This window comes from Arachis hypogaea, chromosome 11, assembly GCF_003086295.3.
Source record: "Arachis hypogaea cultivar Tifrunner chromosome 11, arahy.Tifrunner.gnm2.J5K5, whole genome shotgun sequence".
In the NCBI taxonomy this organism is placed as follows: Eukaryota; Viridiplantae; Streptophyta; class Magnoliopsida; order Fabales; family Fabaceae; genus Arachis; species Arachis hypogaea.
Window position 1 is genome coordinate 23,643,745 of NC_092046.1, and position 72,089 is coordinate 23,715,833.

The 72,089-nt window shown below is 36.3% G+C and overlaps 1 long non-coding RNA gene and 3 other non-coding genes across 4 annotated transcripts; all 4 read right to left on the reverse strand.

The window, feature by feature from the left end:
• Positions 1-14,974: 14,974 nt before the first annotated feature.
• LOC112724178 (small nucleolar RNA R71) lies at positions 14,975-15,082 on the reverse strand. The gene has a single exon (XR_003163354.1). It is a non-coding gene; the product is annotated as a small nucleolar RNA R71 (small nucleolar RNA).
• A 6,978-nt stretch (positions 15,083-22,060) lies between these two features.
• On the reverse strand, positions 22,061-22,166 carry LOC112724948 (small nucleolar RNA R71). The gene has a single exon (XR_003164085.1). It is a non-coding gene; the product is annotated as a small nucleolar RNA R71 (small nucleolar RNA).
• A 7,944-nt stretch (positions 22,167-30,110) lies between these two features.
• LOC112720557 (uncharacterized) lies at positions 30,111-34,101 on the reverse strand. The gene is made up of 5 exons (XR_003162229.3): positions 33,503-34,101; positions 33,220-33,418; positions 33,031-33,138; positions 32,802-32,916; positions 30,111-30,357 (listed from the first exon to the last, which is right to left on the reverse strand). It is a non-coding gene; the product is annotated as an uncharacterized lncRNA (long non-coding RNA).
• Positions 34,102-66,543: 32,442 nt separating this feature from the next.
• Positions 66,544-66,650, reverse strand: LOC112724806 (small nucleolar RNA R71). Its single transcript, XR_003163951.1, has one exon. It is a non-coding gene; the product is annotated as a small nucleolar RNA R71 (small nucleolar RNA).
• Between the last annotated feature and the right edge of the window lie 5,439 nt (positions 66,651-72,089).

A 72,089-nucleotide genomic window follows, 5' to 3' on the forward strand; every position in this document is an offset into this window, starting at 1 on the left:
GTGATTCCTAGTATTAATTTCGGTTAATTGTATGAATTAGCTTGAGTTTATGTGAAATTGGGGTTAAATTGGTGAATTAGAGCGCTTGGAACTTAGCTTTGGTGGCCGAGACTTGATTTTTAGTTTGGAGGTCTGTAATATGGTAAAAGAGGAGTTTTGTGGTGTTTTAAGCTTGGAAAAATTGGCCAATGTATGGTTTTGGTTTCTTGTAGTTAATATATAATGTTGCTAGGCTAGTTGCCATAAGATAGGTTTGAATGTTTTGAATTGTTGATTTTGGTGGATTAAATGTGTATATGTGTGCATTTGATTTTGAGATTGGACATGTGTATGTGAATTTGATGGAATTATAAAATATGATGATAATATAAATTGAAGAGGATATGTGTTGGAATGATTGTGAAGTTATTAAATGTGTTTATATGTGATGTAGGATGAGTATGATGATGAGTTAAAAATAAAAATTTGATAATTTAGGTATTTATGTGATTGATAAGTAGGGAGTTAGTATTTGGTGATGTATGTAAATGTTTAGGATTGAATTTGGTTGTAGTTTGATTGGTTTTGAATTGAGAATTTTAGAAAACTAGAGGATTTGTAAGTTTTGGTAAAAGTTGATTTTTGACCAACTTCGGCGGGGCATAACTTGGCTTCCAGACCTCCAAATCTTGTGAAACTTATTTTGAATAAAAATTGGGTCCATGAAGTTTATGATGTTTGAAAAAGAACTAAAAATTATTTTTAACAAAAAAAGTTATGCGCATTTGAAGTTTGGTATAAAATACTGATTTCTGCAACTTAACAGCTTTTCTGAAAAACCTGAGGCATGCATACGCGGAAGGCTCCACACGACGCGAGTTTTGGAATCTGCCCAGCACTCTCACGTACGCGGTACTATTTTGCGTACGCGACTTTGTCAATTTTTAAGCCATGCGTACCCAAGGGGTGGCATGAGTACGCATGACCACCCTGTTTTGCAAAAGTGGTATTTTTGAGTTTCTAACCATTCCTCTAACTTTTCAAACCTCTGTAACCCCTATCTAAGATCCAATAGCTAGTCTTTAGGTTTTGAAATAAGAGTGAACATATTGAAGAAGTTGAATTGATATTGAGAGAGATTTGCGAAGTGAAGAATTGAATTAATGATGCATTGAAAATGCTGAATGAGGAATGATGATGATTGAATTTGATTGAGGATGATGAGGTTGGTTATGAGAATGATGGATGATGAGGATTGATGCTAATTACGATTTTTTGAATGAATTGGAATAAGATTGAGAATGGATTTGAAGATGAAATTGAATTTGATTGAGATACCCACCGGGTAAGATGCAGTGGTGTTGTCCGCTTGCTCCGGGTAAAGAGTTGAGACACTGAGTAAGATGCGGTGGCATTGTCCACTTCCTCTGGGTAAAGGTTCAAAATGGACGTGGGATCGTGGTTGTTTACCGCGCACGGATTGTGAAATTGTAATTTATGCACCTGACAAGGATCGTGATGGTGTACTGCTTGTCCAGGGTTGCAGTTGAGGTGGAAATTGTGGTTATTTACTGCCCACTGGTTTTTCAATTGAAAATCTTGTCAGGATCGTGGTGGTATATCGCTCACAATAGTGGGATCGTGGTGGTGTACCGCTTACCAGATGGGGATTGTGGTGGTTTACCGTCCACCGATTTTCAAGAGGACGATATCCGGGTTAGCTACCGGATGTGTCGGGTTCTGACAAAGTAACCGACACGTGAGCTCATGGCCAATAGGATAGGCATGTATCATATGCACTTGTATGTTTTGTTTGAGTATGCATTTGTTTTTACTTGCCTAATTGCTTAACTGTAATTAACTACTACTTGATCTAATTGTTGTATCTATTTTCCATATTTGTATTTTTTCTATTTGTCTTGTTCGTGTTTGTTTCTGAGTGATCCCTCAGTGGTGAAGGAGTGTTGAAAGTTGTTCCATCTGGCAATAGGGAGCTTTGTAGAGAACGGAATATGAATTGTTAGTCTAAAATCCTTAGATATAATCACCCTAATTTTGGTTTAATGCGAACTCTAGACTTTGATCTGAGCTATAGAAGTTTAGGATTGCCTCCGGCTTTCCAGAGTCTTATATCTTAACTATTTGGACATTGTTACCATACTGAGAACTCTCAGTTTTTATTCTATACATATTTTATTATTTCTCAGATGGAGGACGTGAGACACCTCGTTAAGCGTGTTAGAGACTCTATTGCAAGCGAAAGTCTACTTTTGGGAGCGGCATTGTGACCGAACAAGAAGAAACAGATCGCAATGGCTCATCCCAAAACCTTACTTGATATTGCGACATTCTTCTTCTTCATCATGTGTGCGCGTATTTTGTCCAATAATAATGATGATGGAATTAGTGATGAAGAAGCAGCTTAACTCTTGAAGTTTAGGAAAGTCCTGCACAATCTTTCCTCCAATTGGTTCGATAACAACACTACTATGTGTCAATAGACTGGCATAGTTTGTGCAGAAAAGATCCAACTCGGGTCAAGGGGGCTCAATGCAACACTCCCTTTAGGTCTCAACAAATATCTTGTCATACTCTTTTACCTTGTTCTTGGAAACAACTCTCTCAGTCTCAGTAGCCTTTTGTCCGAGTCTTTTTCAAAACTACCCAAGCTAAAGAGATTGTCTCAGCGACCAGAAGAATAATAATAAGTTGTCAGGTACGATTCAAGTTCTTTCATTCATGCCACGATTGTATAAAGTGAATTTTGAGGGGAACTCTTTCAAGGATTCTATCTCAAACTTATCCCATTGCACACACTTGCAATATCTATTGCTTGCAAATAATCGGTTAACAAGTGTAGTTTCACCTTTTTTGGGATTGCTCAATAAAATTTATCAAGCTTTATTGAAAAATAACTAGTTGCAAGGTTCTTTTCATTCATTTAATAAGACTTGAACTCCAAAGATAAATCTCACTACTAATGCATTCTGTTTAAACCATCATACTCCTTCTTGTTTTCGTTTTTGATGCTACTCTTTACACCGCTGACCACACTTTTCATAAACGAGTAATTATGGCTTAATGCTATTTCTATATTTGGCTCACAATGCTGCTTCAATTTCACTCCTACTTTGGGGTTTTTATCTTTACGAGTCTCCCTCCATTTAGGCATCCTTATAGTCTATATCTTTTTTACTCTCCCTCTTGTCTTCTTTCTCAATGCTATGTTAAGTAGCAAGTGTAAGGAGTGTAAGAATTAATCCCACATTGGAAAAAACAAGAAAGAATACAGAGTTTATACGATAAGAGACCCATTAACTTGACACCTTAAGGTTTTGAGTTGGATGTGGTATCTTCTCATCTTATGTTCTCTCACTTGGTTCTTTCCTGAAGTCTTTTCGATGATCGAGAGCTTTCCATGGTTGCCAAACAAGTGGTATCGAAACAAGTGGTGACCCAACAAGTAATATCAGAGAGTGATTTAAAGAGTATTCAATGTGAAGTATCAAATGGCACAACAAATGGTATCAGAGCAATTGGTATTAGAGTTGAGATTAATCGGTCTGATGGTTTGAAGAGTATTCGAGGTGGTTCCTCCCTGAAATTTTTTCGGTAGTCGAGAACTTTTTACGGTAGCCCAACAAGTGGTATCAGAGCAAGTGGTATTAGAGCCAATGGTTAATCCATTTGGTGGTTTAAGGATTCTAAATCAATTAAATTTAAGAGAAAAGGATAAATAGGTCCTTGACCTTTTGTCCTGCGGACATTTTCGTCCCTAATCATTGAAAAATACTTTTAAGTCCCTGACCTTCACAAAACTTGGACGGATCGGTCCCTTCGTCCAAATGCCTCCGTCAGGGACTGATCCGTCCAAATGCCTCCGTTAGGGACTGATCCGTCCAAGTTTTGTGAAGGTCAAGGACTTAAAAGTATTTTTCAATGGTCAGTGACGAAAATGTCCGTGGGGCAAAAGGTCAGGGATCTATTTGTCCTTTTCTCTAAATTTAATTCATATTATTATTCAATAGAATTATAAAGTAGTAATTAAGCACAATTATTATCTATATTAAAACGGTATATTTTTTCTTTGTATTTCTTTTTTGTTAAATAGTAATATTATTAAATCATATATAAATTATCAAAATAAATAAATATATTGTATAATAATTTTTATAACTTAAGTTTTAAATTTAATATTAATTTATATATTATCTAATATATCCCGAAGCAATATATATATATGTCACTTCTCTTCCGCTATTATATGTATTCTAAAATATTAAATGCATACCAAAAATTAGTCGGTGTATACTGGTATAAATTTTTATGTTTAACATAGTCTTAATCTTGTTTTACTTTTTGTTTTTATGTTTAAGTCCTTGACGGAGGCATTTGGACGAAGGGACTGATCCGTCCAAGTTTTGTGAAGGTCAAGGACTTAAAAGTATTTTTCAATGGTCAGTGACGAAAATGTCCGCGGGACAAAAGGTCAGGGATCTATTTGTCCTTTTCTCTAAATTTAATTCATATTATTATTCAATAGAATTATAAAGTAGTAATTAAGCACAATTATTATCTATATTAAAACGGTATATTTTTTCTTTGTATTTCTTTTTTGTTAAATAGTAATATTATTAAATCATATATAAATTATCAAAATAAATAAATATATTGTATAATAATTTTTATAACTTAAGTTTTAAATTTAATATTAATTTATATATTATCTAATATATCCCGAAGCAATATATATATATATATATATATATATATATATATATATATAAATGTCACTTCTCTTCCGCTATTATATGTATTCTAAAATATTAAATGCATACCAAAAATTAGTCGGTGTATACTGGTATAAATTTTTATGTTTAACATAGTCTTAATCTTGTTTTACTTTTTGTTTTTCGTAAGTTTAACATTGCTCAATGTAGAAATAATAATGAGCATACCTAGAATAAAAGTAGAAGAGAGCAAAGTTTTAGGTGAGTGAGACTGCGGGAGAAAAGCATTGCCAGTTTTAATTAAGAATGATGGAAAATTTTCGATAGGTTGTTATTGGACACATCCAAAATCTTGAGTTGTCGTAGACTTGTCAAGCTCTCTGGAGTGGAACCGTTTAACTTATTCCCACCAAGATAGAATCTATACAGATCCATTAAATTATCAAATGTAAAAGATATTATCCCGTCAAATTCATGTTTGTCAAATTTATGGTTCTGATGTTGCCCTTATTATCACAGGTGATAAAATTTCAAAGTTGATAGGGATTGTTTCTTCGCCATGATTGCACCAACAAAAATAGATATTAAAATATTTGATCAACTTAAAGTAGAGTGGTGACTCTATGATCACAAGGTCCAGGATGGTATAAACAGAATGCATTAGGAGTGAGATTTATCTTTGGTGTCTAAGTCTTATTAAATGAAGGAAGATGATTCTGCAACCAGATATTTTTCAATGAAACATGATAGATTTTTGCTAAGTAGTCCCATTAAAGGTGAAACTACACCTATTAACTAATTGCTTGCAAGCAATAAATATTGCAAGTGTGTGCAATTGGATAAGTTTGGGATAGAACCTTTGAAGGAGTTCCCCTCAAGATTTACTTTATATAATCGTGACATAGATGAAAGAACTTGAATCGTATCCGATAACTTATTATTATTCTTCTGGTTGCTGAGATCCAATTTTTAGCTTGGGTAGTTTTGAAAACGACTCGGGTAAAAGGCCACTGAGAGTGTTGTTTCCAAGATCAAGGAAAATGAGTGTGACAAGGGATTTATTGAGACCTAAAAGGAGTGTTCTGTTGAGCTTCGTGACTCGAGTTCAATCTTTTCTGCACAAACTATGCCAGTTTATTTGCACATAGTAGTGTTGTTGTCGAACCAATTGGAGAAAAGATATACAGGGCTTACCAAAACTTCAAGAGGTAATCAACTTCTTCATCACTAATCCCATCATCATATTATTAGACAAGACACATGCACACATGATGAAGAAGAAGAATGTTGCAATACCAAGTAGGATTTTAGAATGAGCCATTGCGATCTGTGCTTCTTGTTCGATCACAACGTCGCTTCAATTTTACTTTGGCGTCCTTATAGTCTTTATGATACTCCCTCTTGTTTCTTTTTTTGACCCTACTCTTTACACCACTGACCACACTTTTTATAAACGAGAAATTATGGCTTTCAATGTTATTTCTATATTGAGCAAATTTTTTGGCTCACAATGCTGCTTCAATTTTACTCTCTACTTTGGAGTTTTTATCTTTATGACTCCCTTTATTTGGAGTTCTTATAGCTTGTATCTTTTTTACTCTCCCTCTTATTTTCTTTCTCAATACTATATTAAGTAGCAAGTGTGAGGAGTGTAAGAATTAGTCCCACCTTGAAGAATACAAGAAAGAATGGTAAGTTTATACGATGAGAGACCCATTAACTTGACACCTTAAGGTTTTTTGAGTTGGATGTGGTGTTTTATCATGTTATGTTCTCTTATATTATTCCTCTCCAAAGTCTTCCTGGTGATCGGGAGCCTTCCATGGTGGCCAAACAAGTGGTATCAGAGCAAGTGGTGGCCCAACAAGTAGTAACAGAGAGTGATTTAAAGAATATTCAAGGTGAAGCATCGAAAGTAGACCAACTAGTGGTATCAGAGCAATTGGTATCAGAGTCGAGATTAATCAGTCTGATGGTTTGAGGAGTATTCAAGGTGGTTCCTCCCTAAAATCTCCCCAGTAGTCGAGAGCTTTCTACGGTAGCCTAACAAATGGTCGGTCTGGTAGTTTAAAGATTCTAAATCAATTAAATTTAGTTCATATTATTATTCAATACAATTACAAAGTAACAATTAAGCACAATTATTATCTATATTAAAATGATATATTTTTCTTTGTATTTCTTTTTTGTTGAATAGTAATATTATTAAATCATATATAAATTGCCAAAATAAATAAATATATTGTACAATAGTTTTTACAAATTAAGTTTTAAATTTAATATTAATTTACATATTATCTAATATATCTCGAAGCAATATGTATAACATTTTAAATTTATACTATATAATATAATTAATTTAGCTCTCGATGTCTAAGTCTTAACATATATATATATATATATATATATATATATATATATATATATATATATATATATATATATATATATATATATATATATATATATATATATATATATATATATATATCAAAAGGCGTCACTTCTCTTCCACCATTATATGCATTCTAAAATATTAAATGCATACCAAAAATTAATCAATGTATATTAGTATAAATTTTTAAGTTTAACATAGTCATAATTTTGTTTTACTTTTTGTTTTCCGTAAGTTTAACATTGCTCAATGTAGAGATAATAATTAGCGTACCGAAAATGAAAGTAGAAGAGAGAATCAATGTATATTAGTATAAATTTTTAAGTTTAACATAGTCATAATTTTGTTTTACTTTTTGTTTTCCGTAAGTTTAACATTGCTCAATGTAGAGATAATAATTAGCGTACCTAAAATGAAAGTAGAAGAGAGCGAAATTTTGGGTGGGTGAGACTTCTAGAGAAAAGCATTACCTGTGGTAATGACAATGGTTTTAGTTGATAATGATTGAAGATTTTTCGATAGGTTGTTATTGGACACATCCAGAATCTTGTGTTGTCGTAGACTTGTCAAGCTCTTTGATATGGAACCATTCAATTTATTTCCACCAAGATACAATTCATATAAACCCATTAAACTCTCAAATGAAGAAAATATTGTCCCTGTCAAATTCATGTTTGTCAAATTCACGGTTCTGATTTTGTCCTTGTCATCACTGGTGATGAAATTCCAAGCTTGACAGGGATTATTTCTTCACCATGATTGCGCCAACAAAAATATATAATGAAATGCCTGAACAACTTGAAGCAAAGTGGTTTCTTTGTAATCACAAGGTCAAGGATAGTCTAAACAGAATGCATTAGTAGTGAGATTTACCTTTGGAGTCTGAGTCTTATTAGATGAAGGAAGAAGACCATGCAACTAGATATTTTTCGATAAAACTTAACAGATTTTACTAAGCAGTCCCAGAAAAGGTAGAACTACACCTGTTAACCAATTATTTGTAAGCAATAGATATTGCAAGTGTGTGCAATTGGATAAGTTTGGGATAGAACCCTTGAAGGAGTTCCCCTTAAGATTCACTTTATACAATCGTAACATGGATGAAAGTACTTAAATTGTACCCAACAACCTATTATTATTCTTCTGGTTGCTGAGATCCAATCTATTTAGCTTGGGTAATTTTGAAAATGACCTGGACAAAGGGCTACTGAGATTGTTGTTTCCAAGATCAAGTAAAATGAGTGTGACAAGAAATTTGTTGAAACCTAAAGTGAGTGTTCCATTGAGCTCCTTGACCCGACTTTGATCTTTTCTGCACAAATTATGCTATTGCTAGTCCATTAGCACATAGTAGTGTTGTTATCGAACCAATTGGAGAAAAGATTGTGCAGGATTTTCCTAAACTTCAAGAGGTAAGCAATTTCTTCATCACTAATCCCATCATCATTATTATTGGAAAAGACACACGCACACATGAGGATGAAGAAGAAGAATGTTGCGATACCGAATAGGATTTTTGGGATGAGCCATTGCGATCTGTGCTTCTTATTCGGTCACAATGTCGCTTCAATTCTACTTTGACGTCCTTATAGTCTTTACGATACTCCTTCTTATTTTTTTACGCTATTCCTTACATCATTGACCACAATTTTCATAAACAAGAAATCATGGCTTTCAATGTTATTCCTATATTGAGAAAATTTTTTGACTCACAATGCTGTTTCAATTTCACTCTCTACTTTGGAATTTTTATCTTTACGACTCTCCCTCCATTTTGGTGTTCTTGTAGCCTGTATCTTTTTTACTCTTCTTCTTGTTTTCTTTTTCAATACTATGTTAAGTAGTAAGATTGATGAGTGTAAAAATTAGTCTCACATTGAAAAAAAGAGAAAGAATGGGGAGTTTATACGATGAGAGACCTATTAACTTCACACCTTACGGTTTTGAGTTGGATGTGGAATCTTTTCATCTTATGTTCTCTCATTTGGTTCCTCTCCGAAGTCTCCCTAGTGATCGAGAGCTTCCCACGGTGCCTAAACAACTGGTATCAAAGCAAGTAGTGGCCCAACAAGTAGTATCAGAGAATGATTTAAAGAGTATTCAAGGTGAAGCATCGAAAGTGACCCAACAAGTGGTATCAGAACAATTGGTATCAAATTCGAGATTAATCGTTCTGATTGTTGATGCGTGAGCATCTTTTCTATCTTTTCCTAGTGAATTTGCATTTAATTTGTTGAGTTTAATCAAGAATTAATCATCTTTTAGCCACTATGGATGCAACTTTGAGTTGTGTGCAATGCTGTTTATTTTAGGTTGTATTCGGCTGGATTTGATGGAGTTTCCATAGAAAAAGAGAAGAAGGCGAATGATGCTGTCAATCCTAATCTCTCTGCACTGAAACCTAAATAACTCCAGCTACAGATGTCTAATGGACGTGATTTCAGTGATGTTAGAAAGCTAACTTTCAGAACTTTCCAATGATGTATAATAGTCCATACTTCTGCTCCACCAAGTCAGCAAGGGTGGCGCCTAACTTGAGATTTCTCAAGTTAGGCGCCAAGATCACTTATACTCATTCATCCAAGGCTGCCAAGGCTGCGCCTAACTTGAGATTTTTCAAGTTAGGCGCAAGGCACACCAACAACACGCAAGTAATGCTCCTTCACTCAAGTTAGGCACACGATCCATTCAAGTTAGTTGCCATACATCAACAAACATGCACAAGGAGTAGGCCACACTTCAAGTTAGGCGCATGATCCCCTCAAGTAAGGTGCCAATGTTCAAGCTCCACACCAAGACACGCTGCCCACCTCAAGTAAGGCGCAGCTCCAAGCCAAGTTAGGCACAAGCCCTCCTTCAATCAAGTGGTCCCACGCCAATGCACAACCCATGCGAGATATTTCATTTATTCTGATTAAAACTTTAATTTTTATTTTAAAATAGGAAAAGATATTATTTAGTTTTTAGGAAATATATTTTACATTAATTAGGATTAGATATAAAAGGGAAAAGTATCAGCCCTTTGGTCTCTTTTCTTCTCTCCTACCTCATTCCGCAATTTACAGTTTTTCTGAATCCTAGTTTTCTCTCCGAACCATGAGCAACTAAACCTCCACTATTAACGTTAGGAACTCTGTCTATTGTATGGATTGATACTATTATTTTTCTATTTTAATTTATGTACTGATTTATAATTCAAGAATTGTTTTCGTTCTTTACTTATGAATTTGGGTGGAATGGAAGTATGATCCTTGTTCTAATTGCGTTCTTGTATAACTTAGAAAAGCTATTTACTTGAACAATAGCTTGAAAACAATTTCTCCTAAACTTCTAATTATCTGGACTTAACGGGATACGTGACATATAATCCTCTTATATTTGGGTAATTAGGATTTTTGTAGCATATAAACTAGAATTGAACTTCACCCTCTAATTGAAATTAAGTGACTAAGGAATTGGCGGTTGATGAATTTTAGAGGAGACTAAAAAGGTCTAAGGAATTAGGGTTTAGTCACTTATAGTTTGCCATGAATTGAATCTTGCATGATTAAAATAGTTAGTAAAAAAAGTCAATCCGAAAAATAGATATCTCTGAAGCCTTAACTGTTTCTCCATATATTATTCACTACTTATTTACTGCTTACTTTTCTGATTCTCTGATTTACTATTTAATGCAATTGAACTTTCTAAACATCATTTTCTGTTCGCCTAATGATGAGCGGATAATTTATACGCTTTTTGGCATTGTTTTTAGTATGTTTTTAGTAGGATCTAGTTACTTTTAGGGATGTTTTTATTAGTTTTTATGTTAAATTCACATTTCTGGACTTTACTATGAGTTTGTGTGTTTTTCTGTGATTTCAGGTATTTTCTGGCTGAAATTGAGGGACTTGAGCAAAAATCAGATTCAGAGGTTGAAGAAGGACTGCTGATGCTGTTGGATTCTGACCTCCCTGCACTCAAAGTGGATTTTCTGGAGCTATAGAACTCAAAATGGCGCGCTTCCAATTGTGTTGGAAAGTAGACATCCAGGGCTTTCCATCAATATATAATAGTCCATACTTTGGCTGAGTTTAGATGACGTAAAAGGGCATTGAACACTAGTTCTACGCTGCAGTCTGGAGTTAAACGCCAGAAACACGTCACGAACTAGAGTTGAACGCCAGAAACACGTTACAAACTGGCGTTCAACTCCAAGAATGACCTCTCCACGTGTAAACTTCAAGCTCAACCCAAGCACACACCAAGTGGGCCCCGGAAGTGGATTTATGCATCAATTACTTACTTCTGTAAACCCTAGTATAAATAGGACTTTTTACTATTGTATTAGACATCTTCGGATCATCTTTTGATCATTTTTTAGATCTCTAGACCTCCATGGGAGGCTCCACTCAGCCATTCTTACCCTATATTCACTTATGTATTTTTCAACGGTAGAGTTTCTGCACTCCATAGATTAAGGTGTGGAGCTCTGCTGTTCCTCATGATTTAATGCAAAGTACTACTGTTTTATATTCAATTCAACTTATTCCGCTTCTAAGATATTCATTCGCACTTCAACATGAATGTGATGAACGTGACAATCATCATCATTCCCTATGAACGCGTGCCTGACAACCACTTCCGGTCTACCTTCGATTGAATGGATATCTCTTGGATATCTAATACAGGGGACCAAGTCCGAGTTATTAAGTGTCTTCGTGGTATAAGTTAGAACCCATGGATGGCCATTCCTGAGATCCGGAAAGTCTAAACCTTGTTTGTGGTATTCCGAGTAGGATCTGGGAAGGGATGGCTGTGACGAACTTCAAACTCGCGAATGCTGGGCGTAGTGACAGACACAATAGGATAGTAAATCCTATTCCAGTATGATCGAGAACCTCCAGATGATTAGCCATGCAGTGACAGCGCATTGGACTATTTTCACAAGAGAGGATGGGATGTAGCCATTGACAACGGTGATGCCCTTACATAAAGCTTGCCATGGAAAGCAGTAGGACTGATTGGATGAAGACAGCAGGAAAGCAGAAGTTCAAAAGAACGAAGGCATCTCTATACGCTTATCTGAAATTCTCACCAATGAATTACATAAGTATTTCTATCTTTATTTTCTATTTATTTATTATTTATTTTCGAAAACTCCATAATCAATTATTATCCGCCTGACTGAGATTTACAAGATGACCATAGCTTGCTTCATACCAACAATCTCCGTGGGATCGACCCTTACTCACGTAAGGTTTATTACTTGGACGACCCAGTGAACTTGCTGGTTAGTTGTGCGAAGTTGTGAAGTTATGTTTGGACCATGGTATGGTGCACCAGTTTTTGGTGCCATTACCAGGGAGAGAACAAACAACAAATTTTACAACCTGAGTAACAATTTCGCATACCAAGTTTTTGGCGCCGTTGCCGGGGATTGTTCGAGTTTGGACAACTGACGGTTCATCGTGTTGCTCAGATTGGGTAATTTTCTTCTTATTTTATTTTCAAAAAGTTTTCAAAAATTTTTCAAAAATATTTTCTTCTTTTTCGTTTTTCCCAATTAATATTCGAAAAAAAATAATAAATAATATTTTCAAAAAAAATAAAATATTTTTTTCTTCAGAATTTTTAAGAATGAATTCTAGCGTTTCATGAAAAATGTTGGAGCCTGGCTAGCTGCAAAGCCATGTCTAAATTCTTTTAGACTGAGGCTCCCAAACCATCATCACAAGAGCAAGCTAGTTGTTCCTAATCCATCTGCTGTTGTATGACTGATGTGTATTCTAAAGCTTGGCTGGCTAGTAAGCCATGTCTAACCCTTAGATTGGAGCTTTAGGCTAACATTGAAAGATTCCTGGGATTCATATTAAAAATTTTGAAATCCTTATTTTCTTTTTTCATTAATTTTCAAAAAATCAAAAAAAATCATAAAATCATAAAAATAAAAAATATTTTGTGTTTCTTGTTTGAGTCTTGAGTCAATTTCAAGTTTGGTGTCAATTGCATTTTTCTAAAAATTCTTTGCATTTTTCGAAAATTCATGCATTCATAGTGTTCTTCATGATCTTCAAGTTGTTCTTGGCCAGTCTTCTTGTTTGATCTTCATATTTTCTTGTTTTGTGTCTTTTCTTGTTTTTCATATGCATTCTTGCATTTATAGCGTCTATACATGAAAAATTTCTAAGTTTGGTGTCTTGCATATTTTTCTTTTCTTGAAAATTTTTCAAAAATAAGTCTTGATGTTCATCTTGACATTCAAAGTGTTCTTGGTGTTCATCTTGACATTCATAGAGTTCTTGCATGCATTCATTGTTTTAATCTAAAAATTCTCATGCATTGAGTCTTTTTCATGTTTTTCTCTTTCTTCATTAAAAATTCAAAAATCAAAAAAATATCTTTCCCTTTTTCACTCATAAATTTTCAAAAATTTGAGTTGACTTTTTCAAAACTTTTTAAAATTTAGTTATTTCTTATGAGTCAAATCAAATTTTCAATTTAAAAATCTTATCTTTTTCAAAATCTTTTTCAAAAATCATATCTTTTTCATTTTTCTTATTTATTTTCAAAAATTTTAAAAATATTTTTTTTAAAAAAATCTTTTTCTTAATTTTACATCATATTTTCGAAAATATCATCAACAATTAATGTTTTGATTCAAAAATTTTAAGTTTGTTACTTACTTGTTAAGAAAGATTCAAACTTTAAGTTCTAGAATCATATCTTGTGATTTCTTGTGAATCAAGTCATTAATTGTGATTTTAAAAAAATCAAATCTTTTTCAAAACTAATTTCAATCATATCTTTTCAAAAATATCTTTTTATCTTATCTTTTTCAAAATCATATCTTTTTAATCATACCTTTTCATATCATATCTTTTTCAAATATCTTTTCTAACTTCTTATCTTCTTAACTTTTAAAAATTGATTTTCAAAATTTGTTTCAACTAACTAACTAACTTTTTGTTTGTTTCTTATCTCTTTCAAAACTACCTAACTAACTATCCCTCTCTAATTTTTGAAAATACCTCTCTCTTTTTCAAAAAATTCTTTTTAATTAATTAATTGTTTAAATTTTAATTTTAATTTCAATCCTCCTTTAATTTTCGAAAATCATTAACTATTTTTCAAAATTTATTTTCGAAATTTCCTCTCCCTCATCTCCTTCTAATTATTTATTCATTTACTAACACTTCTCTTCATCTCAAATCATTGCTCTTATCCTCACCCTTGTGTTTGGATTATCCATTCTTCTTCACTCTTATTCCCTTTCTTCTTCTACTAACAACAAGGGAACCTCTATACTCTGGTAAAAAGGATCCCTATTATTATTTTCTGTTCCCTTCTTTTTCATATGAGCAGGAGCAAGGACAAGAACATTCTTGTTGAAGCAGATCCAGAACCTGAAAGGGCTCTGAAAAGGAAACTAAGAGAAGCTAAAATACAATAATCTAGAGACAACCTTACAGGAATTTTTGAACAGGAAGAGGAGATGGCAGCCGAAAATAATAATAATGCAAGGAGGATGCTTGGTGACTTTACTGCACCTAATTCCAATTTACATGGAAGAAGCATCTCAATTCCTACCATTGGAGCAAACAATTTTGAGCTTAAACCTCAATTAGTTTCTCTGATGCAACAGAACTGCAAGTTCCATGGACTTCCATCTGAAGATCCTTTTCAGTTCTTAACTGAATTTTTGCAGATCTGTGATACTGTTAAAACTAATGGAGTAGATCCTGAAGTCTACAGGCTCATGCTTTTCCCGTTTGCTGTAAGAGACAGAGCTAGAATATGGTTGGACTCTCAACATAAGGATAGCTTGAACTCTTGGGATAAGCTGGTCAAGGCTTTCTTAGCCAAGTTCTTTCCTCCTCAAAAGCTGAGTAAGCTTAGAGTGGATGTTCAAACCTTCAGACAGAAGGAAGGTGAATCCCTCTATGAAGCTTGGGAGAGATACAAGAAACTGACCAAAAAGTGTCCTTCTGACATGCTTTCAGAATGGACCATCCTGGATATATTCTATGATGGTCTGTCTGAATTAGCTAAGATGTCATTAGATACTTCTGCAGGTGGATCCATTCACCTAAAGAAAACGCCTGCAGAAGCTCAAGAACTTATTGACATGGTTGCTAACAACCAGTTTATGTACACTTCTGAGAGGAATCCTGTAAGTAATGGGACGCCTCAGAAGAAGGGAGTTCTTGAAATTGATACTCTGAATGCCATATTGGCTCAGAATAAAATATTAACTCAGCAAGTCAATATGATTTCTCAGAGTCTGAATGGAATGCAAGCTGCATCCAACAGTACTCAAGAGGCTTATGATCCTGAAAACCCTGCAATAGCAGAGGTGAATTATATGGGTGAACCCTATGGAAACACCTATAACCCCTCATGGAGAAATCACCCAAATCTCTCATGGAAGGATCAACAAAAGCCTCAACAAGGCTTTAATAATGGTGGAAGAAATAGGTTTAGCAATAGCAAGCCTTTTCCATCATCCACTCGGCAACAGATAGAGAACTCTGAACAAAATACCTCTAATTTAGCAAACTTAGTCTCTGATCTATCTAAGGCCACTCTAAGTTTCATGAATGAAACAAGGTCCTCCATTAGAAATTTGGAGGCACAAGTGGGCCAGCTGAGTAAAAAGATCACTGAAACCCCTCTTAGCACTCTCCCAAGCAATACAGAAGAAAATCCAAAAGGAGAGTGCAAGGCCATTGAATTGACAATCATGGCCGAACCCACAAGAGAGGAGGAGGACGTGAATCCCAGTGAGGAAGACCTCCTGGGACGTCCAGTGATCCATAAGGAGTTCCCCTCTGAGGAACCAAAGGAATCTGAGACTCATCTAGAGACCATCGAGATTCCATTGAACCTCTTTATGCCATTCATGAGCTCTGATGAGTATTCTTCTTCTAAAGAGAATGAGGATGTTACTGAAGAGCAAGCTATCAAGTTCCTTGGTGCAATCATGAAGCTGAATGCTAATTTATTTGGTAATGAAACTTGGGGAGATGAACCTCCCCTGTTCACCAATGAACTAAATGCATTGGAACAACTGAGATTGCCTCAGAAGAAACAGGATCCTGGAAAGTTCCTAATACCTTGTACCATAGGCACCATGACCTTTGAGAAGGCTCTATATGACCTGGGGTCAGGAATAAACCTCATGCCACTCTCTATAATGGAGAAACTGGGAATCTTTGAGGTACAAGCTGCTAGAATCTCATTAGAGATGGCAGACAATTCTAGAAAACAGGCTTATGGACAAGTAGAGGACATGTTGGTAACGTTTGAAGGCCTTTACATCCCTGCTGATTTCATAATCCTAGATACTAGGAAGGATGAGGATGAATCCATCATCCTTGGAAGACCCTTCCTAACCACAGCAAGACCTGTGATTGATGTAGACAGAGGAGAATTGATCCTTCAACTGAATGAGGACAACCTTGTGTTTAAAACTCAAGAATCTCCTTCTGTAACAATGGAGAGGAAGCACAGTAAGCTTCTCTCAGAACAGAGTCAACCAGAGCCCCCACAGTCAAACTCTAAGTTTGGTGTTGGGAGGCCACAACCAAATTCTAAGTTTGGTGTTGAACTCCCATATCCAAACTCTAAGTTTGGTGTTGGGGAGTCTCAACAATGCTCTGAACATCTGTGAGGCTCCATGAGAGCCCACTGTCAAGCTATTGACATTAAAGAAGCGCTTGTTGGGAGGCAACCCAATTTTTATTTATCTAATTTTATTTTTATTTTTATTGTTCTTTCATGTTTTATTAGGTTCATGATCATGTGGAGTCATAAAATAATTAGAAAAATCAAAAATAGAATAAAAAACAGCAGAAGAAAAATCACACCTTAGAGGAAGGACTTACTGGCGTTTAAACGCCAGTAAGGAGCATCTGGCTGGCGTTCAATGCCAGAACAGAGCATGGATCTGGCGTTGAACGCCCAAAACAAGCAGCATCCTGGCGTTCAGACGCCAGAAATGCACACTGAGGAAAGCTGGCGCTGAACGCAAGAAACATGCTGCATCTGGGCGCTGAACGCCCAGAACAAGCATCACTTCGGCGTCTAAACGCCAGAAATGAATGCAAAGGCATTTTACATGCCTAATTGGTGTAGGGATGTAAATCCTTAACACCTCAGGATCTGTAGACCCCACAGGATCCACACATACCTCCACTCACCTTCCCTCCTCATAATCCTATATCACCCTCTCTCTCTCTCTCCATTCACACTCATCCCTTCTGTTTTCCATTCACCATCACATCCATACACCCCACCTACCTTCAAAATTCAAAATCTCTTTCCCACCCAAGCCCACCCATATAGCCGAATACACACATCCCTCAATCTCCTCCATATCTTCTTCTTCTACTACTATTCTTTCTTCTTTTGCTCGAGGGCAAGCAACATTCTAAGTTTGGTGTGGTAAAAGCATAGCTTTTTTTGTTTTTCTATAACCATTGATGGCACCTAAGGCCAGAGAAACCTCTAGAAAGAGGAAATAGAAGACAAAAACTTCCACCTCCAAGTCATAGGAGATGGAGAGATTCATCTCAAAGGTCTATAGCTCAATGGTAGAACATTTGATTGCAAATCAAGAGATCCCTGAGATACCTCAGGGGATATATTTTCCTCCACACAATTATTGGGAGCAACTAAGGGTGGAACATCAAGAGCACTCCATCATCCTTCATGAAATTAGAGAAGATCAAAAAGCAATGAGGGAGGAGCAACAAAGACAAGGAAGAGACATAGAAGAGCTCAAGGACATCATTGGTTCCTCAAAAAGGAAACGCCACCATCACTAAGGTGGACTCATTCCTTGTTCTTAAATTTTCTGTTTTTCGTTTTCTTATGTTAAATGTTTATCTATGTTTGTGTCTTTATTACATGATCATTAGTGTCTAAGTGTCTATGCCTTAAAGTAGTGAATATGAATCCATCACCTCTCTTAAATGAAAAATATTTTTAATTCAAAAGAACAAGAAGTACATGAGTTTCGAATTTATCTTTGAACTTAGTTTAATTATATTGATGTGGTGACAATACTTTTTGTTTTCTGAATGAATGCTTGAACAGTGCATATGTCTTTTGAAGTTGTTGTTTAAGAATGTTAAATATGTTGGCTCTTGAAAGAATGATGACAAGGAGACATGTTATTTGATAATCTGAAAAATCATAAAAATGATTCTTGAAGCAAGAAAAAGCAGTGAATACAAAGCTTGCAGAAAAAAAAGGCGAAAAAAAATAGAAAAAGAAAAAGCAAGCAGAAAAAGCCAAAAGCTCTTAAAACCAAAAGGCAAGAGCAAAAAGCCAATAGCCCTTAAAACCAAAAGGCAAGGGTAATAAAAAGGATCCCAAGGCTTTGAGCATCAGTGGATAGGAGGGCCTAAAGGAATAAAATCCTGGCCTAAGCGGCTAAACCAAGCTGTCCCTAACCATGTGCTTGTGGCGTGAAGGTGTCAAGTGAAAACTTGAGACTGAGCGGTTAAAGTCAAGGTCCAAAGCAAAAGAAGAGTGTGCTTAAGAACCCTGGACACCTCTAATTGGAGACTTTAGCAAAGCTGAGTCACAATCTGAAAAGGTTCACCCAGTTATGTGTCTGTGGCATTATGTATCCGGTGGTAATACTGGAAAACAAAGTGCTTAGGGCCACGACCAAGACTCATAAAGTAGCTGTGTTCAAGAATCAACATACTGAACTAGGAGAATCAATAACACTATCTGAACTCTGAGTTCCTATAGATGCCAATCATTCTGAACCTCAATAGATAAAGTGAGATGCCAAAACTATTCAAGAGGCAAAAAGCTACAAGTCCCGCTCATCTGATTGGAGCTATGTTTCATTGATAGTTTGGAATTTATAGTATATTCTCTTCTTTTTATCCTATTTCATTTTTAGTTGCTTGGGGACAAGCAACAATTTAAGTTTGGTGTTGTGATGAGCGGATAATTTATACGCTTTTTGGCATTGTTTTTTAGTATGTTTTTAGTAGGATCTAGTTACTTTTAGGGATATTTTTATTAGTTTTTATGTTAAATTCATATTTCTGGACTTTACTATGAGTTTGTGTGTTTTTCTGTGATTTCAGGTATTTTCTGGCTGAAATTGAGGGACTTGAGCAAAAATCAGATTCAGAGGTTGAAGAAGGACTGCTGACGCTGTTGGATTCTGACCTCCTTGCACTCAAAGTGTATTTTCTGGAGCTACAAAACTTAAAATGGCGCGCTTTCAATTGCGTTGGAAAGTAGACATCCAGGGCTTTTCAGCAATATATAATAGTTTATACTTTGGCCGAGTTTAGATAATGCAAAAGGGCGTTGAACGCCAGTTCTATGCTGCAGTCTGGAGTTAAACGCCAGAAACACGTCACGAACCAGAGTTGAACGCCAGAAACACGTTACAAACTGGCGTTCAACTCCAAGAATGACCTCTTCATGTGTAAACTTCAAGTTCAGCCCAAGCACACACCAAGTGGGCCCCGAAAGTGGATTTATGCATCAATTACTTACTTCTGTAAACCCTAGTAACTAGTTTAGTATAAATAGGACTTTTTACTATTGTATTAGACATCTTCGGATCATCTTTTGATCATTTTTTAGATCTCTAGACCTCCATGGGAGGCTTGCCACTCGGCCATGCTTACCCTATATTCACTTATGTATTTTTCAACGGTAGAGTTTCTGCACTCCATAGATTAAGGTGTGGAGCTCTGCTGTTCCTCACGATTTAATGCAAAGTACTACTGTTTTATATTCAATTCAACTTATTCCGCTTCTAAGATATTCATTCGCACTTCAACATGAATGTGATGAATGTGACAATCATCATCATTCCCTATGAACGCGTGCCTGACAACCACTTCCGTTCTACCTTCGATTGAATGGATATCTCTTGGATATCTAATACAGGGGACCGAGTCCGAGTTATTAAGTGTCTTCGTGGTATAAGTTAGAACCCATGGATGGCCATTCCTGAGATTCGAAAAGTCTAAACCTTGTCTGTAGTATTCCGAGTAGGATCTGGGAATGGATGGCTGTGACGAACTTCAAACTCGTGAATGCTGGGCGTAGTGACAGACGCAAAAGGATAGTAAATCCTATTCCAGTATGATCGAGAACCTCCAGATGATTAGCCATGCAGTGACAGCGCATTGGACTATTTTCACAAGAGAGGATGGGATGTAGCCATTGACAACGGTGATGCCCTTACATAAAGATTGCCATGGAAAGGAGTAGGACTGATTGGATGAAGACAGCAGGAAAGCAGAAGTTCAAAAGAACGAAGGCATCTCTATACGCTTATCTGAAATTCTCACCAATGAATTACATAAGTATTTCTATCTTTATTTTCTATTTATTTATTATTTATTTTCGAAAACTCCATAATCAATTATTATCCGCCTGACTGAGATTTACAAGATGACCATAGCTTGCTTCATACCAACAATCTCCGTGGGATCGACCCTTACTCACGTAAGGTTTATTACTTGGACGACCCAGTGAACTTGCTGGTTAGTTGTGCGAAGTTGTGAAGTTATGTTTGGACCATGGTATGGTGCACCAGTTTTTGGCGCCATTACCCGGGAGAGAACGAACAACAAATTTTACAACCTGAGTAACAATTTCGCATACCACCTAACTAAGTAAATCACTTAACAATTGTTGCTTGATCCATCAATACTCATGAGATCGACCCTCATTCACCTGAGGTACTACTTGGTACGACCCGGTGCACTTGCCAGTTAGTTTGTGGACTTTAAATTCCACTTCAAGTTTTTGGCGCCGTTGTCGGGATTGACTGTGATTGACAACTACTCGTTGTTTGATTGCTTAGATTAGATAATTTTTTCTTTACTAAATTTTATTTAGTATTATTCATTTTCTTTTTTTTTAATTTTTCTTTTTCTTTATTTGTTTTCTTTTGTTCACAACACTCACTCCCTTGCATTCGTTTTGTTTTTACTCCCTTTTAGTTTAATTTTTATTTTTTTATATTAATTTTTAAAAGCCTTTACTTTGTCTTATTCATTTTATTTTTCTTTATTTTCATTTAATTTTTTTATTTTATTTCATATTGCTTCGTTCTGTTTGTTGCATACATTTCATTTTTCTTGTTATTTGTTTTATCTGGTTCTTAGTTTGAATTTTCGATTTTCGTATCAATTATTTTATTATTTTTTTTTGAAATTAAGTTTGGTGTCACCTAGTTAGTTATTTTAATTTTTCTATTCAAATTTAAAAAAATTAAAAAAAATTTCAAAATTTTCACTTTAATTTTATTTATAATTTTCAAACTTTTTGCTTTAATTATTTAGTTGTTTTATTTTATTTCTTTACACAGGTTACCTCACTGGAAATTCTCTACACTCTGTCATAGAGATTCTCACTTTTTTTCTTGTCTTCTGTCTGTTTATGAGCAAGAACAGGGACAAGGAACCTCTGTTAGACTTTGATCCTGAACCTGAAAGGACTTTGAGGCGGCGTTTGCAACAAGTAAGACTTTACAAGGCTGCAGAATTCACTATGGATCATAATAATGCTGCTAATGCCAACATGGCAAATCCAAATGAGAATGAACAACCCAGAAGAGTTCTTGGCTCTTACTCTGCTCCTAATGCAGATCTTTATGGCAAAAGTATTGTGGTGCCTCCTAAAGTTGCAAACAATTTTGAACTGAAGGCACAGCTAGTTACTCTTGTGCAACAGAATTGTCAGTATCATGGACTTCCTCAGGAAGACTCGAATCAATTTATTTCTGATTTCCTGTAGATTTGTGATACTGTGAAGACCAATGGAGTGAATCCTGAGGTATACAAACTCATGCTCTTTCCATTTGCTGTGAGGGATAGAGCAAAGCTGTGGTTAGATTCTCAACCCAAGGAGAGTCTGGATACTTGAAAAAAGGTTGTTACTGAATTTCTGACTAAATTTTTCCCACTTCAAAAGCTGACTAAGCTAAGGGTGGAGGTTCAGATGTTCAGACAGAAAGATGGTGAGACTCTTTATGAAGCTTGGGAGAGATTCAAGCTACTAACTAGACAATGCCCTCCGGACATGTTCTCTAGATGGACTCAGCTGGATATCTTTTATGAGGACTTATGTGAAATATCCAAGATGCGCTTAGATAATTCTGCAGGCGGTTCTTTGCACATGAAGAAGACACCAGAGGAGACTACTGAGCTTATTGAGTTGGTTGCTAACAACCAATACTTATATTCCTCCAACAGGAATCCTGTGAACTCTGAGACCCCTCAAAAGAAAGGTGTTATGGAAGTAGAAGCTCTTAATGCTATCCTTGCTCAGAATAAAATTTTGAGTCAGCAGATGAATTTAATTACTCAACAGTTGAGTGGAATGCAAGTTTCAGTTGTCACCACCCAGAATACACCTCAAGAGGTCCCTTATGACATGACAAGTAATTTTATGCAAAATGAGAATTATGATTATGCTCAATCTTCCTCTGAACAGGTCAACTACATGGGGAGTGCTCCTAGACACCACAATAATGATCCATACTCAAAGACCTACAATCAGGGGTGGAGAAATCACCCAAATTTTGGGTGGATAGACCAACCTCAGAGATCTCAGAATTTTAACAATAATTCTCAGGGAGGTTTTTAGCAGAATAATCAAAATAACCGCCAGTTTCAGTCTCATCAACAACAACCACCTCAGCAGGCATACTCTCAACCTTAGCGGAACACTAACTGGGAGACAATGATAAACCGTTTTATGCAGGAAACCAGAGCCTCTATTAGAAACTTGGAGGTGCAAATGGGCCAATTGATCAAGTAAATACCTGAGAGGCCTCAAAGTACGTTTTTTGGTGATACAGTGGTGAATCCAAGAGAGGAATGCAATGCTATCACCTTGATAAGTGGACAAGTGGCAAGTATGGAAGCACAAGTTACTGAGGAGCCGGTTGAAAAAGAAGCTCTAGAGCAAACTGAAGACACATTAGTACACGCCCCTCCTAGGCGTGCAGACAACCCCTTCCCAGTCTCTCTTGACACTCATCCTACATTGCCTAAAGCTCCTGAGTACAAGCCCAAGATGCCATATCCTCAGAGACTTCAAAATGAGACCAAGGACAAGCAGTTTTCAAAGTTCTTGAAAGTTTTCAGAAAGTTACAAATCAATATTCCTTTTGCTGAGGTTTTGGGGCAAACGCCTCTCTATGTTAAATTCATGAAGGAGTTGTGGTCAAAGAAGAAGCCTTTAAAGGGAGATGAGGCAGTGGTCCTGACTAAGGAATGTAGTGCCATCATTCAGAATAACTTGCCAAGGAAGATGCCAGATCCAGGGAGTTTTCAAATTCCATACACCATTGGGAGCACAACCTTTGAGAAAGCGTTATGTGATCTAGGAGCAAACATCAATTTAATTCCCTTGTCTGTGATGAAGAAGTTGCAAATCCAAGAGGCACAACCCACAAGGATAGCATTACAGATGGCAGACAAATCTATAAAGCCTGCATATGGATTAGTGGAGAATATCTTGGTCAAAGTGGGTAAGTTCTTCCTCTCAGCAGATTTTGTGATTCTTGACACGGGGGAGGATGAGAACGCCGCTATAATTCTAGGAAGGCCCTTCCTAGCCACTGAGAGAGCTTTAATTGATGTAGAAGTGGGTGAATTAGTGCTTAGAGTGCATAATGAGCAACCGAGCTTTCATGTCTTCAAAGATATGCATTCAGAAGGTGAAGAAGAGAGGTGCATGCAGACTGAACTTATTGATCCAAACCTTCAAGAATCCCCTGATGACGCACAACAGCATCTGCAGCTCGAACCTCCTTTGGTGACAATCAATCAAATCCCTCCTGACATCAAACCTAAGTTTGGAGTCGGGAATGCATCATCCACCAAGGATAAGATTCCCAAAAAGAAGAAAGTACCCAGCAGATGGAGAAACAAAAAGATTCCCACTAAAGGTTTCTCCCCAGGAATGAAGGTGGTGTTGACTAGCAATCCAGTGTTGACTTATACAGTAAACTGAATCCTCTTTCTGGAGCATATTGAGCTACTTTATGGAGACACAGAAAAGAAAATCAAAGTGAGGGGTGAAGAACTGAGCCCCTATGATCCTCCTCCTTAGAGAAACTGACCGTCAAGCTAGTGACGTTAAAGAAGCGCTTATCGGGAGGCAGCCCGATGTTTTCATATCCCTTAGTTAAATTTTTGTTGGCTTAATTTTATTATTTATTTAGTTTTAGTTGAGTTTTTACTATTTTTTCTTTATTTTACGTATGTTTAGAACAGGCAGAGTCTACTCATTCACATCAAATTAGGCGCAGCCTAACTCCCAAAGTTCCACCCCACCTTATTGCCACCAGCAGTTCCAAACCAAATCCCCCCAAATCATTCATGATTCGGTCCCACCTTGCACAAATTCCCTTTCCAATATTCCTTATATCCCCTAATCCTTTCCCCATATACATATATATATAATGCCCCCCTCCTCCCATATACACACACATATATATATATAACGCCCCTATATACATATATATACATAAATAAATAAATACATAAAATAAATAAACTACATATATATATATATATATCCAAAAAAAGAGAGATTTTAACTAATTTTCACTTTTTTTGTCCTTTTTTCATTTTTTTTGTAATAATTTCTGTTTTTACTCCTCCGTGCACTTTTTATGTCCCTCCCTGTTTTCAAATTTTCTTTGCTTGAGGACAAGCAAATTTTTAAGTTTGGTATTGTCGCTTCGCTTGTGGTTTTTCTGTTTATTTTAATAGCACCAAAGGGAGACAAATCATCTTCACGGAAGAGCACAACCTGAAGAATGAAATGGCCACTAGGATAACTGAGGTGGTTGAGTTCCTTTCGTTCTATATTTTCTCCCGTTGTTATTATGTTATATTCCTGTTTTCTACTATTTTACTTGGTTTCTGCATGATCCTTTGTTATTTCAATTCCTAGATTCTAGTTTAATTTGCTATTTTTTCTGTTATTTGCTTTTAATTCTGAAAAGTGTCTCATGTATTGCTCACTGAGCTTGAATTCAAAAGAAAAAGAAGAAAAAGATGTATTGCATGAGAAATGAGTTTATAACAAAGAGTAGTCGTATTTACTTAAATGTGGTGGTATTCTTTGTGATTCTGAATGCATGACATGAACCATGCATGTTTGAATTTGAATCAAAGGATGTTGGTGTATAAGGAACAAGAATTTAGAGAACTATTATGAATTTTCTGAAATTAGTGAAAGTTGATCCTTGAAGCAAAAGAAACAGCAAAGGAAGAATAAAAAGCAAGGTCCAAGGCTCTGAGTATCAATGACTAGGGAGGTCAGACATGATTAGAAACTCAAAGAGTTGTTTTCCTAGTCATATGCTTGTGGCGTTCTTGTGTCAAGTAATCATTGAGACAGAACAGTTAGAGTCGAGATCAAATGCCAAAGGCTTTGAGCACCACTGTCTGGGAGTAGCTGAAAGAAAAATCAGAACTTCAAGAGAGTTCCCCAGTTAAGTGCTTGTGGTATTGTTGTGTCAATTAACCCTTGAAACAGAACATTTAAAGTCACGGCTAGGCTCAAGGTGCAAAGCACCAGTTAATTGAAAATTAAGGGATATCTGCTGTGTTCAAGGATTAAACTGAAGTATAAAGACCAGAGAATTCATAATATGATTTGGATTCTAATTTCGAATGACATTGACATTCCTCTGATTCAAAGGAGAGTGAGATGCCAAAACTGTTCAGAATTGTAATAGATAAATTCCACTTTAAGAAGAGACATGAGTATAACCGAACTCTCACTTCTCATGCAAATTCACATCATCTTAATCTTGTATTAGTTTTGGTTGCTTGAGGACAAGCAATAATTCAAGTTTGGTGTTGTGATGCGTGAGCATCTTTCCTATCTTTTCCTAGTGAATTTGCATTCAATTTGTTGAGTTTAATCAAGAATTAATTATCTTTTAGCCACTATGGATGCTACTTTGAGTCATGTGCATTTCTGTTTATTTTAGGTAGCATTCGGCTGGATTTGATGGAGTTTCCGCAGAAAAAGAGAAGAAGGCGAATGATGCTGTCAATCCTGACTTCTCTGCACTCAAACCTGAATAAATCGAGATACAAAGGTCCAATGGATGTGATTCTAGTGGCTTTGGAAAGCTAACTTCCAGAGCTTTCCAATGATGTATAATAGTTCATACTTCTTCTCCACCAAGTCAGCAAGGGTGGCGCCTAACTTGAGGTTTCTCAAGTTAGGCGCCAAGATCACTTATACTCATTCATCCAAGGCTGCCAAGGCTGCGCCTAAATTGAGATTTTTCAAGTTAGGCGCAAGGCACAACAACAACACGCAAGTAATGCTCCTTCACTCAAGTTAGGTGCATGATCCATTCAAGTTAGGTGCCATACATCAACAAACACGCACAAGGAGTAAGCCACACTTCAAGTTAGGCGCATGATCCCCTCAAGTAAGGCGCCAATGTTCAAGCTCCACACCAAGACACGCTGCCCACCACAAGTAAGGCGTAGCTCCATGCCAAGTTAGGCGCAGGCTCTCCTTCAATCAAGTGGTCCCACACCAATCACAAGCCACACGAGATCTTTCATTTATTCTGATTAAAACTTTAATTTTATTTTAAAATAAGAAAAAATATTATTTAGTTTTTAGGAAATATATTTTACATTAATTAGGATTAGATATAAAAGGGAAAAGAATCATCCCTTCGGGCTCTTCTCTTCTCTCCTACCTCATTCTGCAATTTACAGTTTTTCTGAATCCAAGTTTTCTCTCCGAACCATAAGCAACTAAACCTCCACTGTTAAGGTTAGGAGCTCTGTCTATTGTATGGATTGATACTATTATTTTTCTATTTTAATTTATGTACTGATTTATAATTCAAGAATTTTTTTTCGTTCTTTATCTTATGAATTTGGGTGGAACGGAAGTATGACCCTTGTTCTAATTGCGTTCTTGTATAACTTGGAAAAGCTCTTTACTTGAACAACAGCTTGAAAATAATTTCTCCTAAACTTCTAATTATCTGGACTTAATGGGATATGTGATATATAATCCTCTTATATTTGGGTAATTAGGATTTTTGTGGCATATAAACTAGAATTGAACTTCACCCTCTAATTGGAATTAAGTGACCAAGGAATTGGCGGTTGATAAATTTTAGAGGAGACTAAAAAGGTATAAGGAATTAGGGTTTAGTCACTTATAGTTTGCCATGAATTGAATCTTGCATGATTAAAATAGTTAGTAAGAAAAGTCAATCCGGAAAATAGATATCTCTGAAGCCTTAACTGTTTCTCCATATATTATTCACTACTTATTTACTGCTTGCTTTTCTGATTCTCTGATTTACTGTTTAATGCAATTGAACTTTCTAAACACCATTTTCTGTTTGCCTAACTAAGTAAATCACTTAACCATTGTTGCTTGATCCATCAATCCTCGTGGGATTGACCCTCATTCACCTGAGTTACTACTTGGTACGACCCGGTGCACTTGCCGGTTAGTTTGTGGTTATAAATTTCGCTTCAAGTTTTTGGCTCCACTGTTTCTTCCTGAAGTCTTCCCGGTAGTTGAGAGCTTTCTATGGTGGCTCAATAAGTAGTATCAGAGCAAGTGGTATCAGAGTTGATGGTTAATTTGTCCGGTGATTTAAATATTCTAAATCAATTAAATTTAATTCATATTATTATTCAATAAAATTACAAAGTAACAGTCAAGCACAATTATTATCTATATTAAAACGATATGTTTTTCTTTGTATTTCTTTTTTGTTGAATAGTAATATTATTAAATCATATATAAAATGCCAAATTAAATAAATATATTGTACAGTATTTTTTATAAATTAAATTTTAAATTTAATATTAATTTACATATTATCTAATATATCCCGAAGAAATATATAATATTTTAAATTTATACTATATAATATAATTAATTTAGCTCTCCATGTTTGGGTCTTAATATATATATATATATATATATATATATATATATATATATATATATATATATATATAAGTGTCATTTCTCTTCCGTTATTATATGCATTTTAAAATATTAAATGCATACAAAAAATTAATCGATATATATTAGTATACATTTTTAAGTTTAACATAGTTTTAATTTTGTTTTATTTTTTTCTGTAAGTTTAACATTGCTCATTGTAGAGGTAATAATGAGCATATCTAGAATGAAATAGAAGAAAGCGAGGTTTTAGGTTTGTGAGACTGCTGGAGAAAAATATTGCTTGTAGTAATGACAATGGTTTTAGTTGAGAATGGTGGAAGATTTTTGGATAGGTTTTTATTGAACACATTCAGAAACTTGAGTTGTTGTAGACTTGTCAAGCTCTTTGGTATGAAACCATTCAATTTATTCTCATCAAGACATAATTCATACAGATCCATTAAACTCTCGAATGAAGAAGATATTGTTTTCGTCAATTATAGATGTATATTCTCCACCGTTGTATTAAAACTTGTATTTAGTCCCTCTTAAAGGTTGACTTGGAGAACTATAACTTGTATTTTCTTTTGGTTTCCTTTTGTGCTTTATATATATATATATATATATATATATACTCTAGCTAGCCTTTGCTTCGCATGTCGAGTCTGGAGCTTGTTATTTGTATCTTTCACTAGCAGGTTGCTCGGGTGAAAGATATGTATTAGCTAAATTTCTCTATTCGATTTAACTCTAAAAAAAGATTTAATTGTTTTTTTATTAAAAAATATGTAATTTATATTGACTCAAAAAAATAAACACATCAACTCTAAAATATCATAGTTTGAATACTTTTTCTAAAACTTGTTGTGCCTTAGCTGGATGATCCTTCATTTCATTTGTAGGCGAAATAATTTGGTGAAATTTTTTAAAAATCATTGCATCTTACAGAACAATAATTTTAAGCTCCTCTCAAATACAGATATGAGTGATAGATTTCTTTTGATCCAATCTCAAATCACTCGCACAAATTTCTTAATCACTACCTTTTAATCTAGACTTCTTTTGATCCAATCTCAAATTACTCACACAAATCTCTTAATTACTACCTTTTAATTTGACACAAAAAAAAAGTTCCTTTACCTTTTATTTCTTCTTTTTTACTTTCTCTTTTATTATTTATTCTTAAATGTTGTAAGACTCATCCATCAATGAAATACTCCACAACAATTGAGATGCATTAAAAAAAAAGAGGTAGTAATATACTATTTGAAACTTTGAATTGTTTGTAATTTTTAATAGGTTGTTGAGTGATATAATGTGATTTTTATATTTTTAATGGGATTAAAAATTATAAACGAATTAATCAACTTAGTATATAATTTTAGAAATAATAATTAATTTATTTTGTGTAATTTTTACGTACAAAAATAATTTGTTCTTTATTTATCAGTTATAATATTAAATGAAAAAAATATAACATACTAAAAAATATCTCTTTAAAATTTGTTACTTATTAAACACATCACACATGGCGTTAAATTCAGTTACTTGCTCTTCTAGGCAATGTTCTAAGATTTTATGTAAAAGGAAGATTTTGACTCATTAAAATTGAATAGAAGATTAATAAATTAGGGTATGAATGTTTTCTTTATGTTTGGATGTTATAAATGCTTAAAAGAGTATTTGTTTAAGAGAAAATATGAATAAAAAAGGAAAAGATACTTCACCTGAAAAGAGACAAAACAGTTTTTTTATTTTATTTTGTATCGTACTACTAATTAATTAACTCTCTTGCCTTTTATGAGTATTTTCTAAGTCTGATCAAATCAATTTTTCTTCAAAATAGAAAAATCAACACAGCTTCACCACAATTTAGATAATTACAAATCTTAATATAACGAAATTGGCTAACATAATGAGCAAAAATATATGTCAAATGTAATATCCTAACTATCAAAGCTCACGCTTCCGGCTGCGCCACTCTGATAGCTCGGACATTACGACGACTCTTATACTATTTAAAACTAAAATATGAGCCTGTTTAAAACTTTAAACCGCAATACCGCTCCAAAAATACTTTTATTATGTAACGTACATCCATACATACAATACAACTTACAGAAACTCTCAGAGTATATACTTATACATATATATAAAATAATATTACAAGCATAAACCAATATAATTCCTATCCCTCTTACAGAATACATATAGATAAAGGCGAGGGAACAATAAACAATAACTAGAGCGATACGAAACATCACGACAACAACTAGATAAGCTCTTCGTGACTTCAGCGTCCATATCCTGAAAGGGAAAATTGTAGGGGGGTGAGAACATCATCCTCGAAAGGATTTCCACCGTAGGGTTGCAGAATTACTATAATAGGATACGCGAGATAAAATCGTTACAGTGATTGATAACCACCTTATGTATCTTTTCAAAAACAACGGTTTATTATAAAAGAGAAATCTGAAATCTTTTCTGAAAGAGGAACGGTTCAATTCTTGAAAACTCAAAAGCCTTTCAAAAAGGTTTATCTATGCTGAACCAATTAGCCTTTCATACTTTTCCAAACCAGGAACACAAAACCGAAACCAATCATCGGTCCATCTCATTTCAACCACGGCCCTAGGCCCAAACAACCCAACCAACAACCAATCACTACAGTCTAACAGATTCCCAGTCGCAAAGACAGATAGGAAATTCAAGCACAAACAAACAGTTACAGCAAGTAGAACAAATAGCAGTTAACCACAAGTAATCACAAAGGCAAACCAAGTACAATATGCACACCCAAAAAATGTCACATAGATGCATATGATGCATGCCTGTCCTAGTGGCTGATGATATCATCTGTCGGTTATATAGCCAACCCGACACGTCCTGGTAGCTAACCATTGGACAGAAACATCCATTGCGGAGCAAGTAGGTTTGAGCTACAACTCCCTTGCTACTACCCGCTCAACCCAGAGCCAGTGGAATAACCACTACTGCGGGTACTACCCAGGCAGGTGTTTAAAAGCTCAACTTGGAGCGAGTGGAATCACCACTACTGTCGCTACTACCCAGGCATCACAATCTCTGATCTGGAGCAAGTAGGACAGACCACAACTCTTGCTACTGCCCAGGATCTCAAAACATACATTCATTCAGTTCAGAATCAATATTCATCTCAGCCATTCCGGCTTAAATTCATAATTCATAGTCAGCCATCCGGCCCATAACATATTTCGCAATCAACCATGATTCATTATCATACACAGCCATTCCGGCTCATAACAAAATAGCACTTCCACCATTCAACATCATCAAATTCATAAAATCAGCATTTAAGCCATAAATCACTTTTTTTCAACTCATTTCACTTTGAAATCAAATTTCAACTCTTTTCAGCCTTGGCTTTAAAGATCTCATTTCTCAAATCATCTCAGGCTCATAAGCCACTTGTACTCAAAGTAAGTTCCCCTTTTAAAACAAAGCCACCCTCAGCATTCTCTTTCCAAAACTTCCAAAACCATGGCAAGTTAAGGATTTATTTAGAAATATTCAAAATCATTTATCCAGCAACGGGATTTTATAACAAAAGTTCCTCAGCAGAGTCTCAAGTCTTTAGGGGAGAATAACATAACTCATTTCCTCAAATTCACTTAAAATCATTAAAACCTTGGCTTCCTTATTTGAGTAACAAAATAGGATCTAAGCCAAACCGAGTCATGTAATCAATTACTCTTTTCAAAGCCGTTTCCTTTACTTAAACAAAAACCAGCTTCAACCCCATGGGTAAACTCTAGATCGTTTCAAACTGCCCAGAAATTGTTTTAGTCTTGCAAAAATTCAGAATTTAAAAAGCACTCAAAACTTTTCCAAAATATTTTAGAATGAAACTTGTCAATAGACGCTCAGGTTCTTTCAAGGTCACTGAAAGTTATCTAATTGAAACCCTCAAGTCAAATTCAAAGGCATAAACCCTTTTCACATTTAAAACAGCCTTAAAGCATAAGTTTCATCTAAATAACTTATTCACAAGGGAAATATAATACTTTTCTTAAGAAACAAGACTAAATCACAATTTCCTTTTTAATAATTCATTTCAAAAGCATAAGTCATCCCTTTCTTAATAATCCAGATAAAATAGTAGAAGTTTTTAACTCATGAGTTTCTGAATAACGTTTTAGTAAAGTCCCAGATTCTACCGGAATTTTGGCAGCACCTCCCCTAAAACTTGGACTCTGCCACCCTTCCCGGGTCCCATCCAAACCAATCCACAATCTTTATCAACGGTTCAAAATCCAAAATCAGTCCATAAACAACTAAATCCAACATTCAACTCATTTTCAGATTTCAAGGAACCCGTTTCAAAAATCAAATCATCATCAACCAATTAACTCATTTCCAAAGCTTAAGGAAACCGTTCAGCAATAATTCATTTATCAAAACCGAATCAATTAAAGCAAACCGGGCTGAACCCAAAAGTGTATTCTATTTTTCACATTTTCAAGAAAATCGACTCAACTCAAATCAATCCCAACGGATCAAACTCGATCTCAAATCTTTAAACGAATCAACTTCGAAAACATTCCGTTTCACAAAGTCGCACAACAATCCAGTCAAACAAACATTCATAGTCATTCAAGTCAACCAAACAATACATAAGACTGAAACAATCACAAAATATACCATGCCTCACATCAGTATCCATATGTAATAATTCCAATATATAAAACATAGTTTTCGGAAAAAGCCCCTACCTTGACATGTTGAAACCATAACCCAAATGCCTCACAGAGTTCTTTTCGCCTCAACCCGAACTGACGGCAACCAAAACCTCAGCTCCCAGCCACTTTTGCAATAAACATAGCAACACTAATCGCAACATACAATAACTGAGACTCAATCTTATAGCAATTAACGCCGCAAAACCTCAGCGTATGATAATAGAACAGTAACCAAAAGGGATTTCAAATCGAAAACGCTTACTGAAACTATGAAAGAACGGCCAAATCAAGCAGCAGTAGTCCCGGCGGTGGTTCTGGCAACAACCGCGCTACACCCGATGACTAGAACGGCAGCAATCAGAACTCGAACCTATGTTACCAAACCCCAAAGTCTTTAGCCAAGCATAACAGAATACTGACTAAAAGGACTTTCCGAAATGAACATGCTTACCGCAACAAGGGAAGAACTACACCTAGTAGCGGCAGCCCCGATGGTGGTTCCAGCAACACCCGCGCCACTCCCGGTGAGGAGAACGGTGGAAGCAGCAATGCATCTGCTCCGAATGGCAAGCACGGCGACGAACAACACCAGCGGCGGTGAATGGCAGTAGCTCCGGTGTGGGTCCGGCGGCGGCAACTCGCGATAACTCCTAGCACAAACAGCCTCAGTACAACTCTCATGGCAGAGGTGAATTTTTAACGGATAAGGAAGCTGAAGATGGTTTAGTGCTTACCAAATGACACCGGCTTCAGTGGCGGTTTCCGGCGGCCAGGCGCGGCGGCGCGTCTCCAGACGGCAGAGGCGATAGGGAGCACTGGGGTTCAGCGAGCAGTGGTGGTGGCTCCCGGTCTTGCCTTCTGTTCACGTTCCCTCTCTCTCAGACCAGATCGGCGACTGACCCCGTGGCAAGGGCGACGGCGGCGCAGTGAGGATGACGGCGGCGACGCAACGACTCTGGTGGCTCCGCAATAGTTCGACAGCAACACTAGCTCCTCCATCCTCACTTCCATCGCGTCCCTCTCCCTCCCTTGGCGATTTGACAATGACGCCTGGAAATGGCGGCGATGAGCGCGACGGGATGCAGCGTTGACGGAATGGCGGTGGCGCGCAGCTGTCGGCGAGGCGTGGCGGGTTCGGCGGGCTCGTGAGGGCAACGGCGACGGCGAGCTCCCTCCCTCCTCCACGCCGGTGAACTCTTTCCTCCTTCTCCCTCTGTCTGTTTCCTTTCTCCCCTTTTGTCTCACTATGTGCGTGTGTTTGTTACTGATGGGGGTTGGGATGATGGCTGCTGGGTTTGGGGAATTAGGGTTTTACTATTTTGAAAGGTAATTTAGTAATTTCAAATAAAATTGGGAATAATATAATAATTGATATCCAAATTAAATACAATACTAATCATATGTAGAAAAATACTATTTGTTCATCAATTTACAAATTATTTTTAATAAAATGTCCAAATCAAATAATTAGAAGTCATATAATTAAATTCTTTATTTTTCCAAAACAGCAGTATCAATATTTTAAAATATTTATTTAGTCCAAGTCATATAAAATTCTTATTATTTCACAACTACCAACTTTAGAATTTGAATATAGAAAATAATTCAATAATTGTAAAATTGGATAATAATCTTAATTTATTTCAAATTCAATTAATCGAAACTAGCTTTAATTTTTCTTTAATAAAGAAATTTTAGAAAAATTAAAATTACAGAAATACTGAATTTAAAATTAGCTCATGATAGCCTTTTTTCAAAAGTTCTGGGTCTTACATCAAAAACTCTCATTGATAAAACAAAAAGTCTTTGTTGAAAAATTATAAAAAACTCAAAATTGATAAATAATATCTCAATGAATTTTGCTTTAATATATAAAATCTCTGCAATCCTATAAATTGAGTAAAATAAATGATTTTTGAAAACCTTAGGCAATAATAGTAGCATTTCCCTGTTCCTTGGTGTAACTTTTATACCTGATTAGAAGTAATAACAATAACCTTTAAAGTCGTATCCTATCCTCCATAATAAAAAATCACACATAATTTCTCCCAAACTAATAATAATCATCAATGACAATAACATTAGTAATGGCAGTTAAAACAATAAAAGTGTTCAATAAAAAAAATAAAAATAGAAATTTAACCCCCCAAAAAAATTACCTGCTGCCCCTATTGCTGTAACCTTAGAGTTAATAGCTTGTCTTGCCTGCATCTTTTTTTTTTGAAATAAGAAATCACCTACTAAATCCATCAGAGACATGAGGTCAGTAGCAGTTATAAAGGCTTAAAGCAGAACATAAACCCACTACTATCTTGCTAAATAGACCAACAACTTAAAGAAACTACTATTCTAAATCAAGCAAAGAAGATAAAACCATCCTATAATAATAATTAAGACCATAATAAGACAAAGCATATGTACCTATTTCATCCACTCCTCAAGTCATTATATCATTGAATTTTAAATTCTCCTCTCCTATGCTCTTCTTTATTCGACACCCAAACTTGCCTCCAATACTTTATCTCCCATTTCAAACTGTGTATTTAGATTTTTGCTTGAAACATTTTGTAGTTTCTATGCTTTCAAATACACCATGTGATTGCAAAGAAGTTATACACTCACTGCTGCTTATACCTCACTAGAATTGGTGCCGCAATCTATGACTTGAAGCATTCCTTAGCTCATCTTCAATGCAGACCCATATTATATAGTACATCGCCCCAAAAATTTGATGCTACATCACAACTAAAGAAAAGATGGCGTACATTCTCTGCCTCTTTACCACACATTGGACATCCATAGAGGTTGGCAAAATCCCGCAACTACATAATTTGTCTCTAGTGTTACAATTTTTTCATTAAAACAAACCAGTTTAATAGCTCAACACGCTTGGTGCTAAACCATCCCATTATTTCTTCATGAACCTGAAATTGTTCGACACCTCCTCACCTGCCAAATCGTTATAATGTACTTATAGTATCTTACCCCTATTCCTTCGAAATTGATAAAATCAAACCAACATTTGCAAGTAATGAATGAACAAAGAAACACTTTGAAATCAAAAGGGTCATTAGAATCTATAACATTACAAAATAAAATTGAGTGTCTTGTGGCAAACACAAATATATTGGTTATTGAACCTCATTAAACATGCAACGAAATCAAAGTGCAAATCCATAAAAGAATTCTCAAAAATAAGGAAAAATAAGAACAAACTTTTGGCTCAAAAGAAATTGTTTCACAGAATAAGTAAGAGATCCAATTCTAACTTAACAATGTATTGAACTATTTAAAAAAAAAAGCTGCAAATAGATTCAAAGTAGAAAATCACCAACTAAGTAAAAAAATGAAGTCCAATACTCTACTACAGCAAAAAATAAACAACTTTGAAAATAATAATAAATGAAGTCAATTTTTATGTAGCAACTTAGTAACTATTGATGACTATATTTGGTATAAAATAGAGTAGTTATTTGCTTGAATATTAAGATTAAACAATATAATCAAGAGATAATTATTTTAGAAATGTATATTATCCACTCCTATTGACTCACCTACTCTCCTTAACTGACCTACTTTCGTTGACTAAGCTTATTTATACTTTCTCAATTTTGTGAAGGAAAAAAAATCTATATCAAGCACTACTTGTACAAAAAGATGAAATAAAAGTAATGATTTATATATCTCTACCGAATTCATAAATTACATGTCTCTAAACAAAAAATTGCATTTAATTATTTTTTTTTCTGATATTCGATTTTAACTCGTTAGATGATCCCAAACACAAAATAAAAATTTTTTATTCAAAAAGTCTCATTATTTAAAGTATTTTAATTTAGCGTCACTACTCATATAATTGTATTATTTTGAAGAACACCTAATATTAGGATCTAAACACATTTTTTAATAAAAAGGAAAAAGAAAGAAAAGTACTCAGCTTTTTATAAGAGCAATAAGTTCAGAATAGAATATAATAATCAATGTCCCATTTTTCAAGAGGAAAAACTAAAAATATGAAATAGGTTAATCGTATAAGTAGAAAATATCATCTCAAAGAGATCCAAACAAACTTGATTATCCTCAAACTCTACTTTTATCCAATAAACACCGTGTATTCATAATCATAAAACAGGACAAGTAAATTGCAATAAAGTTATAGCATGATAACATAGTGATAGACAGCTAACAGGAGCAAACAATAAATTAATTAAGATCATTTGTAACTAAACTGCTATATGCAATTGTACTTCACAGCTTTTAGGGGTTAACTTTTAGTTAATAGCTCTGGTAGAACCTAAGATGTAATTTTAATCAATTGTTATTGATTATATCAAATGTTATCCTCATCAATTATCAAGTATAAAAATACTTACCCATAACAAAAACGGCCAATTAAGAGAATTCATAATACAACAAAAACTAAAACTCTAAAGGGAAAATCCGATAAATTTACAGTTAATTTTATTGTTTTCTTCATTTATCCAAATTTAAATAATTGGATACATTCTCTAAACCAAAGAAAATATTTAAAAGGCATAATTGAGCATAATAATCACATTTAATTTTCATTAGCTCCGCAATAACTTAAAGGTCTTAATCTATTGTAATCTTCTTGGCATATTTAAAAAAAAAATTTGAGAAAAACCAAGACCCTCCAAAAACAAAACTTGATAAATAGTGAACTAACTCACCAGCAGTGTCCCACAAACCCAAATTCATGGTACTCCGATCCACAATAAACATTTACAAAGGTCCTACAATAGGTAATCTTATTGTGATTATGATTAGTTTATAAATACAAAAGGCTCCTATATTAGTATAGCCTCTGGTACTTCAGCATTGAAGTTCAATGCATAGTTATTTCCAATTTTCTTACACAAAATGGTATTATTATAAAGAAAATGCTAAATTTTCTTTTCTAAAAAAAACTTCACTTTTATAGACTAAGTTTAAAATTTTAAAGTATTCTTCATCTTCTATTTTTTTTAAATCAAGAAGCAAAATATCTTTATCATAAAGACAAAATCTTTAAGCATAGCAAAGTTATAGTCAAACTCACATTTGGAATCTAAAATTTTAACAATTGTACAATTGTACACATAATTTTCTGAATTTCCAACAAATAACAAATGATTTACAATTCAATATCAATTCCAAAATTATACAGTGGCCACTTACAATTAACAATAGGGAAAGTATGAGGAGACAATATTCTTATTGTACAATACATACAATGGGGTTTAATTGAAATTAAAATTAAATTATGGGTAATTAATTAATTTTGATTTCTTTCTAATTTGAAATTTGAAACAAATTAGGATTACCGTCAGTTATAGAATCAGAACAACGAATTCTCTCCCTCAAAACGGCGTGACCTCCATTCTCTCGATTAATCCGAGAATCTCGTTGCTTCAGCCCTCCGTCCGACACCACTGCTATCACCACCGGCAACCACCGTTGCCTACCCCCTCTCTTCTCTTTTTCTTCCCTCTTTCTCCATTTCTCCTCAATTCCCTGTACGTTACCCCTGGTCTCTGTGGAAAGCCCAATCCCAGCAAGATACCTCAGTGCAACCTAGTAGTGGCTGAGCTCTGTGTTGCTGCAACACCGCCTCTGCTACCCCTCTCTTTTCATTCTTCCCCTTTCACCAACGCAGGTTCCATGCTTCATCCTGTCTGTGTTCTTTCGTTTATTTATTTTAACTAATTTTTAATTCTGCTTTTAGTGTTTAGATTAGGCTTAGATTAATGGATTGATACTTTTTGAATTCCAAAATGTTTGATGGTGAATTTTTCTGGATTAATTGCTGCTTAAATTGAGTTTAAAATCCCTGTTTACATATTGTGCACACCATATGCTCGATGAAATGCCTGAGTGAAACTTTTTGTTTAATTCTTATGTTTGGCCAGCATTTGTCTTAAATTTTGTTATCTTTAGGCATTATAATTCAGAATTGTGTAATGTTATGCTATTTTTAATGATGTTTAGATTGAGTTTTGACATGACACTTGATTATTAGTTTTGTTTAAACACCAAATTGGTTTAAAATTTTAAATTTGGTCATTTGATTAGTGTAATTTAAGAAGTGCATATCATATATGTTTAGTTAAGTGAATTGAATGAAACTACCTATTCAAGTATGTTTTAAACATTTCACATGGTTGCCATTAGATTATTTTAAATTCCAATCCTTATGCCTCTATGCCATGCAAAAACAAATAAATTTAGTCACAACTCACTTCACAATTGGAAATATATACTCTAAGTGGCTAGTTGATAAGTAATCACCCATGATATGCTTAATGCCTAGAGACCTGCATGAATCTTATTAGTGTAGTATATTTTTAAGTAATATAAAATAGAACTAACTGCATTATTATTGTTAAGAGTTTTGCTGAAAATGTAAATTAGATAGAATAAAAAGAAGCATGCATGTTTAGATTAGGAATATATGTATGAGTATACATGATAAATAGCCTATGCATCAACAATGCAACTGAGTAGTAAAATAAGTGCATAGTGATTGTATGTGTTGCCTTTTGATATCGGTGGTACACAGTGTGATGTAGCACAGAGAATAGGGGTAGTTAAAATGCTTATATAATAGATAAAATAAAATAAGTAATTTAGTTACTATCAATAGGTGATGTTGATGCATTTTTTTCCAAGTTAATATAGGTAGGATGATGTGGTTCAGTTATATTTGTGTAGCTTTCTCTATGGAGTTTAGAGAGGATTTTTTTGCATCTCATTTATTAATTGTTTATCTAAATAGTTTTCATTATTTGATTTGGGTGTTTATTTCGTGATTATAGGTCATGCCACTATTGAATGTTACTGAGGTTGAAAGTGAAGAGATGAATTTTGGCTACATGGTTATCTTCAAACAGACACGTGAGATGTTCATTTCTGTAGGCGATCAGATGTTCAATTTACTTGTGAATGCAGATGGTTATTATTGGCTCTCTATTTCTATGTGATGAATGTTATTTATGACTTAACTGACTATCGTGGTTTGCAAAAGCTTTTTCATTAACACGTTAATTTAGTGGGTATCTGGTCATGATAAGAAAAAAAATAATGCTATGGTATTTTCAGAGTCAATGTGGATGTTCATTTCTGCTTGATTTTGGATGTTTATTTTTCTCATATAACCGGATGTTCATTATCATAGAACAAGCGATTGTCAGGTTTCACATTCATCCATTAGCTCACTGTTGCATCTGTTCAAAATGAATCAAACTAACTAGTCCCAGGGTCAAATATCATGAGGGCAATGCTTCACCAATTCAACTCATTCAAAATAGAAAAATGAAAAACATATATCCTTAAATACATTCATAATTAAAAAAATGTCATAATAGCTCTCTAGATGGTAACTTTCACTTTCAATCATTATGCCTAAGAGAATCCAAAAAAACACAATCACAACAACTTAACAATAGTTATATAGGATTCACGGTTACGTCCCTCTAATTGCACAGGAAAAAAAATAAAAACCAATCTGATATCACGCCGCTGACACCTGCAATACATTGCAATATGTTTTCAAATTAATAACCAATAAACAAGATAGATAAACGACAATGTAACATTTAAAGAATCCAGTCAATATTTTGTTGTTGTGTTGCTTTATAGGCGTTTAGACTTCGACTAATATAGGACAGCAAAAAGACTTGGTATTTTATGGCTTAGATTTTGGCTTGCGTTGTGACGTAACTAAGGGTAGCAAACTGAGTTAAGTGTGGTTATTGTTATATTTGTGCAAGTATGGTCTGAACTCTAAAATTACAAAATGGGCTCGAAGCTTTACATGTTTAAATAAAGCCAAAATATAATGACATATATACTACCATAACTGGATTAAGAGTAGCTGAGTCCAAAATTAAAACTGAATCCATCAACATCTGGTTTTTCTAACCCCATACAGTTAAACACTTAAACCTGTTATTATATAGTAAACCTGGAAATGGCAGAAACTTGCTTAGCCAAACATATTGAAATTCTTAGAAAAATATTGCTCACGTAATCATCTATTAGGCACTTCCTTCAGCAATATTTATTCATTTTTGGAGATTGGTGAATTAATATATTGGTCTCACTACCTTGTACTGATTAATATTGGATGTTGTTGGTAACTAGCAAGTAATACCTATATCATTTAAAATTAGTATTTGATATCTCATATCAGAAGCCACTATTCGTATCATACATGCATTATTTTACAAAAAAAAAAATACAAACCATGAAAGAATTAACAAAAAAAACATCTAAATAAAATAAAAACTATAATAAGCATGGATACATGTGAATGTGAAAACCAACAATCTGATTACCTACTACAGTTTTCATCTAATTAAAGGGGCAAAAAAAAATCTATCATGAACACCAAAAATCTATCATGAATACCAAACATCCAGTACCCTGGCGGCAGTTCTGATCGGCGGCGTCTCGCTTGGCGACTGGGTTGCAGTGAAGGCCAGATGTTCAGCGACAGCGCCGAGTTTGAGGGCAACGCACAGGTCGCTTGCGTTCACCTGTGACCTTCCTCGGTTGCAGGTTGCGGGGCTCCGGGTTCTAGCGCCGTCAAGGGGCTCTGTAACGAATTGGGAGGGTTTGAGTGGGGAGAGGAGAAACAACGTAACAAAAGGGATTGGAGATTTGGGAAAAAAGTGGAAATAGCAAAAATCTGGTGGTGTATTAAAATAAACAGCCATAATAGAATTAGGGTTAATTTTTAGCTTTAATTTCAATTTGGGCCTAATAAAAAGCCCATTGTAGGCATTGTATGCATATTTCATTGTCTCCCTAGCGGGATCCTTAACAATATTGTCCAATCATTTATTTTTTTTCGTTAAAGAATGCATTAACATAGAATATAAAAGGCATTAATTGAAAATCATAGCGGGTTGAAATAGCAAGATATGCACAAAATTGGCCTACGTATAACTTAATCAAATGTGAGAGAAAAAGGTAAAATATGTGAACAGGGCAATGAAAGCAACTACCAAAGTATAAGTAATAATGCACTTGAATGTTAAAAGTTACTTTTTATTTATTTAGTTAAGGAACTGATCTTGAAATCAGAGAATAATTGGTCCTTTTTCTAGATCATGTTCATTAGCCATGAAGCAACTTCAGTTTCATAAGTTGTAATATCATCTATTGAAATTCACAAAACATATTACAAGCAACTTCAGAAGCATATTTTTTACTATTTTAACTTTTCTGTTCACTGCATAAAAGCAACAAACATATCAATGATGCTCTTTAATTGAATTATTTATTGCTTAGTCATACATTTAACATGAAATTCAATTTTTATCATGATAATAGAAATACAAACTTAAATACATACTTCAAAATTTAAATACTTCTTGGAACAGATATGAGTTCATATTATTATCAAATGATGATGCAAGACTTAGTAAGTAAAAAATAAGAGATCTAAGGCGAGAGGGATAGCTGGTAATGCATATAATTGGTTCGTTTTTTAAAAAGATCTAGCCATAAAGGATCTTGACGATCCTTTAGTGTCAAAAGCTTATGGTGCAGTATTTACTTATCTATCTCCTATTTCTACTCCCCTGCAATGGACTCCAAAATGTAAAATTCCTAGCAAAAGATAGGTAATTTTAAGATTAATCTTATTTATCATATCCATGGCAATTCACATATTGAAATGGGATGAAAAGTTTGAAAGAAAAAATAGAGGCCAAATACTAAAACAAATTTTATAAGAAAACAACACAATGAGCTAGAAAGAGGTGAAAAAACTGTGACTCTCACAACAAAATGAGAATTTGAAATTGAACTTTCAGAACACACAACAGTAAACACAATATAAGAAACATATATAAGACCTCTTTACAGTGACTAATAATATAAAAAGAACCTATTTAAATAATGTAAAATTTTATTTAAATAATGATATACAATGAAGTCACCCAAAATTGATTTAAAACAATCCTAAATAAGCACAAAAGTTGTAAAATTTGACACATTTAAAGTTTTAGGATTTATAGATTCATGAATTTTTATAACCTTCAATAAATTTAGGCACAATATTTAGCACCATCAAATTGGAACTAAAACACAATAACTTACCAATCAAGTAGCTTTTACATGACCTTTAATGAGCACCACCTGAAGCTCTTCATCAACACCAGACCTATTCAAAGCAGGGACCAGAATTACAAGGTTCACGGATAAATATTAAAAGCTGGCCCCAAATAAACTAATATTAAGTACTAATTGTTAATTATTAATCATATGAATTACAAGGTGGTGTAGAATCTTGGTACGGACATATAGTGTGAAATAATTTAATAGTGTGTGCATAAAGATTCCAGTAAAAATTCATATAACAATAGATTTGGAATTATTCTTATAATCAATTTGGAAGAAATATTTTAACCCCTTATAATTACACTCATGATCACTTTCCCATCTAAAATTGAAAAATCAAAATAGGACACCCTAACAACCTAAAAAAAAAGTCAACATAATTTCTTCAATTTATTTTTACACAACCAAAATATTAACTAAAAAAAATAATATGCGAATATGACAAATATCAATTATAAGCACATACCTCGATTTGTTTACAATAGGAGTATCTTCAAATACATCCTCAGGGGATCTTGTTGGATTTCCACACTAAATAGAAATATGCGCATCTATAAAAAAGAAAAAGCAGAGCAGAAAAAGTTACAATCTTCGTTAACTATAAAATTAAAATCTATTAAAAAATTTTAATAGACACAGTAAGATACATAAACCTTTCTTCAGCAGAGGGTTCATCCAGATAAATAGATTCTTATTCCATATTCAATTAAGGTTCAATAGTTTATTGAAAAAGAAAAAATTCTATCATCAAATAAACTTATCATTGGTTTCTAATATAGAAACTACAAAGCTTATTTGGCTGAAATCAATGATGCAGAAAAGGAAAAAAATGTTTTCACATCTCAATTCTTAAACTCTGCAAAAATAGATAAATCCTCCATTTGGTTCAATAACGATATTAAGAGACATTCATCTTCAGTTAATATATGTAATCTTTCAGATGGTAGTAATAAAACAAACATGATCGTACTTCAACTAACAAACGAAAAGCTGCAATTTCTGCAAAAATGTTTTAAAAGAAAGGAATTCAGAGAAATCTTACCAAACCAAATGTAAATGAATATGTCAAGAATAATACTATCCCACCAGCACTCGTTGAAATTCGGTAACATGTGACGAAAAGTAAGCTTATGACACCAACACAAAATAGTTTATAGTTAATAAAGAAAAAAAGATAACATAAAAAATAGACAATTAAAAACATTTAGAAATAAAAGAAACATTTCTATTAAACACCTACTGAGTGCCATTTCATATCAGTGAGATAAACTTACATTCAGCCATTGTCAACACCTTTCAATTATCTCAATGAAGATTTCTATGAGATCTTCCTTCATAGTCCTTCTATGAAGATACTATTCTTGCAATCTTGCCCGATCTTACATCTGTCACTCCTCACCATCTGCAGCCAACAACAAATATTAAAAAAAAAATCATATGAACATAATGCTCAAAAATGAAAGAACAAATAGCAATAATAGATTCCAAAAATACTTAAATTAAATGAACCCAAAACCCTTACATACCTACTCCATCACAGATGACAAAACAGTCAATTTAATCCAAAATTTCTAATCAAATTAGTTCAGAATTAAAAAAAAAATAAACTTCCTTTTTTTTACCCAAGCAGCAATATATTTTATTTTTAAGAAAAAATCTTTAAGAAAACCAAAGCTAAAGTCAATTATACACAAGATAATGATACAAATTTGTCATGACATCAATTTTTTTTTTCACAGGTTATGATAATGATACAGATTGAAAGAGATCACAAAAATAATTAAAATCAAAACCTTTACCAAAGTAAAGGCCTTGCTGTCTCAGCCCTTCCAATCCTTGCAAAGAGTATCATCCAACAGACCAATGCATTAAACAAACAAATAACAATTAAAAAAATAGAAATAAAAAAGAAACATTTCTATTAAACACCTAGCAAGTGCCATTTGATATCAGTGAGATAAACTTACAATGGACCATTGTCAACACCTTTCAATCATCTCAATGAAGATTTCTCTCAGATCTTTATTCACAGTCCTTCTATGCAGATACTGTTCTTGCAATCTTGCCCGATCTTAAATCTGTCACTCCTCACCATCTACAGCCAACGACAACATTAAAAAAACACCATATGAACATCATGCTTAGAAATGAAAGAACAAACAGCAATAACAGATTCCAAAAATACTTAAATTAAATGAACCCAAAACCCTTACATACATACCCCGATGCAAAATCAGACGCTCCTCGCACCACACCTCCAGTTGGCCACCTAGAGCAAAATAAATGCCCTAAAAAACACGATGATGATTCATAATCTTCATGTACTAACAAATCAGACTTAAAAAATAATAATTCATAATTATTTGTGACAAAAAATCTGAAATCTAATATGTGTTCAGGTGAGCAAGCATTTGCTCCAGGACTCACCGCAACCGAGAGCGTCAGAGGCAGTAGGCAAAACAGAGAGAGAACACACCACTGAGAAGTCACTCTCACCGGCTCAGAGAGAGAAGCCACTACCCTTAGAGCCCTCATCGTCCCGATTATAGTCCATCTCCCCTCTTTGAGACCTCATTCTCCCGCCACTCGATGTTGCGTCATTCCGGTCTGACCGTCGGTTGTCTGCTCACTCCCTTGCCGTACATCGTACCGTTGCCATCCAGATCCACCGTTGCTCGTGCTCAAACATGGGGAAGCGAACGCCGGCTCTCCAACATTTCTCGAAGAAGTTGGGTTTGGGTTGGGACCATAGCAAGAAAGAGAAAAAGGGAGCCACGGTGAGAGACTCTCAAAATTAGGGTTTGGAACAAAAATTGGGTTACACGAGATGGCAAGAGATGCTACCCGTTATCGCCGGCATCTCACCGGATGAAACTACCCAGCGCCATTTCCGCGATTGCGATATCAGTCGAAGAAGCCACGTCACTCGTGTTAGGTTTTTGACGTTGAGGCTGAGTAGAAGAGGTTGTCGAAAATAGTTTGGGAGGCAGATAGAAAGGTTTTACAAATGACCGAAATGAGGGTTTCAAAGAGAGAGAATGCAAGAACATTAGCTGAGAAGAATACCCGCTTTCCTTTCATTTTTTATTCAAAAAATCTATCGGACGACACGTTAGCATTTTAGGCTCCAAAGAGCTGTGGAGCCAACACGTGGCTAGATACTCCATGTGCTCTATACTATTAGAAGATGATTTTAATATTTTGTTAGAGTTATTATTAAATTAGTGGTTAAATTTTCTTAAGAGTTGCTGTGTTACTTTAATGTAAGTGAAAATTAAATTTGTGATGCCTCTTGTTAGTTTGGTTGAATTAAAAATTAGGTTTTAATTAATTAGTGTAATGAGTTTTACAAATTCTTTTAAATTAATTTTCCTTGTGAGTTTAACATTTTGTTAGAGTTATTGTTAAATCATGGGTTAAATTTGCTTAATGAAATATGTTATTAGGAGTTGTTGTGTTACTTTAATGTATGTAAAAATTAAATTTTTGATGCCTCTTGTTAGTTTGGTTAAATTAAGAATTAGGTTTTAATTAATTAGAGTAATGTGTTTTACCTATTCTTTTAAGTTAGCTTTTGAATTAGTTTTAGGTTGTGAATTTAATAAGTAATCCTTTTTATTAGGACAGTACTATTTTCTCTGAACTCAGTTGGAGTTTCCTTCTTTTATTGTCTATGTTGTAAGACCTTATCACACAGAGCTTTACACTTAAGTCATAAATTAGAGGTGGCATAGTATTACGACCTCTAAAATAAAAAAAATATATGTATATATATATATATACAGAGGGAAATATAGCTAGGAGCCTTGAAGAAGAGTTAAACAAAACCAAAACAAAAAATCGCATCACACTCATTCGGATAAACATAGGAGAATAGATAAGATCGAACGGAAAGGATAATATATAAAACCAGAATTAAGAAAGATACAAATAACAAGCTCCAGATTCGACCTGCGAGCCAAAGGCTGACCAGAGTATATATATAGATACCCAAAAGTGTTTACCAAAATACAGAATATAAATCCTGCTTCTCCAAGTCAACCTCTAAGAGGGACAAAATACAAATATATACAAGGTGGACATTACTATTTATATACATATACAAAACTCTAAATACAAAATACCCAAAAGGTAGATCTTCGTGTTCCAAGAGTCTCCAGCAAGCTCAACGTGGTGTCTCACGTCTTGCATCTGGAAACAACAATATATGTATGGAATGAGAATCGGGAGTTCTCAGTATGGTAAAGATTTCCGTATAAAAAATATATAAGGTCCCGAGAAAGCTAGATGCATTCATAGAACTCTGACAATCCTAGATCAAACTTAAAGATTATACTAAACCAAAAATTTCAGTAATCTATCTAACGGATTCTAGTCCTAATCCCTCTTTACTTTTTGTCTCCTGTAAACCTCCCAATCTCTAGGTGGAACAACCCTCAGAGTCACCTCTGCTGGCATGAGGGATGTCTCAGAAAACAAACACGGGCAAAATAGACAAGGAAAGTATAGGTATAAATAGCAATTACAACAAACAGATAAGATAGTAGTTAATCACAGATAAGCAATTAAGCAAGCCAAAACAAATGAAAACTCAAACAAAACATACAAATACACATGATGTATGCCTGTCCTATTGGCCATGAGCTCACGTGTCGGTTACTTTGCCAGAATCCAACACACCTGATAACTAACCTAGACATCGTCTCTCTGACATGCATCCACAATCTTGCGATATAGTGTCCACCATAATCTTGAGATATAGTGCCCGTCACATTTTCTGGGATGAAGTGTTCCCAAACTCTTGGGATATAGTATCCATCACACTCATGGGATATAGTGTCTGACACACTTTCTGGGATAAAGTGCTTACAGACTCTTGGGATATATTGTTCACCACATTCTTGGGCTATAGTGCTCGACACACTTTACAAACAGAGAGAATATGATGCAACAACACTCGATGCTCTACTTCGAATGGTGATCCTTGTGTTTAACCGCATGAAACTCTAGCTCCCACTTGCAATCATGATCCTAAATCAGAAGGGTGAATAACGAGTAAGAAGACGAAGAACTAGAAAAAAATGGGAAGAAGAAGAAGAGGAAGAAGTAAGGGAAGAAATTTAAGTTATAAAAGGGGACAAGGACCAAATTGGAGCTAATCAAATTTTATGCCATGTCATCTAACTGTTACTGTGTCCAGCGTAGCAAGAATTGACCACGTCACTGACGACGTTAGTGCTCCGGTGATGGAAAATGAGGGAAGGACTAACGTGGTATATTTTTTCAAATCTGGGGGACTAATTTAGTGCAATTGGGATCTCGAGTACTAAATCAATACAACTCGCCAATCTCAGGGACCAAAGTGGGGATTAACTCTATTATTAAAATAGAAGTATGTTCATACTCTGATCCAAATAAATAAATATCCAAAATGAACTTTTACTTAGATCATTGGCCAAAATCAAGAGAGAGACATCCATAAGTGAGGATCAATCTATCGGGGCGAGACTTCCTAGTTCGAGTCTAACCCGACTTGGGAAGCAAGTAACTGCTCCCCTCCCACAACTATAGTTATTTTTCTCAACGGAATAAATAATTTTAATGTGAGATAACTTTTCATATAATAATAGAAAAAACCACCCATTAATTACAGATAAGATCTCCTGAAGTGATTACCATAGTATCACCTCTTCCTATAAATACTCCAACACTTCAATTATTTCTTAACTCAATTCTCACATGAACATATTATTTATACTCTTACTGACTTAGACATCAAAAATTTTTTTAGGCAGGATACTTAACGCGTTAGCTACAACATTGGATGGGTCGATACTCGATATGCGTAGCGCCTAGTATCCATTGTTTATGGTTAGGATTACTAGGGTCCAACTATCATTTTGGAGTTGACATGGAAGCACCTCAAGCACGTTAACCACCACCACCGACCTCTTTACACAAACCCATTTACACACAATCCATTTCAGGTATCCTTCGAAACAAAGTTATAAAAAATATATAATTATTAAATTCATTAACTATAAAACTTTATGTTTTTTCCTTCTTATTCCATTTTCCTAACGGCCCAAGCTCAAGTCAACGAGTATTAACCATGTCACAAGGCACTAACATTGGTCCAAAGGGCTGAAACCACACAGTTGGTGGTGTACATGACTGGATCTCGGAATTCGGCCCAAAGGCCCAACATATTTAGGCTAGAATCGATCAGGTTAAATATCGAAACGTGACAAACCCAAATGCAAAGAAACTTTCCAGTATAAGTATTCAACCGAAATAAGGTGATTGCTCAGCTCAGTCGTCCGATTGAACCAAATTAATTTTAATCCAATAGCTCAATCACAGGGTTGAAGCAAATTAATCTTTATCCGGTCCCACACTTTCACACAGCATCCTCTTTGGCACAGCCACCCTACCCACACGGCCGCACCTTGCCTCTCTCCATTCTCCCCTTCGTCCTTTGTTCCTCTTTTACACAAACCAAATTAATCTTAATGCGTTAGCTACAATATTTCATGGGTTGATATGCGTAGTGCCTAGTATCTATTGTTTATGGCTAGGACTACTGGGGTCTAACTATCCTTTTGAAGTTGACGATGACCACCACCACCAACCTCTTTAAACAAACTCATTTCCACACAATCCATTTCAGGTATACCTCGAAACAAAGTTATAAAAATATAAAATTATTAAATTTATTAACTATAAAACTTTATGATTTTTTCCTTCTTATTCTATTTGCCCAATAGCCCAAGTTCATGTCCACAAGCATTAACCACGTCACGGGGCACTATCATTCGTCCCAAAAGGCCAAAACCACGTGCATAGTTGGTAGTGTACAAGACTTAATCCCAGAATTCGGCCCAAAAGCCCAACATATTTAGGCTAGAATCGATCAGGTAAAACCTCGAAACGTGGCAAACCCAAATATAAAGAAACTTGTCCGGTCTAAGTATTCCACCGGATTAAGGTTATTGCTCAGCTCAGTCGCCCGGGTGAACCAAATTAATCTTTATCCGGTCCCATACTTTCACACAGCATCCTCTTGGGAATAGCCACCCCACCCACACGGCTGTACCTTATCTCACTCCATTCTCCTCTCGCCACCGTTCGGGTCATACGAACCTCTGATCACCGCTTTTTTCAATGACTTTTTGATACTTAACGCGTTAGTTATAATATTGCATAGGTCAATATACGCGACGCCTAGTATCCATTGTTTATGGCTAGGACTACTTGGGTCCAACTATCATTTTTTTCTTGATGTGAAAGCACCTCAAGCACGTTGACCACCACCACCGACCTCTTTACACAAACCCATTTACACACAATCCATATTATTAAATTTATTAAATATAAAAATTCATGCTTTTTTCCTTCTTATTCCATTCGCCCAATGGCCCAAGCTCAAGTCCACGAGCATTCATCACGCCACGAGGCACTAACATTAGTCCCAAAAAGGGCAAAACCACGTGCACAGTTGAATGTGTACAGGACTTGATCCCGAAATCTAGCCCAAATGCCCAACATATTTAGGCTAGAATCGATCAGGTAAAATCTCGAAACATGACAAACTTGAATGCAAAGAAACTTGTCCGGTTTAATTATTCAACCATATTATGGTTATTGCTCAGCTCAGTCGCCCGATTGAACCAAATTAATCTTTATCCAGTCTCACACTTTCACATGGCATCCTCTTTGGCACAGCCACACCACCCACACGGCCACACCTTGCCTCTCTCTATTGTCCCATTTGTCCTTCGTTCCTCTGCGGCGGCCACTTCTCCGGTGGCGCCGTCGATGAGCCTCTCGCCACCGTTCGAGTAATACGAATCTCTCATTATCGCTTTTTTCGTTGACTTTTTGATACTTAACGTGTTAGCTACAATATTACACGGATCGATATGCGCAGTGCCTAGTGTTCATTGTTTATGGCTAGGACTACTGGGGTCAAACTATCGTTTTGGAGTTGACATGAAAGCACCTCAAGCAAGTTGACCCCCACCACCGACCTCTTTGCACAAACCCATTTACATACAATCCATTTCAGGTATCCCTCGAAAAAAGTTATAAAAAAATATAAAATTGTTAATTTTGTTAATTATAAAACATTATGATTTTTTCCTTCTTACTCCATTCGCCCAACGGGCCAAGCTCAAGTCCACGAGCGTTAACCACATCACGAGGCACTAACATTGGTCCCAAAAGGCCGAAACCATATGAATTATAGGTGGTGTACAGGACTCGATCCCAGAATCTGGCCCACTGGGCGAACATATATAGGCTAGAATCGATCAGGTTAAATCTCGAAATGCGACAACCCCGAATGCAAAGAAGCCTATCCGATCTAAGTATTCAACCAGATTAAGGTTATTGCTCAGCTTAGTCGCCCGAATGAAGCAAATTAATCATTATCTGGTCCCACACTTTCACACAGCATGCTCTTTGGCACAACCATCCCACCCACACGGCCGCACCTTGCTTCTGTCCATTTTCCCTTTTGTCCTTCATTCTTCTGCGGCGATCACTTTTACTTTGGCGCTGTCGATGAGCCTCTCACCACCGTTCGAGTCATACAAACCTCTCATCACTGTGTTTTATATTAACTTTTTGATACTTAACGCATTAGCTACAACATTGTAAGGGTCGATATACGCAGCGCCTAGTATCCATTGTTTATGGCTAGGACTACTGAGGTCTGATGACAAGTTATTTTAGGCTAGTTTTACTAGCAATTTTTACTTGTTTTCATTAGGTTTCATGCATTTCTTAGGCAATAAGTAAGTGTTTGATTGAGAATTTTATGCTTGTCTTGATTCAATCAAACATTGTTAATTTTGTGCATTATCATGAGATTTATGCAAGAATTATGTGATTATTATGAATGATGCAAAATTCTATGATTTTGGCAAGGCTTTGATTGCATGTTTGATTGATGACAGATGAAAAGATGAAGGAAAGAGACAGGGGAGAAGAACGCTATGCTCAATGAAGAACACTATGTTCTCTTGCACCATAATCTTTGGCGCTACGCTCACTTTCAAAGAACGCTACGCTCTTCAGCGACGCGTGCGGGTATGTGACGCGCACGCATAGAGAAGCAATTTTTGAAGATCCACGTGTACACGTGCATGACGCGTACGCGTGGGTTTGACCTACGCTCTTCCACAAAAGAGCGCTACGCTCTCTTCCAACGAGCGCCTGCGACACTTTCAAAATTGGGATTGAAGATTTGCTATCAACGCCCACGCTTGCATGACGCGTACGCGTGGGTGTGACATTGGTGATGGGTTGCACAAACGCATGTATGATACTGCAGCGTGGATGTGATGGTAGTGAAAACATGGATAATGAAAGTAAAAAAAGGAAAAAGAAAAGAAGAAAACATAAAAACAAGAAGAAGAATAGAAAAAAAAAGGGAAGAGGGAAGAAGAAAAGAAAAATCTTGATAATGGTGGTGAGAGAGAGAAAGTAGAAAGTGAGAAAGAAGGAAGAAGGAAGAAAGGGGAAGAAAGAAATAAGAAGGGAAAAGAAAAATTAGGATTTGGGGAAGAGAAAGATAAGATATTTTGGCAGATATGGATATGTTGTGTGGCGCAAGCGACGCGGATGTGTGGGGTACGCGTTCGCGCAAAAAGCGCGTATATGAATCGACGCGGACGCGTCGGTAACGCGGACGCGTGACTCGTTCGGTGCTACTGGCGCGAGGGCAGCCTCGGGCCTGCACAACTCTCTGTTCAAAACTCATTGTTGCCAAATTACAAGGTGATGCGTTCGCGTGGTGGACGCGATCACGTGAATGGCCAAGACTGGAAAATGACGCGGACGCGTGGGGCACGTGTTCGCGTGGTTGGGCTTGGATGACTAGCATCATTCCAGCCCCGGTCTAGCGTAACATTCTGCCATACACCCTTTCTTACGTCGATTTTCAGGGCACGCGTTCGCGTGCTTGATGCGGACGCGTGGGAGGCATTTTTCCCACATGACGCGGACGCGTCAATGATGCGGTCGGGTGGGTAAATTTGTGCCAAAGGCACGCCTCCAGCTGCATTTTCGCGTGACTCTCTGTTAAGTTTGCTTTTCTTCCCAGGGCCAATACGACGCGGACGCGTCAGTGACGCTGTCACATCGCATGCCGCTTTCCTCCTCTCTCTTCACTTTTTTTATTATGCAATTGTGTAAATGAAGATGCAAACTATATGTGCTAATAATGAGAAGAGTAATTGAAAAAGAAAACTAAGAAGAAAGAAAAGAACGATCATACCATGGTGGGTTGTCTCCCACCTAGCACTTTGCTTTAACGTCCTTAAGTTGGACACTCCACTAGCTCAATTTTCTGCTGTTGGTGGATCCTCCAAGAGGAAGATCTCTAGCTCCATGTTTTTCTTTATCTTCTCACCATGATATAGCTTCAAGCAATGTCCATTGACTTTGATGAGTTCAGAGCTTGAAGGATGACTCAGGTGGAAAACTCCGTATGGCTCGGCCTTCTCTACTCTATATGGACCTTCCCATCTTGATCTCAACTTGCCTGGCATGAGCCTCAGTCTAGAGTTGTAAAGGAGGACTAAGTCCCCATGTTGGAACTCTCTCCTCTTGATGTGCATATCATGCACAGCCTTCTTCTTTTCCTTGTACAGCCAGGAGTTCTCATAAGCTTCTAGGCGAAGGCTTTCTAATTCTTGCAGTTGCAACTTCCTTTTAGCTTCGGCTTTCTCAAATCCCATGTTGCACTCCTTCACTGCCCAAAAGGCTTTGTGTTCTACCTCAACTGGGAGGTGACATGCTTTTCCATAAACTAAGCGGAAGGGACTCATCCCAATGGGTGTCTTGTATGCCGTTCTGTATGCCCAGAGTGCATCTTGTAGTCTGGTGCTCCAGTCTCTTCTATGAGGTTTGACTATCTTCTGCAATATACGCTTTATCTCTCTGTTAGACACCTTGACTTGCCCATTAGTCTGGAGATGGTAGGCTGTTGCCACTTTATGAATTATCCCATGCTTCTTCAGTAATCCTATTAGTCTCCTGTTACAAAAATGGGTGCCTTAATCGCTCACGATTGCTCGTGGTGATCCAAAGCGACAAATAATTTGGTTTCTAACAAATGAAACAATAGTGTTAGCGTCATCAGTGCGAGTAGGAGTTGCTTCCACCCATTTAGAAACGTAATCTACAGCTAACAATATATAAAAATAACCATTAGAGTTTGGAAATGGACCCGTGAAGTCAATGCCCCAAACATAAAAAATTTCACAGAAAAGCATAATCTGTTGAGGCATCTCATCCCTCTTGGATATATTACCAAACCTTTGGCATGGGAAACAAGATTTACAAAATTCAGCAGCGTCTTTAAAAAGAGTAGGCCACCAGAATCCACAGTCTAAAATTTTTCTAGCTGTTCTTTGAGGGCCAAAATGTCCTCCACTCTCAGATGAGTGGCAGGCCTCTAAAATGGACTGAAATTCTGATTGAGGCACACACTGTCTAATTACCTGGTCAGCGCCACATCTCCATAAATATGGGTCATCCCACATATAATATTTGAACTCGCTTTTCAGCTTGTCTCTTTGTTGCTTAGTAAAGTTTGGAGGAAAAGTGCGGCTAACTAGATAATTAGCTACAGGCGCATACCAAGGGACTACTTCAGATACTGCCTGTAAGTTGTCGAATGGGAAATTATCATTTATAGGAGTGGAGGTATCCTTAATGTGTTCAAGGCGACTCAAGTGGTCTGCCACTAGATTCTGGTTACCACTCCTATCCTTAATTTCTAAATCAAATTCTTGTAGTAGTAGTATCCAACGTATAAGCCTTGGTTTGGACTCCTTTTTAGCTAATAAATACTTTAGAGCTGTGTGGTCTGAGTACACTACTACTTTAGTACCAAGTAAATAGGCTCGGAATTTATCCAGAGCGAACACAATAGCTAAGAGCTCCTTTTCAGTAGTAGTGTAATTACACTGAGCAGCGTCTAAAGTTTTAGACGTATAAGCAATGACAAAAGGGTCCTTACCTTTGCGCTGAGCCAGCGCTGCTCCTACTGCATGATTGGAAGCATCGCACATGATTTCAAATGGCTGGCTCCAGTCTGGTCCTCTCACAATTGGAGCTTGAGTCAGGGTGGTCTTCAGCTTATCAAATGCTTGTTTGCAATCCTCTCTGAACTCGAACTCAATATCTTTCTGCAGTAGTCTAGATAAGGATAGTGCTACCTTTCTGAAGTCCTTAATGAATCTCCGGTAAAAACCTACATGGCCAAGGAACGAACGGACTTCCCTCACAGAGGAGGGGTAAGGTAAACTAGAAATAACATCCACCTTTGCTGGATCTACAGAAATGTTAGTATTAGACACAACATGTCCTAGTACAATCCATTGTTTTACCATAAAGTGACATTTTTCAAAATTCAATACAAGGTTCGTACTAACACATCTATCTAACAATCTAGATAAACTATCTAAGAAAAGGCTAAATGAATCACCATAAACGCTAAAATCATCCATAAAAACCTCCATACAGTTCTCAATAAGGTCAGAGAAAAGACTCATCATGCACCTTTGGAAAGTAGCTGGTGCATTGCATAAGCCAAAGGGCATTCTCTTATAAGCATAAGTTCCAAAAGGACATGTAAAAGTAGTCTTTTCCTAATCTTCAGGAGCTATATGAATTTGAAAATAGCCTGTATAACCATATAAAAGCAATAATGGGATTTACCTGACAGGCGATCAAGCATCTGATCAATGAATGGCAAGGGGTAATGATCCTTGCGAGTGGCTTGGTTGAGACGCCTATAGTCAATACAAACCCTCCATGAATTCTGCACTCTGGTTGTCAAAAGCTCTCCATGCTCATTTCTTACTGTTGTGATTCCAGACTTCTTAGGCATCACTTGTACCGGACTGACCCATTCGCTATCTGAGACGGGGTAAATGATATATGCTTCAACTAGCCTGGTCACTTCTTTCTTGACAACTTCTAAGATGGTGGGATTCAATCTTCTTTGAGGTTGACAGACAGGCTTTGCTCCCTCTTCTAGGAATATTCTGTGCTCACAAACCTGAGGGTTGATGCCTACTATATCCGCTAGGCTCCATCCAATCGCTTTCTTATGTTTTCTCAGTACACTGAGTAGCTGTTCTTCTTATTGGGAAGTGAGCTCCCTCGCAATGATAACTGGAAACTTCTGCTTGTCCTCAAGGTAAGCATACTTGAGGTGTGGAGGGAGGGGCTTTAATTCTAATTTCTGCTCATAGCCAGGCTCTGGATTATCTGGAGCTGGTGATAATGGTGAAGTGCTCTCATTGTCCTCTGAAAATGTCCCCACACTTGGACCTTGCCCTATGTACTTCTCTTCTAATTCCTCCTGGTGAACTTCAGCCACGGTTTCATCTATGATGTCACACTGGGAGATAGAATGATCTTCCGGAGGGTACTTCATAGCTTCATTTAAACTAAATTTCACTATTCTGCCATCTATTTCAAAAGAATAAGTTCCTGAAAATGCATCCAGCTTGAACTTTGAAGTCTTCAGGAATGGTCTTCCAAGCAAGATTGATGATGGCCTTCCTGAGCCATTAGAAGGCATTTCTAGGATATAGAAGTCAATGGGAAATTTGAACCCCTTAATGCTCATTAATACATCTTCAGCAATTCCAACCACTGTAATAATACTTTTATCTGCTAACACAAAACGAGCTGCCGACCTTTTTAAGGGAGGGAGCCTCAAAGTATCATATATAGACAAGGGCATTATACTAACACACGCTCCTAAATCACACATGCAGTCAGAAAATATCACACCTCCAATAGTACAGTTAACCATACATGGACCTGGATCACTACACTTTTCAGGTATACCTCCCATTAAAGCAGATATAGGACTACCTAAAGGAATAGTTTCTAATTCATTAATTTTGTCTTTATGTATACATAAATATTTTAGAAACTTTGCGTATTTAGGTACTTGCTGAATAACATCAAAAAGGGGAACAGTTACCTCAACCTTTTTGAATATTTCTACCATTTTGGGATCAAGTTCCATCTGCTTCCTGGGCTTCCTTGCAATTTGTGGAAATGGAATAGGAAGGGCATTTTCTGTAGCGTCTGCATCCTTTGGTGCTTCTTTCTGTGGTTGAGCTTCTTCTTCTTCAACCATGTCTTGTACGTCCTCTTCCTCTTCAGCATCTTCTACCTCCACCACCTCTTTAGCTGGGGCATGTTTTGGTGGGCTTGGCTCCTCCTGATTCCTCTCTTGCAGTGTGGTTCTGGACCTTAGGGTGATAGCATTGATGCCACCCTTTGGATTGGGTGAGGGTTGAGAAGGAATTCTACTGGAGCTTGCATGTTGAATGTTTGAAGTATTGGATGATCTCATCTGAGAGATGAGAGCTTGTATAGCGGATGTTAGACCGTTAAGTGAACTTTCCATGTTCTTTTGTCCTTGCGCAAGGGATTTAAGCATCTCGTCATTCGGAGAGGAATTAGAATAAGTGGTCTGTGGAACTTGTTGTTGGTTGTGCTGTTGTCCTTGGAATTGCCTCAGGTGAGGTGCTCTGTAAGGTTGGTTCTGGTTCTGCTGCCTATTGTTGTTATTATTTCATCTTTGATTTCCTTGATTGTCTCTGCCTCCTCTGTTATTGTTGTCTCTCTAGCCATGGTGGGAATTATCTTACTAACTCTGGTTATAGTTCCCACTTTGGTTGTAGCTGCCTCCTTGTTGATTGTATCCTTAATTCGGGCGGTCATAAAAGTTATGAGTGGCTGCTACAGTATTGTCTTCCTGTTGGAGCTGCGGATATTCATCAGTATAATGACTATAATCAGCACAGATTCTGCACAATCTCTGTGGAACTAACTGTTGGCTTTGCTGTGGTGGAGAAGGCTGAGCTTGTTGAGCTTGTTGTTGACTCAACTGCATCTGCTTCAGTAAGTTGGTCATTTCACATATACTCTGAGTCAAAGCAGTAGTCTCCCTGCTAGAAGATACCTCTGCAACAGCTTTTGACTGGCTTTGTTTCTGCCTATGATTCCGAGTAGATTCAGCTAAGTCGCTGATCAATTGCCATGCCTTATCAGTGGTCTTGTACTTTTTCATAGACCCATTGCTAGCACTTTCCAATGTGGTTTTATCTTGAGGCCTCATGCCCTGTGTGACGTAGCCGAGAAACACTATCTTGTCAATCATATGGTTGGGGCACGCTTCCAGAATATTGTTGAAGCGCTCCCAGTATTCGTAGAGAGTCTCGGATTCATCCTAAACAATCATGGAAATGTCTTTCCTCAGTTTATCAATAACTTCAGCTGGAAAGAATTTTTCCAAAAATTCCCTTCTGAGCGTATTCCAGTTGGAAACAGTTCCTCCGGGTTGAGTGTAGTACCACTCTCTCGCCTTTTCCTCAAGAGAGAATGGGAAGGCTTTTAACAAAATAGAAGTTTCATCTGCACCATCACGTCTGACAGTAGAACAGGCTGCCTGGAAATCCCTAAGGTGCTTGATAGGCTCTTGAGCAGGTAAGCCATGAAACTTGGGCATCAAGTTGAGTAGTGCAGTCTTTAATTCAAAATCTACAGCCACCGCTGGGTGATGCGCTTGATACGGTTGCAGTGTAAAATCAGGGGCTCCATCTTCCTGGATAGTAACTCTCCTAGGTGCTGCCATGTCACCTACACGTAAATCAACCGAATCAGTAGAAAGGGAGCTTGTTTCTTTCTTAAGTGACGTTTCAGATTCGTCCTCGGAGAGGACTAACCGACGCCGAGTGATAAACCACTATTTTATGGTTTATCTTGTGCTTAATTGAGTAGTTTTTATCAACTCTTTACCCACTTATTCATACTATTCGCATGTTTTACGTTTTCCTTCCTAATTTTGTGCTATGATTGAAAACATGCTTCTTTAGCCTTTAAATTACTAACTTTAATCCTCTCTTATTATCATTCGATGCCGTGATATGTGTGTTAAGTGATTTCGGAGATTACAGGGCAGGAATGGCTCAGAGGATGGAAAGGAAGCATGCAAAAGTGGAAGAAATACAAGAAGTTGAAGAAATTGCTAAGCTGTCCAGCCTGACCTCTTCGCATTCAAACAGTCATAAATTGAGCTACAGAGATCCAAATGATGCGGTTCCAGTTGCGTTGGAAAGCTAACTTCTGGGGCTTCGATTTGATATATAATATGCCATAGTTTTCCTGACGCTAGGTGACGCGAATGTGCGCTCCACGCAGACACATCGCAGTGACAAAAATCAGCGTGGCAGATTTCTTCTCCAACGATTTCTGGGCTATTTTCGACCCAGTTTTCGGCCCAGAAAATACAAATTAGAGGCTATAAAGTGGGGGAATCTATTCATTCATAATTATCAGCTCATAATTCATAATTTTTAGTTTTAGATGTAGTTTTTAGAGAGAGAGGTTCTCTCCTCTCTCTTAGGATTTAGGATTAGGATTCCTCTTAAAGAAATTAGGATTTCAATTTTATTATTTCAACTTAATATTTCAACTCCTTCTCAGGTTCAATGTTCCTTTAATCTATGTTTCCCTTTTACTTCTATATACTCTAATACTTTTATTTGTATTTGACTTATGTTGCCCAATTGGCTTATGAACCCTTCATGTTAGGATTTTCTTAATTAATAATTTGAGGTATTTCAGATTTATAATTCTTATTTAGCCTTTTTTTATATTCTTGGCTTTAATTGATTAACTGGAAGCTCTTGAGTTATCAAACTTATCGTGATTGATTGTTATGTCCGCTAATTGAATTGAATTCCACTAACTCTAGTCTTTCCTTAGGAGTTGGCTAGGACTTGGGAATCTAACTAATTAGTCCACTTGACTTTCCCTTGCTTTTGTAAAGGTTAATTAAGTGGGATTAACTTCAATTCTCATAAGAATAACTAGGATAGGACTTCCGAATTTTCATACCTTGCCAAGAGTTTATTTTATAGTTATTTATTTATTTTACTTGTCATTTAAATTACTTGTTCCTTACTTTCAAAACTCCCAATTTACAAAACTCATAACCAATAATAAGAACATACCTCCCTGCAATTCCTTGGAAGATGACCCGAGGTTTAAATACTTCGGTTATCAATTTTAAAGGGGTTTGTTACTTGTGACAACCAAAACGTTTGTAAGAAAGGGTGATTGCTTGGTTTAGAAACTATACTTGCAACGGGAATTTATTCTGAATTCTAAACTGTCAATCTTCCGTTCTTCACCGAGCTTGCCTTATACGTGAAATAGTTCTTTCAATCTCAGGATCAAATACTGGCAAGCTTGGATCGAGAAGTGAACGCGTCATTCAATGAAAAAAACATGCAGCTCGTGGTAGCAAAATAAAATAAAATACAAATAAATAAATTCCAATCAATAACTTAGCACTCTATTGCAACTCCCCGGCAACGGCGCCAAAAATTGACGTGGTGGAAATTGGCGGATTAAGAAATTAATATAAGAAATACGTTGCAAGTACAGTTCTTAACCAACAAAAATCCGCTTATCAATTTAGAAGGGTTGTCACAAAATTAGAATTAAAATACTGGGAGTATGAATCCCAGGTCGTCTCCCAATGAGTTGCAGAAAGATGTGCTATTTTATTAATCAGATGTTTTCCAAAATGGTTTGAGTTTGATAAGCAGGAAATTAAATCAGAGAATTTATGTAATTTAAATAAAACTCTTGACCGGGAGTAGATTGATCGGAAGTTCTATCCTTGTTGGAGTCCTCCCAAGATTAATTGATAATTGAAGATTGTTCTGCTTAGTTATCCTTTACTAGTTAGAGGAAAGTCAAGCAAGTCAGAAGTCTACTTCTATTCACAAGTCCTAATCCTCTCCCTTGGGAAGGATTAGAGTCAGTGACTAGAGAGCCATCCAACAATAAACCCAATCACAATTTTACTCTTGAGTATTCCAACTCAAGGTTCTCCTTTCAATCAACTCCCAATCAAGTTAGAAAACTACTCGCTCATTATGAATGTAAACTTCACAAAATAAGAAAGGGAAATAAAGGAAGACATGATAAATAATAATCAAAAAGACCAATTTAAAATAAAAATAGTTCTTGTATTAATAAATTCTAAAAATAATCTAATAGTAATTCTGAACAAATTAAGGATATGAAAGAGTAAGTGACAAGTAAGAAAAATAAAACAGAATGATGAAGTCTTGGCGGAGGTAATAACTGTTCTCAATATCCCAATCCAAAAAGCAATAAAACAAAATCCTAAGAACTATGAATGTGTAGAGAGAAAACCTAGAGGAGGAGTAAAGTCGGATTTTAAAAATTAAAAATTATGCAGAATCAATCTCTCCCCTGGTCTCTTCATGTTCCCTAACTCTAATCTGCTTTTCTGGGCCAAGAACTGGGTCAAAACATGGCCCAAAATCGCCCCCAGCGAATTCTGCAAATTTTGCAGATCGCGCACGTCACGCGATCGCGTCATCCACGCGTTCGCGTCATCCAGCGTTTTGCCTTGCCACGTGTGCGCGTTGTCCACGTATTCACGTCACTCGTGCAGTTTTCAATCCATGCGTTCGCGTCAGGTACGCGAGCGCGTCACTACGATTTCTCCATTTCGCGCGGTCGCGTGAGCCATGCGTCCGAGTCACTTCTCGCTGGTCATCACCTTAGTTTCTTGTATTCCTTCCATTTTTTTGCAAGCCTCCTCTCCAATTTCCAAGTCATTCATGCCCTATAAAGCCTGAAACACTTAACACATGGATCACGGCATCGAATGGTATAAAGAAGAATAAAAATATTCAATTAAAAGATCTTTAGGAAGCAAGTTTTCAATCATAGAACAATTTTAGGAAGGAATTGTGAATACATGCAAATCATATGAATAAGTGGGTGAAAGACTTGATAAAACCACTCAATTAAACACAATATAAATCATAAAATAATGGTTTATCAACCTCCCCACACTTAAACATTAGCATGTCCTCATGCTTAGTTGAAGGAGATAAGATAGATGAGTAGGAACATGTAAAACTCATGCAATGCAATGCAACCTATACATGTGAATGCAACTATATGGTTCTTGTCCACTTGGTTAAAAGTAAATAAGCTCTTCAAGACAATCACAAATCAAATTTCACTAACTCAATTCTTATACAGTAAGAACAGATAAAAATGCAAGAAGGTAGCTCATGAAAGCAGGGAACATAGAATTTAAGCATTGAACCCTCACTGATGATGTATGTACACTCTAATCTCTCTAGTGTATAGGGTAATCACTCTATCCTTCTCTAATCATGATTTCTAATTTTTTTCTTCACCTAACCAATCAACAACATTTAATGTACCAATGCAAACATCATGAGGTCTTTTCAAGGTTGTAATGGGGCTAAGGTAAGGGTAAGGGTACATATATGGCTAAGTAAGATTATAGATTGAAACTTTAATTAACCTAAGCTTTCACCTAACACATACATATATTCTATATAACTTTAAATTTCATACCTAGTGATGAGCGGATAATTTATACGCTTTTTGGCATTGTTTTTAGTATATTTTTAGTAGGATCTAGTTACTTTTAGGGATGTTTTTATTAGTTTTTATGTTAAATTCACATTTCTGGACTTTACTATGAGTTTGTGTGTTTTTCTATGATTTCAGATATTTTCTGGCTGAAATTGAGGGACTTGAGCAAAAATCAGATTCAGAGGTTGAAGAAAGACTGCTGATGCTGTTGGATTCTGACCTCCCTGCACTCAAAGTGGATTTTCTGGAGCTACATAACTCAAAATGGCGCACTTCCAATTGCGTTGGAAATTAGACATCCAGGGCTTTCCAGCAATATATAATAGTTCATACTTTGCTCGAGTTTAAATGACGCAAAAGGGCGTTGAACGCCAGTTCTACGCTGCAGTCTGGAGTTAAACGCCAGAAACACATCACGAACCAGAGTTGAACGCCAGAAACACGTTACAAACTGGTGTTCAACTCCAAGAATGACCTCTCCACGTGTAAACTTCAAGCTCAGCCCAAGCACACACCAAGTGGGCCCCGGAAGTGGATTTATGCATCAATTACTTACTTCTGTAAACCCTAGTAACTAGTTTAGTATAAATAGGACTTTTTACTATTGTATTAGACATCTTCGGATCATCTTTGATCAGTTTTATGCTATCTTAGACTTTCATGGGAGCTGGCCATTCGGCCATGCCTGGACCATTATCACTTATGTATTTTCAAACGGTAGAGTTTCTGCACTCCATAGATTAAGGTGTGGAGCTCTGCTGTTCCTCATGATTTAATACAAAGTACTACTGTCTTATATTCAATTCAACTTATTCCGCTTCTAAGATATCCATTCGCACCCAAGAACATGATGAATGTGATGATTATGTGACGCTCATCATCATTCTCACTTATGGACGCGTGCCTGACAAACACTTCCGTTCTACATGCAAACAAGCTAGAATGAATATCTCTTAGATATCTAATACAGGGGACCGAGTCCGAGTTATTAGTATCTTCGTGGTATAAGTTAGAACCCATGGATGGCCATTCCTGAGATCCGGAAAGTCTAAACCTTGTCTGTGGTATTCCGAGTAGGATCTGGGAAGGGATGGCTGTGACGAACTTCAAACTCACGAGTTCTGGGCATAGTGACAGAAGCAAAAGGAGGGTGAATCCTATTCCAGTATGATCGAGAACCTCCAAATGATTAGCCATGCCGTGACAGAGCATTTGGACCATTTTCACAAGAGAGGATGGGATGTAGCCATTGACAACGGTGATGCCCTTACAGAAAGCTTGTCATGGAAAGGGGTAAGACTGATTGGATGAAGACAGCGGGAAAGCAGAGAGTCAGAGAAACGAAAGCATCTCTATACACTTATCTGAAATTCTCACCAATGATATACATAAGTATTTCTATCTTTATTTTCTATCTATTTATTATTATTATTCAAAAACTCCATAACCATTTGATATCCGCCTGACTGAGATATACAAGATGACCATAGCTTGCTTCATACCAACAATCTCCGTGGGATCGACCCTTACTCACGTAAGGTTTTATTACTTGGACGACCCAGTGCACTTGCTGGTTAGTTGTGCGAAGTTGTGAAGTTATGTTTGGACCATGGTATTGTGCACCAGTTATTGGCGCCATTGCCAGGGAGAGAACGAACAACAAATTTTACAACCTCAGAGTAACAATTTCGCATACCAAGTTTTTAGCGCCGTTGCCGGGGATTGTTCGAGTTTGGACAACTGACGGTTCATCTTGTTACTCAGATTAGGTAATTTTCTTTTTGTTTTATTTTCAAAAATTTTTCAAAAAAAAAAAAAAGAATATTTCAAAAATTTCTCATCTGTTTTCGAAAATTATTCTAAATTTTTAAGAATGAATTCTAGAGTTTCATGAAGCATGTTGAAGCCTGGCTGGCTGTAAAGCCAGTCCAAATTCATTTGGACTGAGGCTTCCAAGTCATCATTACAAGAGCAAGCTAGTTGTTGCTAATCAAATTTGTTATTGTATGACTGATTTGTATCTTCTAAAGCTTGGCTGGCTATTAAGCCATGCCTAACCCTTGGATTGGAGCTTTAGGCCAACATTGAAAGATTCCTGGGATTCTTATTAAAAATTTTGAATTTCTTATTTTCTTTTTCCTATATGTTTTTCGAAAAAAATATACAAAAATACAAAAATTTTTTTTATAAAATCATAAAAATAAAAAATATTTTATGTTGTTTGTTTGAGTCTTGAGTCAATTTTTTTTAGTTTGCTGTCAATTGCATTTTTTTTCTAAAAATTCTTTATGCATTTTTTCAAAAATTCATGCATTCATAGTGTTCTTCATGATCTTCAAGTTGTTCTTGGCCAGCCTTCTTGTTTGATCTTCATATTTTCTTGTTTTGTATCTTTTCTTGTTTTTCATATGCATTCTTGCATTCATAGCGTCTATACATGAAAAATTTCTAAGTTTGGTGTCTTGCATGTTTTTCTTTTCTTGAAAATTTTTCAAAAATAAGTCTTGATGTTCATCTTGACATTCAAAGTATTCTTGGTGTTCATCTCGACATTCATAGTGTTCTTGCATGCATCACATGTTTTGATCCAAAATTTTCATGCATTGAGTCTTTTTGATGTTTTTCTCTCTCATCATTAAAAATTCAAAAATAAAAAAGAATATCTTTCCTTTTTTCACTCATAAATTTCGAAAATTTGAGTTGACTTTTTCAAAACTTTTTAAAATTTAGTTGTTTTTATGAGTCAAATCAAATTTTCAATTTAAAAATATTATCTTTTTCAAAATCTTTTTCAAAAATTAAATCTTTTTCATTTCTCTTATTTATTCTCGAAAATTTTAAAAATATTTTTCAAAAATCTTTTCCTTAATTTTATTTCATAATTTTCGAAAATATCATCAAAAATTAATGTTTTGATTCAAAAATTTCAAGTTTGTTACTTGCTTGATAAGAAAGATTCAAACTTTAAGTTCTAGAATCATATCTTGTGATTACTTGTGAGTCAAGTCATTAATTTTGATTTTTAAAATAAAATCTTTTTCAAAACTAATTTCAATCATATCTTTTCAAAAATATCTTTTTATCCTATCTTTTTCAAATATCTTTTCTAACTTCTTATCTTCTTATCTTTTCAAAATTGAATTTCAAATCTTTTTCAACTAACTAATTGACTTTTTGTTTGTTTCTTATCTTTTTTCAAAACTACCTAACTAACTATCCCTCTCTAATTTTCGAAAATACCTCCCTCTTTTTCAAAAATTCTTTTTAATTAATTAATTGTTTTCAATTTTTAATTTTAATTTTATTTCATTCCTAATTTTTAAAAATTACTAACCTTTTTCAAAAAAAAAAAGAAGCTATTTTCGAAATCTAACTTTAAATTTTAATTTTTAATTTTCGAAATTCCCTCTCCCTCATCTCCTTCTATTTATTTATTCATCTACTAACACTTCCCTTAACCCAAAATTCGAACCCCTTCTTCTCCTCTGAGTTCGAATTCTTCTCTTCTACATTCTTATTCTTCTTTTCTTCTACTCACAACAAGGGAACCTCTATACTGTGGTAAAAAGGATCCCTATTATTATTATTTTTCTGTGCCCTTCTCTTTCATATGAGCAGGAGCAAGGACAAGAACATTCTTGTTGAAGCAGACCTTGAACCTGAAAGGACTCTGAAGAGAAAACTAAGAGAAGCTAGAATACAACAATCCAGAGACAACTTTACAGCAATTTTCGAACAGAAAGAAGAGATGGCAGCCGAAAATAATAATAATGCAAGGAGGATGCTTGGTGACTTCACTGCACCTAATTCCAATTTACATGGAAGAAGCATCTCAATTCCTACCATTGGAGCAAACAACTTTGAGCTTAAACCTCAATTAGTTTCTTTGATGCAACAAAATTGCAAGTTTCATGGACTTCCATCTGAAGATCCTTTTCAGTTCTTAACTGAATTCTTGCAGATATGTGATAATGTTAAGACTAATGGAGTAGATCCTGAAGTCTATAGGCTCATGCTTTTCCCTTTTGCTGTGAGAGACAGAGCTAGAATATGGTTGGATTCTCAACCTAAAGATAGCCTGAACTCTTGGGATAAGCTGGTCAAGGCTTTCTTAGCCAAGTTCTTTCCTCCTCAAAAGCTGAGTAAGCTTAGAGTGGATGTTCAAACCTTCAGACAGAAAGAAGGTGAATCCCTCTATGAAGCTTGGGAGAGATACAAGGAACTGACCAAAAGTGTCCTTCTGACATGCTTTCAGAATGGACCATCCTGGATATATTCTATGATGGTCTGTCTGAATTAGCTAAGATGTTATTGGATACTTCTGCAGGTGGATCCATTCACCTAAAGAAAACGCCTGCAGAAGCTCAAGAACTCATTGACATGGTTGCTAATAACCAGTTCATGTACACTTCTGAGAGGAATCCTGTGAGTAATGGGACGCCTCAGAAGAAAGGAGTTCTTGAAATTGATACTCTGAATGCCATATTGGCTCAGAATAAAATATTGACTCAGCAAGTCAATATGATTTCTCAGAGTCTGAATGGAATGCAAGCTGCATCCAACAGTACTCAAGAGGCATCTTCTGAAGAAGAGGCTTATGATCCTGAGAACCCTGCAATAGCAGAGGTGAATTACATGGGTGAACCATATGGAAACACCTATAACCCCTCATGGAGAAATCATCCAAATCTCTCATGGAAGGATCAACAAAAGCCTCAACAAGGCTTTAATAATGGTGGAAGAAACAGGTTTAGCAATAGCAGGCCTTTTCCATCATCCACTCAACAACAGACAGAGAACTCTGAACAAAGTACCTCTAATTTAGCAAACTTAGTCTCTGATCTATCTAAGGCCACTCTGAGTTTCATGAATGAAACAAGGTCCTCCATTAGAAATTTGGAGGCATAAGTGGGCCAGCTGAGTAAGAAGGTCACTGAAACCCCTCCTAGTGTTCTCCCAAGCAATACAGAAGAAAATCCAAAAGGAAAGTGCAAGGCCATTGACATAGTCAACATGGCCGAACCTAGAGAGGAAGGGAAGGACGTGAATCCCAGTGAGGAAGACCTCCTGGGACGTCCAGTGATCAATAAGGAGTTTCCCTTTGAGGAACCAAAGGACTCTGAGGCTTATCTAGAGACCATAGAGATTCTATTAAACCTCCTTACGCCCTTCATGAGCTCTGATGAGTATTCCTCTTCAGAAGATAATGAGGATGTTACTAAAAAGCAAGTTGCCAAGTTCCTTGGTGCAATCATGAAGCTGAATGCCAATTTATTTGGTAATGAGACTTGGGGAGATGAACCTCCCCTGTTCACCAATGAACTAAATGCATTGGATCAATTGAGATTGCCTCAGAAGAAACAGGATCCTGGAAAGTTCCTAATACCCTGTATCATAGGCACCATGACCTTTGAGAAGGCTCTATGTGACCTTGGGTCAGGAATAAACCTCACGCCACTCTCTATAATGGAGAAACTTGGAATCTTTGAGGTGCAAGCTGCTAGAATCTCATTAGAGATGGCAGACAATTCAAGAAAAGAGGCTTATGAACAAGTAGAGGACATGCTAGTAAAGGTTGCAGGCCTTTACATCCATGCTGATTTCATAATCCTAGATACTGGGAAGGATGAGGATGAATCCATCATCCTTGGAAGACCCTTCCTAGCCACAGCAAGAGCTGTGATTGATGTTGACAGAGGCAAACTAGTTCTTCAATTGAATGAGGACTCCCTTGTATTTAAAACTCAAGGTCATCCTTCTGTAAACATGGAAAAGAGGCACAGTAAGCTTCTCTCAAAACAGAGTCAACCAGAGCCCCCACAGTCAAACTCTAAGTTTGGTGTTGGGGAGTCTCAACAATGCTCTGAACATCTGTAAGGCTCCATGAGAGCCCACTGTCAAGCTATTGACATTAAAGAAGCGCTTGTTGGGAGGCAACCCAATTTTTATTTATCTAATTTTATTTTTATTTTGTTGTTCTTTCATGTTTTATTAGGTTCATGATCATGTGGAGTCACAAAATAAATAGAAAAATAAAAAACAGAATAAAAAACAGCAGAAGAAAAATCACACCCTGGAGGAAGGACTTACTGGCGTTTAAACGCCAGTAAGGAGCATCTGGCTGGCGTTCAACACCAGAACAGAGCATGGATCTGGCATTGAACGCCCAAAACAAGTAGCATCCTGGCGTTCAGACACCAGAAATACACACTGAGGAAAGCTGGCGCTGAACGCCAGAAACAAGCATAGAACTGGCGTTCAACGCCAGAAACATGCTGCATCTGGGCGCTGAACGCCCAGAACAAGCACCAATTCGGCGTTTAAACGCCAGAATTGCATGCAAAGGCATTTTACATGCCTAATTGGTGCAGGGATGCAATTCCTTGACACCTCAGGATCTGTGGACCCCACAGGATCCCCACCTACCTCCACTCATACTCTTCCCTCTTCTCAATGTTCATCCTCTCTTCCCAATAAACACCCTTCCCCAAAACCCTTCACCAATCACCTCAAGCTCTCTTCCCTATTACCTATTCACCACTCACATCCACCTACTCTTCCCCATAAACCTACTTCATACACCCCACCTACCTTCAAAATTCAAAATCACTTTCCCACCCAAACCCACCCTAAATGGCCGAACCTAACCCCTCTCCCTTCACTATATAAACCCTTCCATTCTTCTTCAATTTCACACAACACAACCCCCTCCTCCCCTTCTTGGCCGAAACACATCTCTCTCTCCCTCTCCTCCATTTCTTCTTCTTCTTCATTTATTCTTTCTTTTCTTGTTCGAGGGCGAGCAATATTCTAAGTTTGGTATGGTAAAAGCATAAAGCTTTTTGTTTCTCCATTACCATGGCACCTAAGACCGGAGAATCCTCTAGAAAAGGGAAAGCGAAGACAAAAGCTTCCACCTCTGAGTCATGGGAGATGGAAAGATTCATCTCCAAAGCCCATCAAGACCACTTCTATGATGTTGTGGCCAAGAAGAAGGTGATCCCCGAGGTCCCTTTCAAACTCAAGAGAAATGAGTATCCGGAAATCCGACATGAAATCCAAAAAAGAGGTTGGGAAGTTCTAACAAACCCCATCCAACAAGTCGGAATTCTAATGGTTCAAGAGTTCTATGATAATGCATGGATCACTAGGAACCATGATCAAAGTAAGAACCCGAACCCAAAGAATTATCTCACCATGGTTTGGGGGAAATACTTAGATTTTAGTCCGGAAAATGTGAAGTTGGCGTTTAACTTGCCTATGATGCAAGGAGATGCACACCCCTACACTAGAAGGGTCAACTTTGATCAAAGGTTGGACCAAGTCCTCATGGACATATATGTGGAAGGAGCTCAATGGAAGATTGACTCAAAAGGCAAACCGGTTCAACTTAGAAGACTGGACCTCAAGCCTGTGGCTAGAGGATGGTTGGAGTTCATCCAACGCTCCATCATTCCCACTAGCAACCGATCTGAAGTTACTGTGGATCGAGCCATCATGATTTATAGCATCATGATTGAAGAGGAAGTAGAAGTTCATGAAGTCATCTCCCTTGAACTCTACAAAATAGCCGAAAAGCCCTCCCCCTTGGCAAGGCTAGCTTTCCCTCATCTTATTTGCCATCTATGTTACTCAGCTGGAGCTTTCATAGAAGGAGACATTCCCATTGAGGAAGAGAAGCCCATCATTAAGAAAAGGATGGAGCAAACAAGAGAGCCCACTCATGGAGCTCAGGAAACACGTGAGGAAGCTCATCATCAAGAAATCCCTGAGATACCTCAAGGGATGCACTTTCCTCCACAGAACTTTTGGGAGCAAATCAACACCTCCCTAGGAGAACTGAGTTCCAACATGGGATAACTAAGGGTGGAACATCAAGAGCACTCAATCATCCTCCATGAAATTAGAGAAGATCAAAGAGCAATGAGGGAGGAGCAACAAAGACAAGGAAGAGACATAGAAGAGCTCAAGGACACCATTGGTACATCAAGAAGAAAACGCCACCATCACTAAGGTGGACTCATTCCTTGTTCTCAAATTTTCTATTTTTCATTTTCTTTATGTTAAGTGTTTATCTATGTTAGTGTCTTATTACATGATCATTAGTGTTTAGTAACTTTGTCTTAAAGTTATGAATGTCCTATGAATCCATTACCTCTCTTAAATGAAAAATGTTTTTAATTCAAAAGAACAAGAAGTACATGAGTTTCGAATTTATCCTTGAACTTAGTTTAATTATATTGATGTGGTGACAATACTTTTTGTTTTCTGAATGAATGCTTGAACAGTGCATATGTCTTTTGAAGTTGTTGTTTATGAAGGTTAAATATGTTGGCTCTTGAAAGAATGATGACAAGGAGACATGTTATTTGATAATCTGAAAAATCATAAAAATAATTCTTGAAGCAAGAAAAAGCAGTGAATACAAAGCTTGCAGAAAAAAATGGCAAAAAAAAAAAATAGAAAAAGAAAAAGCAAGCAGAAAAAGCCAAAAGCTCTTAAAACCAAAAGGCAAGAGCAAAAAGCCAATAACCCTTAAAACCAAAAGGCAAGGGTAATAAAAAGGATCCCAAAGCTTTGAGCATCAGTGGATAGGAGGGCCTAAAGGAATAAAATCCTAGCCTAAGCGGCTAAACCAAGTTGTCCCTAACCATGTGCTTGTGGCGTGAAGGTGTCAAGTGAAAACTTGAGACTGAGTGGTTAAAGTCAAGGTCCAAAGCAAAAGAAGAGTGTACTTAAGAACCCTGGACACCTCTAATTGGGGACTTTAGCAAAGCTGAGTCACAATCTGAAAAGGTTCACCCAGTTATGTGTCTGTGGCATTTATGTATCTGGTGGTAATACTGGAAAACAAAGTGCTTAGGGCCACGGCCAAGACTCATAAAGTAGCTGTGTTCAAGAATCAACATACTGAACTAGGAGAATCAATAACACTATCTGAACTCTGAGTTTCTATAGATGCCAATCATTCTGAACTTCAATGGATAAAGTGAGATGCCAAAGCTATTCAAGAGGCAAAAAGCTACAAGTCCCGCTCATCTGATTGGAGCTATGTTTCATTGATATTTTGGAATTTATAGTATATTCTCTTCTTTTCATCCTACTTGATTTTCAGTTGCTTGGGGACAAGCAACAATTTAAGTTTGGTGTTGTGATGAGAGGATAATTTATACGCTTTTTGGCATTGTTTTTAGTATGTTTTTAGTAGGATCTAGTTACTTTTAGGGATGTTTTTATTAGTTTTTATGTTAAATTCACATTTCTAGACTTTACTATGAATTTGTGTGTTTTTCTGTGATTTCAGGTATTTTCTGGCTGAATTTGAGGGACTTGAGCAAAAATCAGATTCAGAGGTTGAAGAAGGACTGCTGATGCTGTTGGATTCTGACCTCCCTGCACTCAAAGTGGATTTTCTGGAGTTATAGAACTCAAAATGGCGTGCTTTCAATTGCGTTGGAAAGTAGACATCCAGGGCTTTCCAGTAATATATAATAGTCCATACTTTGCCCGAGTTTAGATGATGCAAAAGGGCGTTGAACGCCAATTCTACGCTGCAGTCTGGAGTTAAACGCCAGAAACACGTCACGAACTAGAGTTGAACGCCAGAAACACGTTACAAACTGGCGTTCAACTCCAAGAATGACCTCTCCATGTGTAAACTTCAAGCTCAGCCCAAGCACACACCAAGTG